This window comes from Lolium perenne, chromosome 4 (genome assembly GCF_019359855.2).
Source record: "Lolium perenne isolate Kyuss_39 chromosome 4, Kyuss_2.0, whole genome shotgun sequence".
Taxonomy (NCBI): Eukaryota; Viridiplantae; Streptophyta; class Magnoliopsida; order Poales; family Poaceae; genus Lolium; species Lolium perenne.
Genome location: NC_067247.2, coordinates 46,901,857 through 46,973,024, shown reverse-complemented (window position 1 = coordinate 46,973,024; position 71,168 = coordinate 46,901,857). Strand labels below are relative to the sequence as shown.

General features: G+C 47.7%; 3 protein-coding genes and 1 long non-coding RNA gene across 5 annotated transcripts; 3 read left to right on the top strand and 1 right to left on the bottom strand.

The window, feature by feature from the left end:
• The first annotated feature begins 36,755 nt into the window (after nucleotides 1–36,755).
• Nucleotides 36,756–38,183, top strand: LOC127348348 (uncharacterized). The gene is made up of 3 exons (XR_007879749.1): nucleotides 36,756–36,855; nucleotides 37,437–37,540; nucleotides 37,637–38,183. It is a non-coding gene; the product is annotated as an uncharacterized lncRNA (long non-coding RNA).
• Nucleotides 38,184–42,453: 4,270 nt separating this feature from the next.
• Nucleotides 42,454–45,780, top strand: LOC127292383 (transcription factor UNE12). 2 transcript variants are annotated; one of them, XM_051321763.2, is made up of 7 exons: nucleotides 42,454–42,770; nucleotides 42,887–42,979; nucleotides 43,066–43,188; nucleotides 43,866–43,931; nucleotides 44,335–44,400; nucleotides 44,495–44,569; nucleotides 45,327–45,780. In XM_051321763.2, the coding sequence occupies exons 1-7, from the start codon at nucleotides 42,585–42,587 to the stop codon at nucleotides 45,555–45,557; spliced, it is 840 nt and encodes a 279-aa protein (XP_051177723.1). In that variant the 5' UTR covers nucleotides 42,454–42,584; the 3' UTR covers nucleotides 45,558–45,780. The 2 variants fall into 2 exon arrangements, with proteins under 2 accessions (XP_051177723.1, XP_051177722.1); XM_051321762.2 differs by having other exon boundaries at nucleotides 42,455–42,770; nucleotides 42,866–42,979.
• Nucleotides 45,781–50,692: 4,912 nt separating this feature from the next.
• Nucleotides 50,693–54,081, top strand: LOC127292381 (uncharacterized). Its single transcript, XM_051321760.2, has 8 exons — nucleotides 50,693–50,942; nucleotides 51,494–51,623; nucleotides 51,724–51,836; nucleotides 51,989–52,127; nucleotides 52,267–52,375; nucleotides 52,942–52,999; nucleotides 53,085–53,321; nucleotides 53,814–54,081. The coding sequence occupies exons 1-8, from the start codon at nucleotides 50,778–50,780 to the stop codon at nucleotides 53,817–53,819; spliced, it is 957 nt and encodes a 318-aa protein (XP_051177720.1). The 5' UTR covers nucleotides 50,693–50,777; the 3' UTR covers nucleotides 53,820–54,081.
• A 1,623-nt stretch (nucleotides 54,082–55,704) lies between these two features.
• Nucleotides 55,705–57,033, bottom strand: LOC127292382 (auxin-responsive protein IAA14). Its single transcript, XM_051321761.2, has 3 exons — nucleotides 56,804–57,033; nucleotides 56,359–56,706; nucleotides 55,705–56,268 (listed from the first exon to the last, which is right to left on the bottom strand). Exons 1-3 carry the CDS (start codon nucleotides 56,971–56,973, stop codon nucleotides 56,211–56,213), a joined length of 576 nt encoding a protein of 191 aa, XP_051177721.1. The 5' UTR covers nucleotides 56,974–57,033; the 3' UTR covers nucleotides 55,705–56,210.
• Between the last annotated feature and the right edge of the window lie 14,135 nt (nucleotides 57,034–71,168).

Here is a 71,168-nt window from a genome sequence, read left to right as displayed (position 1 = left end):
AGAGTCTCATGCATAAAATTATTACTCTCCTCATAAGCATAATCAATTTTATTAGTCGCGGTGGGAGCAAATTCAACAAAGTAGCTATCATTATTATTCTCATCAAGTGTAGGAGGCATAGTATAATCATAATAAGATTTATCCTCCATAGTAGGTGGCACCAAAAGACTACTATCATTATAATCATCATAAATAGGAGGCAAAGTATCATCAAAGAAAATTTTCTCCTCAATGCTTGGGGGACTAAAAATATCATACTCATCAAAACCAGCTTCCCCAAGATTATAATTTTCCATATCATTAGCAACAATGGTGTTCAAAGCGTTCATACTAATATGTTTCATAGGTTTTTTAATTTTCGCAGCAAACAATCCATGTCTTAACTCAGGAAATAGATTAAAAAAGCTCCATGTTGCTTTCCATTATGCCTAACTAGTGATAAACAAGAAACAAAAAGATGCAATTGCAGGATCTAAAGGAAATAGCTTTGAGCATGATACGTCCCCGACGTATCCATAATTTCTGTCGTTACATGCTTGTTTTATGACAATACTTACATGTTTTGCTTGCACTTTATAATGTTTTTATGCGTTTTCCGGAACTAACCTATTAACAAGATGCCATAGTGCCAGTTCCTGTTTTCTGCTGTTTTTGGTTCCAGAAAGGCTGTTCGGGCAATATTCTCGGAATTGGACGAAATCAACGCCAAACCTCCTATTTTTCCCGGAAGGCTCCAGAACACCGAAGAAGAGTCGGAGAGGGGCCAGGGGGCCACCACACCCTATGGCGGCGCGGCCAAGCCTGGGCCCGCGCCAGCCTAGGGTGAGGCGCCCCCAGGTGCCCCCTGCGCCGCCTCTTCGCCTATAAAATCCCTTTCGACCTAAAAACACCGTACCAATTGACGAAACTCCAGAAAGACTCCAGGGGCGCCGCCGCCATCGCGAAACTCCAATTCGGGGGACAGAACTCTCTGTTCCGGCACCCTGCCGGGACGGGGAAGTGCCCCCGGAAGCCATCTCCATCAACGCCACCGCCTCCGCCATGCTCCGTGAGTAGTTCCCCCATGGACTACGGGTTCTAGCAGTAGCTATGTCGGTATACTCTCCCCCATGTACTTCAATACAATGGTCTCATGAGCTGCCTTACATGATTGAGATTCATCTGATATAATCGGTGTTGTGTTTGTTGGGATCCGATGGATGATACATTATGATTAGTCTATCTATAAAGTTTGTGAAGTTATTGTTGCTGCAATCTTGTTATGCTTAATGCTTGTCACTAGGGCCCGAGTGGCATGATCTTAGATTTGAGCTCTATATGTATTGCTTAGATTGTATCTACAAGTTGTATGCACATGTCACTGTCCGGAACCAAAGGCCCCGAAGTGACAAGAATCGGGACAACCGGAGGGGATGGCGGTGATGTGAGGGACACATGTTTTCACGGAGTGTTAATGCTTTGCTCCGGTACTCTATTAAAAGGAGTACCTTAATATCCAGTAGTTTCCCTTGAGGCCCGGCTGCCACCGGCTGGTAGGACAAAAGATGTTGTGCAAGTTTCTCATTGCGAGCACGTACGACTATATTGGAAAACATGCCTACATAATTAATAATCTTGATGTTCTGTCTTAATGCTTTGAATCCTATCAATTGCCCAACTGTAATTTGTTCACCCAACACCTGTCACTTATTGGAGAGTTGCCACTAGTGTAGATCGCTGGGAACCCCGGTCCATCTCTCATCATTACATACTCGTTCTACATGTCATTGGAAGTAGTATCAACTATTTTCTGGTGCCATTGCTCTCATATTGCTATTACTGCTCTTCTGTATTCTTGTTACTACTGCTCTCATATTACTGCTACTTTCACATCACCCCTGTTGCTAGTGCTTTTCCAGGTGCAGCTGAATTGACAACTCAGTTGTTAAGACTTATAAGTATTCTTTACCTCCCCTTGTGTCGAATCAATAAATTTGGGTTATACTACCCTCGAAGACTATCGCGATCCCCTATACTTGTGGGTCATCAAGACTGTTTTCTGGCGCCGTTGCCGGGGAGGCATAGCTCTACTCATAAGTTCACCTGGGGAGTACACTCTACCTCTCTCTCTGTTTTTAATTTGTTTTATTTTGCTTTGCTTAGTTTACTTTTTCCTAGTTTATTTGTGCTTAGTTTATTTCTGTCTAGTATTATTTTGTTTAGTTTACTTTTGCTTAGTTTCTTTTTGTCTTGTTTTACTTTTCTCATATACCCAAAAATCCATAAAAATTTGAAAAACCGAAAAATTAAAAACTGCTGTTATGGGAGAACCTACAACCTACTTGGAGCTTACAGAATGTTATAATAATTATAGAGAATCAAGAACTGGTAAAATAATGAGTGCTATGATAGAGAAATTAAATACAATTGCTAGAATCTTGCTTAGACGCCATGATATAAACTGTTGCTCTCAACAGGATACTAAACATCTTAAATTTCAATGTGGCTTTAGTGAGGAATTTTTTATTAATAACTATAACCGGAATTGCTATATTCATTATGGGTTCGAAGAGGTAGAACAATTTGTCTTATTTATGGGAGCCTCCGAGATAGAATCCTTCATGGTTGAGAATTATGAAACTTGTGCTATTTGTAAGGACCTTAAAGATTATGTCTCTACTATCCTTAATTCTTGCATAGAATGCTACAGTAGGAATCCTTATATCCTTGATTATAAAGAGAGACACATTAATGCACAAGAATGCACTCACAATTTGCAGGAATCGGTGGAAGAAGAAACTGATGAACCTGAAAGCTCATTGGATGAAAAAGAGGAGGAAATTGATGAAATTGAAAGCTCATTGGATGAAAAGGAAGAGGAGAGCGACGAACAAAAGGAGGAAGAATGGATTAGCTACCCATGCCAACCTTCTAATGAGAGTAACTCTTTATCTCTTACACTATTTGATTGTCCTCCATGCTTACCGAAAGAGGTTGAATGTTATGTTCCTGTGGATTCTCTTGAAATACTACCTATGAGCAAAACTTGTGAGAATAATTATGCTACTGTTATTTATGATAATCCATGCTACTTTGATAAATCTTATGATAATGCTTTGTTTGTGCCTGATGTCGAAATGCATGGTACTAAAGAATTTTGCTTGGCAAATGTTTATGATAAAGCTCTAGATGATGGTCCTATGTTACTTGATACTATTAATTGTACTACTAATGAAAATGGGATTGGAGAGTCCTTGACTTATTCTATGAGTCCCATATCTCTTGAGATTGATCAACTACCTTGTTATATTATTAATAAAAGTAAGTTTGAAAGTTTTAATTCCACTATTCTTGAACTTGATAAAAATTATGTGTATGGAAATCATGAAAAGTATGCTGCATGTGATAGTTATATTGTTGATTTTGTTCATGAAGCTACTGAAAATTATTATGAGAGAGGAAAATATGGTAGTAGAAATTTTCATGGTACTAATACACCTCTCTATATGCTGAAATTGTTGAAGTTACACTTGTTCTATCTTCTTATGCTTGTCACTTTGTTCTTCATGAATTTATTTGTGTACAAGATTCCTTTTCATAGGAAGCATGTTAGGCTTAAACTTGTTTTGGATTTGCCTCTTGATGCTCTCTTTAGCTTCAAATACTATTTCTTGCGAGTGCATCATTAAAACTGCTGAGCCCATCTTAATGGCTATAAAGAAAGCAACTTCTTGGGAGATAACCCATGTGTTATTTTGCTACAGTACTTTATTTTATATTTGTGTCTTGGAAGTTGTTTACTACTGTAGCAACCTCTCCTTATCTTAGTTTTGTGTTTTGTTGTGCCAAGTGAAGCCTCTAATCGAAGGTTGATACTAGATTTGGATTTCTGCGCAGAAACAGATTTCTATCTATCACGAATCTGGGCTGTTTTCTCTGTAGGTAACTCAGAAAAATATGCCAATTTACGTGCGTGTTTCTCAGATATGTATGCAACTTTCATTAGTTTTGAGTTTTCTGATTTGGGCAACAGAAGTATTTATTTAAAATTCGTCTTTACTGGCTGTTCTATTTTGGCAGATTCTGTCTCTTTTTTTTTTGCATTGTCTCTTGTGGACTTTAAGCGAGCTTTTCTAGACATAGAGAGCTGTAGCTAATGTTTTATTGAGTTCTTGTAATGTGCCACTACAGGACCAAGGTGGATTCAAATTTTTTGAGTACTAACCCCTCTAATGAAGTTTATGAGAAGTTTGTTGTGAAGGAAGTTTTCAAGGGTCAAGAGAGGAGGATGATATATGATCAAGAAGAGTGAAAAGTCTAAGCTTGGGGATGCCCCCGTGGTTCATCCCTGCATATTTTAAGAAGATTCAAGCGTCTAAGCTTGGGGATGCCCAAGGCATCCCCTTCTTCATCAACTTATCAGGTTCCTCCCCTGAAACTATATTTTTATTCGGTCACATCATATGTGCTTTACTTGGAGCGTCTGTGTGCTTTTATTTTTGTTTGTGTTTGAATAAATTCGGATCCTAGCAATCCTTGTTTGGGAGAGAGACACACTCCGCTTTTTCATATGAACACTTGTTCTTCGTTTTACTTTTAATGTTCAATGATAAAAGTTGGAAGCTACAATACTTATTATTATTTGGTTGGAAAAAGAAAATGCCTCATATGTCTTGGATAATTTGACACTTGGCAATTGTTTTGAGCTCTCAAGTAGATCATAAGTTTTTGCATGTAGTTTAAACCTATTAGTGGAGAACTACCGTAAAGCTTGTTAAAATTGGTTTGCATAATTGATCTCTCTTAAGGTCTAGATATTTTCTGGTAAAAGTGTTTGAGCAACAAGGAAGACAGTGTAGAGTATTATAATGCTTGCAATATGTTCTTATGTAAGTTTTGCTGTACCGGTTCATACTTGTGTTTGCTTCAAACAACCTTGCTAGCCTAAGCCTTGTATCGAGAGGGAATACTTCTCATGCATCCAAAATCCTTGAGCCAACCACTATGCCAATTGTGTCCACCATACCTACCTACTATGTGGTATTTCCTGCCATTCCAAAGTAAATTGCTTGAGTGCTACCTTTAAACAATTCAAAATGCTTCTCAATTTGTGTTAATGTTTTATAGCTCATGAGGAAGTATGTGGTGTTTATCTTTCATTCTTGTTGGGCAACTTTCACCAATGGACTAGTGGCTTCATCCGCTTATCCAATAATTTTGCAAAAAGAGCTGGCAATGGGATTCCCAGTCCCAAATTAATTAAACTAAATAGACACTCCTCCATGGTATGTGATTGTTGGACGGCACCCGAAGGATTCGGTTAGCCATGGCTTGTGTAAGCAAAGGTTGGGGGGAGTGTCATCATAATAAAACTAAAATAAAAAGGCACTCCTTCATGGTATGAGATTGTTGGCAGGCACCCGAGGATTCGGTTAGCCATGGTTTGTGAAAGAAAGGTTGGAAGGAGTGCCACCCAAAATTAAAATAAAATGGGAGCCGCTCTTTGAAGGTTTGTATGCGGCAAGGGGTTAGAGTGCCCACTACCATTCGTTGACAACAACAAACACCTCTCAAAACTTTACTTTTATGCTCTCTCTATGTTTTCAAAATAAAAGCTCTAGCACAAATATAGCAATCGATGCTTCCCTCGTAGAAGGGCCATTCTTTTACTTTTATGTTGAGTCAGTTACCTAATTCCACCCACCTTAGAAGCAAACACTTGTGTTAACTGTGCATTGATTCTTACATACTTGCATATTTGCATTCATCATATTACTTTATGTTGACAATGTCCATGAGATATGCATGTTGAAAGTTGAAAGCAACCGCTGAAACTTATATCTTCCTTTGTGTTGCTTCGATGCCTTTACTTTGAATTTATTGCTTTATGAGTTAACTCTTGTGCAAGACTTTTGATGCTTGTCTTGAAAGTACTATTCATGAAAAGTTTTGCTATATGTTATCTATTTGTTAGCAACTATAGATCATTGCCTTGAGTCACTTCATTCATTTCATATGCTTTGTAATAGTATGATCAAGGTTATGTAAGTAGCATGTCACTACAGAAATTATTCTTTTTATCGTTTACCTGCTCGGGACGAGCAGGAACTAAGCTTGGGGATGCTGATACGTCCCCGACGTATCCATAATTTCTGTCGTTCCATGCTTGTTTTATGACAATACTTACATGTTTTGCTTGCACTTTATAATGTTTTTATGCGTTTTCTGGAACTAACCTATTAACAAGATGCCACAGTGCCAGTTCCTGTTTTCTGCTGTTTTTGGTTCCAGAAAGGCTGTTCGGGCAATATTCTCGGAATTGGACGAAATCAACGCCAAACCTCCTATTTTTTCCTGGAAGGCTCCAGAACACCGAAGAAGAGTCGGAGAGGGGCCAGGGGGCCACCACACCCTATGGCGGCGCGGCCAAGCCTGGGCCCGCGCCAGCCTAGGGTGAGGCGCCCCCAGGTGCCCCCCCTGCGCCGCCTCTTCGCCTATAAAATCCCTTTCGACCTAAAAACACCGTACCAATTGTGAAACTCGAGAAGAAAGACTCCAGGGGCGCCGCCGCCATCGCGAAACTCCAATTCGAGGGACAGAACTCTCTGTTCCGGCACCCTGCCGGGACGGGGAAGTGCCCCCGGAAGCCATCTCCATCAACGCCACCGCCTCCGCCATGCTCCGTGAGTAGTTCCCCCATGGACTACGGGTTCTAGCAGTAGCTATGTCGGTATACTCTCCCCCATGTACTTCAATACAATGGTCTCATGAGCTGCCTTACATGATTGAGATTCATCTGATGTAATCGGTGTTGTGTTTGTTGGGATCCGATGGATGATACATTATGATTAGTCTATCTATAAAGTTTGTGAAGTTATTGTTGCTGCAATCTTGTTATGCTTAATGCTTGTCACTAGGGCCCGAGTGGCATGATCTTAGATTTGAGCTCTATATGTATTGCTTAGATTGTATCTACAAGTTGTATGCACATGTCACTGTCCGGAACCAAAGGCCCCGAAGTGACAAGAATCTGGACAACCGGAGGGGATGGCGGTGATGTGAGGGACACATGTTTTCACGGAGTGTTAATGCTTTGCTCCGGTACTCTATTAAAAGGAGTACCTTAATATCCAGTAGTTTCCCTTGAGGCCCGGCTACCACCGGCTGGTAGGACAAAAGATGTTGTGCAAGTTTCTCATTGCGAGCACGTACGACTATATTGGAAAACATGCCTACATAATTAATAATCTTGATGTTCTGTCTTAATGCTTTGAATCCTATCAATTGCCCAACTATAATTTGTTCACCCAACACCTGTCACTTATTGGAGAGTTGCCACTAGTGTAGATCATTTGGGAACCCGGTCCATCTCTCATCATTACATACTCGTTCTACATGTCATTGGAAGTAGTATCAACTATTTTCTGGTGCCATTGCTCTCATATTGCTATTCTTGCTGCTTTATTATTCTGTTACTACTGCTCTCATATTACTGCTACTTTCACATCACCCCTGTTGCTAGTGCTTTTCCAGGTGCAGCTGAATTGACAACTCAGTTGTTAAGACTTATAAGTATTCTTTACCTCCCCTTGTGTCGAATCAATAAATTTGGGTTATACTACCCTCGAAGACTATCGCGATCCCCTATACTTGTGGGTTATCAGAGCACTTACAACAGCAACAGAAAATAACTTAGTTACCTGAGACCGGAGTGTGAGTGCCTTTTACCTTTCCTCCCCGGCAACGGCGCCAGAAAATAGCTTGATGTCTACTCACACTTCTTTTCCTGTAGACAGTGTTGGGCCTCCAAGAGCAGAGGTTTGTAGAACAGCAGCAAGTTTTCCCTTAAGTGGATTAACCAAGGTTTATCGAACTCAGGGAGGAAGAGGTCAAAGATATCCCTCTCAAGCAACCCTGCGATCACAATGCAAGAAGTCTCTTGTGTCCCCAACACACCCAATACACTTGTCAGATGTATGGGTGCACTAGTTCGGCGAAGAGATAGTGAGATGCAAGTAATATGGATGTATATGAGCGGTAATAGCAATCTGAATAAAATATGGCAGCGAGTAAACATGCAACAGAACAGTAAATAAACGGTGTCCTCCCCTGCAACGGCACCAGAAAATACTTGCTGACGTGCAGTTGATGTGGGAGATAGGAATCTTTGTGGTGTAGCTTTTCTATTCGGAAACAAGGCCTAGGGATCATACTTTCACTAGTGGACACTCTCAACATTGATCACATAATAAAACCACTCTACACTCTCTTGTTGGATGATGAACACCATAATTGTGTAGGGCTACAAGAGCACCTCAATGCCGGAGTTAACAAGCTCCACAACATTCGATGTTCATATTTAAATAACCTTAGAGTGCATGATAGACCAACGCAATTATACCAAGTACTAACATAGCATGCACACTGTCACCATCATACTATGAAAGGAGGAATAGATCACATCAATACCATCATAGTAATAGTTAACTTCATAATCTACAAGAGATCACAATCATAGCATATACCAAGTACTTCATGATGCACACACTGTCAACATTACATCATGGAGGAGGAATAGACTACTTTAATAACATCACTAGAGTAGCACATAGATTAATAGTGATACAAAGCTCATATGAATCTCAATCATGTAAGGCAGCTCATGAGATCATTGTACTGAAGTACATGGGAGAGAGATTAACCACATAGCTACCGGTACAGCCCTTAGTCTCGATGGAGAACTACTCCCTCCTCATGGGAGACAGCATCGTTGATGGAGATGGCGGTGGTGTCGATGGAGATGCCTTCCGGGGGCACTTCCCCGTCCCGGCGGCGTGCCGGAACAGAGACTCCTGTCCCCCAGATCTTGGCTTCGCGATGGCGGCGGCTCTGGAAGGTTTCTCCTACCGTGGCTTATTCGTATCGAAGATTTAGGTCAGGGGGCTTCTTATAGGCGAAGATTCGGAGTCGGAAGGCTGACGGGGCTGCCACACAATAGGGGGCGCGGCCCCCCCTTGGCCGCGCCGGGCACACGTGTGGGCCCCCTGTGGCTCTCCTCAGGTCCCTCTCGGGTGTTCTGGAAGCTTCGTGGAATTATAAGATGCTGGGCGTTGATTTCGTCCAATTCCGAGAATATTTCCTTACTAGGATTTCTGAAACCAAAAACAGCAGAAAACAGGAACTGGCACTTCGGCATCTCGTTAATAGGTTAGTTCCGGAAAACGCATAATAATGACATAAAGTATGTATAAAACATGTAGATATTGTCATAAAACAAGCATGGAACATAAGAAATTGTCGATACGTTGGAGACGTATCAGGCATCTAGTTGGGTAACATCTGTATTTATGTGTAGGGGTTTCTGCGAAGCAAACAAAGCCTCATAATACTTCTTTGTGTTTTCCTCCGGCTCCTCACTTGTCTCCGCATCCCTAGATGTCTCCGCCTCTACATGAGGGCTTTCAGGCACATTACCATTAGCCAAGTTCTCTAGGCACCTATCAAACCCAGTATCATATTCTCTTGTAGGCTGAATCTGCCGCACCTCCTTCCTAGCACGTTTCTTCGCCTTTTCTCCATGAAAAGTCCAAATCTTGTAGGACAGTTTGAACCCAGACTTGATCAGGTGAAGGCTCATAGTTTCCTTGTCCTGTGTTTTTTGGTTAGCGCACTTACTACAAGGGCAAAAAACTGTCCTGGGTCTGCTAGGGATGTCAAACGCCCTGTCCACGAACTGCTTGGTCTTTTCTTCCCATTCCTCAGTATATTTCCACGGACCGATTCTGCCATCGTACATCCAGTCACGATTATCCATCCTCTAATCAGCACCAAAACAGACGAACTTAGAATTTATATCAAACATGATCCGCATTTTAATTTTTCCTTTTTTACGCATGCATCAACCTGAATCTCTACTAGGTGGGCTCCTAGCAGCCGCCGGATCCGTAGATTGAGTACGTACTCCCTGATCTACCTTGATCCGAGACAGAATTTCGGCAGCACCTCCCCGCTGCTCTCCCGATACACGTCTCGCCAAAAAGCCGAGAGGGGTGTGCATCCGGAGAACAACGGGGAGGCGCTGCCGAAATCCTGACTCGGATCGGGGTAGAGCAGGGAGAACGTACCCAACTACGCATCCGCCGACTATCCCGATAAATGTCGTAAGAGTTACAGTTCATAATATGCGAGACCACTAATGCATATTTATCCGCGTAACCCTTACGGTCGGGAAAAGACGCCTAGGTAACGCGACATACTTGGTGATCTAGACCCACAAAAAAACCTAGGTACATAGGGGCGAGATTTTTACCCTTAACGCGTGAGCGAATCGGCGAAGAAGATCTGGGACGCCCCCTCAAAGACCCCGGCGACGCCGCCCCCCGTGTCCACCTCGAAGAAGATCCGAGACGCCCCCTCAGAGACCCTCGCGACGCCGACCCCCGTGTCCACCTCGAAGCATCGCCTGCATAGCGAGAAAATGAATTACTATGCAAGTGAACACAATTTATTTGACAACTTTGAATTAGAATTTCCTTGCATCACATTACCATATTTATTTTAGCTACCTAGATACACTATTAAATTAACATGCCTAAACAAAATCCTAAATTCTTTAGCATAGACCATTAATTAACATGCCTAAATACACTATTTATTTAGCTACTCTAAACAACCTAAATCATATTCTACCTATTTATATTAGCTACCCTAAACAACCTGATTAACATGCTAATTAGCATGCAAATTGACAAAAAATCCTATACTACACACTAAATCCTATATTACACCTAACTAACATGCTAATTAGCATACAACCTAAATCATATACTACATAAAAAATGACAAAAAAAGAGCTCACCTAGTCACCTGCCACCATTGGAGGGGCGAGGCCGCGGGGGGCGCCGGAGCCGGCCGGCAGCAGGGCAAGGCGGTGTGGGGGCGTTGGGCCGGTCGCGCTCGTGCGCTTGCGCGAGGAGGGAAGGGCTGAGGCAGCGTGGGCCGGCTGGGGGGCAAGGCGCGGAGGCGCGGGCCGAGGGCAGGATGAGGCGGCGCGAGCCGGGAGGGGACGGCGAGGCGGCGGAGGGAACAGACGGAGGCGGCCGGGCAGCGCGCGACGAGGCGGAGGGAGGCGGGAGGCAGGGCGAGGCGGTGTTGGCGGCGGCGCGATGGGAGGCAGGGCAAGGCGGCGGCGCGCGTGTGGGGGGAAGGGCGAGGCGGCGGCGCGCGTGCTGGGGGGCAGCAGCTGGGAGAGGGTAGCTGGGCGCGTGTGTTTGTGGCTGTGGAGCGGCCGGTCGAGGTAGCGCGGGTGGATAGGGTTGCGCTGCCCTTTGCCGTGCGCCGCGGCTTTGCCGTGTGCTTTGCACGGCAAAGAGTTCTTTGCCGTGCGCTTTTTGCCCTTTGCCATGCACCGGCCGCTTTGCCGTGCGCCTGTGCACGGCAAAGACCTCTTTCCCGTGCAAAGCTACCTTTGCCGTGCGCTTTCGCAGGATAATTTCCCTCTTCACCATTTTACTTATCGTTAAGATTCAAATATATTTCAAAATTATATTAAACCTGTATTTTAACATGTGTATTATTTAATAATGTCATTATCATGATATTTTAAAACTACACGGATGAAGCCTCGCGCGGTGGAATCTAGGGGGTAGTGACCACCGGGGCACGTAGACCGCCGTTTTCGGGGGGGGGGGGGGGGGTGACCGCCGGAGCACCGGAATGCCACCAAAACTTGCATGTGGACCTAGGATATGTGTGAAAGTGTGGTAGAAGGTGTGATTCATCAAATGGTGCAAGGCATATCTCCCATGTGTGACATTCCTCTCTTTCAGGCGATAACACTTGGAAGATTCCTCGACTTGTAGGCTGAAGTGTCCCGCTGCGGGTATACCGGTGGCTACAATGTGCCAAAGTGTGCCAAACCTAGATTTCCATGTGTATATGGCCTAATCAAAACTAAACCTATCAAAAAGTATGTTGGTGGAACCTCGCGCGGTGAAATCTAGGGGGGTAGACCCCCCGAGGCACGCAAACCGCCGTTTTCGGGGGGGGTGACCGCCGGAGCACCGGAATGCAACCAAAACTTGCATGTGGACCTAGGATATGTGTAAAAGTGTGGTGGAAGGTGTGATTCACCAAATGGTGCAAGGCATAGCTCCCATGTGTGGCATTCCTCTCTTTCAGGCGATAACACTTCGAAGATTCCTTGACTTGTAGGCTGAAGTGTCCCGTTGCGGGTATACCGGTGGCTACAATGTGTCAAAGTGTGCCAAACCTAGCTTTCCGTGTGTATATGACCTAATCAAAACTAAACCTATCAAAAAGTATGTTGGTGGAACCTCGCGCGGTGAAATCTAGGGGGGTAGACCCCCCGAGGCACGCAGACCGCCGTTTTTGGGGGGGAATGACCGCCGGAGCACCGGAATGCCACCAAAACTTGCATGTGGACCTAGGATATGTGTGAAAGTGTGGTGGAAGGTGTGATTCACCAAATGGTGCAAGGCATAGCTCCCATGTGTGGCATTCCTCTCTTTCAGGCGATAACACTTGGAAGATTCCTCGACTTGTAGGCTGAAGTGTCCCGCTGCGGGTATACCGGTGGCTACAATGTGTCAAAGTGTGCCAAACCTAGCTTTCCATGTGTATATGACCCAATCAAAACTAAACCTATCAAAAAGTATGTTGGTGGAACCTCGCGCGGTGAAATCTAGGGGGTAGACCCCCCGAGGCACGCAGACCGCCGTTTTTTGGGGGGGGGGGGGAATGACCGCCGGAGCACCGGAATGCCACCAAAACTTGCATGTGGACCTAGGATATGTGTGAAAGTGTGGTGGAAGGTGTGATTCACCAAATTGTGCAAGTCATATCTCCCATGTGTGACATTCCTCTCTTTCAGGCGATAACACTTGGAAGATTCCTCGACTTGTAGGCCGAAGTGTCCCGCTGCGGGTATACCGGTGGCTACAATGTGCCAAAGTGTGCCAAAACTAGCTTTACATGCGTATATGTCCTAATCAAAACTAAACCTATCAAAAAGTATGTTGGTGGAACCTCGCGCGGTGAAATCTAGGGGGGTAGACCCCCCGAGGCACGCAGACCGCCGTTTGGGGGGGGGGAATGATCGCCGGAGCACCGGAATGCCACCAAAACTTTCATGTGGACCTAGGATATGTGTGAAAGTGTGGTGGAAGGTGTGATTCACCAAATGGTGCAAGGCATTGCTCCCATGTGTGACATTCCTCTCTTTCAGGCGATAACACTTGGAAGATTCCTCGACTTGTAGGCTGAAGTGTCCCGCTGCGGGTATACCGGTGGCTATAATGTGCCAAAGTGTGCCAAACCTTGTTTTCCATGTGCATATGGACTAACCAAAACCAAACCTATCAAAAAGTATGTTGGCGGAACCTCGCGCGGTGAAATCTAGGGGGGTAGACCCCCCGAGGCACGCAGACCGCTGTTTTCGGGGGGGGGGGGGAACGACCACCGGAGCACCGGAATGCCACCAAAACTTGCATGTGGACCTAGGATATGTGTGAAAGTGTGGTGGAAGGTGTGATTCACCAAATGGTGCAAGGCATTGCTCCCATGTGTGACATTCCTCTCTTTCGGGCGATAACACTTGGAAGATTCCTCGACTTGTAGGCTGAAGTGTCCCGCTGCGGGTATACCGGTGGCTATAATGTGCCAAAGTGTGCCAAACCTGGCTTTCCATGTGCATATGGACTAACCAAAACCAAACCTATCAAAAAGTATGTTGGTGGAACCTCGCGCGGTGAAATCTATGGGGGTAGACCCCCCGACACTACAAGGAAAAGGCCTATTGCCGACGCACCTTTTTTGTCTACTACCGGCGCACCAAAGCCCGCCGGTGCGAACGGGCCGGTGATAAGTGGCTACTGCCGGCGCACCACCCTGTGCGCCGGTGGAAGTTCATCTACTATCGGCGCACCAGCGTTGCTTCGCCGGCAAAGGGCTTGTTCCACCGGCGCAGTGGCACGTGCGCCGGCAGTAGGGCTGCCAGCACTGGCGCGTGCGATGTGCACCGGCAGAAGGGCATGTAGGTGCGCCGACAGTAATATTCGAAAATTCAATTTTGGCACTTTTTCCAGCATATTACAATTCATATTTGCATATTTATATAGCAGTATATAACAGTTCACATTTAGACAGCAGTACATGCAATATGAGAAGCACATAGAGAGCCAAGTTTCATTTCGGTATCAATACACAAATACGCAAGTCTCTTTTCGGAATGTGTTGACTCATACAACACATGTGCATATGCAACACCGAACGACGAAGTTTCACAAAGTTAAAAGTCTCGGTACATAGTCGTCACAAGTATCGTCATACACCTCACAATGTAGGTCCTAACCTAAACTACAATCACATAGAACATGACCAACATGGTCATGATGACCATCATCACGAAGGCCATGGTCTTCATCCGGTTCCTCCTCATGTCCCTCATCTCTCCCGCTAGATAACTGGCGTATCTTCCTTCCGCCTCCACCCTAGTGGGGTATCCCTTGTAGCTATTGCCGCTGAAACGGTGCACCTGTCTCCGACAGTCCTCCCAGTCGTCGTAGACTCCAGGAACCCTCCCCTTGTACACGACATATGTCGTCGGCATCTACATTCACAAGACAAGTAAAATGTTAGTACCAATGCAATGAACAAGTGCCAACTCAAATAAGAGACAAGTAGTATGAACTAAATAGCATGTGCCTCATACTTTGTTGGTCGAAATAAATAATAACATACAGGGATGGGGTCAGCGAGGCTAGGTAGGATGCACAATAGATTGATATTTGTGGCCATCACACCAAGCCTCACTGGCCCCACCCCGGAGTGTACAAGTGACCGAACATTTTAATCATCGGCCAATGCAATTAAGAAGTGCGAACTCAAATAAAAGACAAGTGGTACGAATTAAATAGCGTGCCTCATACTTTGTCGGTCGAACCAAATATTAACATCCAGGGATGGAGTCAGTGAGGCTAGGTAGGATGCACAATAGATTGATACTTGTGGCCGTCGCACCAAGACTCACTGGCTCCACCCCCGAGTGTACGAGTGACCGAACATTCTAATCATTGGCGAACTCCAAATACGAGGCAAGTAGTGGTCGAGTAAATGCAAATAATTATTAAGCTATCTACGCCATAATCTTGAAATATATAGCAAAGTAAATGAAACTATAGACACATGTTCACATGCACATTCATACAACTAAATAAAAGCAACTAGTCGATTCTATGGGAATATATAACAATTATTACAATACGGAAGTTCAAGGACATATCGTTCAAGCTTTAGCAAGTGTTCCCGTCGTAGGATCAGGTTGTACGCCTAGGGGGGAATGGACGGCAGCCCTCAAGCAAGTTGAACGGCCTCTCATCACGCGACATCTCCAAGCGGAGTTCTATCTCGTCATTAGGTGGTAGACCGTAGCCGTAGAAGAACTCGCCAGACCTATTGTTGACATCCTGCAGGATTATCGTGCAAATGAACTGCTGGATGCGACCCCAGTTCTTTCTAATCTCTCTACCAGGGACATCCGCCATGTTTGCAAACCTGTTTCTGAGATTCTCTGGCAGCAACATGTCATCTGCGTACTTTATATACTCCTGCATCTGAAGGATGGCGTACCACGCGTCCATCCCATTGTCTTGCGTCGACTGCCTGAGGCAGGGGAAGTTGGTTGTGTGGGTTAAGACCAAGCCTCCTCGGGATTTCCTCTCTACTTTGAGGGGGCCTGCCTTGTTGGCGAAGCCGGTGAGAGCATCATTGAGAAGGGCCTTGATGTGGGTGTAGTCTTTCTTGTGGTCCCTACCCGAGTCGAGATAGACTGCATGCGAGTGTTGCGGGTGCACGACGATGAGGGTGCAGAACTTGTCTCTGCGGAAAACACACGGATTAACCTTTGGAAATGCAAATGGAGATATAGGATAGAATGGTAATGGGGGACTAGCGAGTGATTACTTACTCGGGGAAGTAAGGGATGAGAATGGCGCCCTTTTTAATGTTCGCCAGCATGAAATCCTCGACCTGCTGGGTGGCAATCACCCGATCCCCAGCGTTGCAGATGATGCTCTCCCGCATATAGAAGGGGTCCATTATCGCGATGGTCGGCGTCTCCTCCTTAACAATCTGGGAAGACAAGCTAAGAGCAACTAGTAGAAACACACTAAAGTGGAGCGCTTGCATGCGATAGATGATGAAGATGTCGTTGAACCGGATGAAGCACAAGTCCGCGGGGTACTTCTCGACGAAGTTCATGCCAGTTGGCACCTTCGCCACGAAGAGAGGGTAACCAGGATCTTTTAATTTGAGAAGAAGGTTCTCCACATGCACGACAGTCTCATGCAAGCTCCTCATATCCGGGGTGAGTTTCTTCACGACATGCTCCGGCAGCATTGGTTCACCCAAGTGATGCAGAGGTCGCCAATTGTTTGGCAACTTGTCAAGGAGTGGGACCTTGTCCTTGGATTTGGCCGCCGCCTTGTCTTGGGCGTCCTTCTTATTTTGCCTCTTCCTCTTCTTGGGTTGTACTACTGGACCCTCCATCACCGTAGTGGCCGTAGCACGGAGTGTGTTTGGGCTCAGCATATTTTTGACGGCGGCGGTGGCGACCTCCTCAGGATTTTCCTCCTCAGCCGTTTCTTGAGAATCGAACAGCTTCTTGGAGCACACATATTTCGAGGCCGGCGCATCCTCATGGACAACTTGTGAAGACGTAGGAATATCCCATTGGAAGTTCTCACGTTCGTATTCCTCGGCCTCTGGCGCAGCTGGCTGTTGTGGTGGGGCGCTGACCTCTGGCGCAGCTGGCCGTTCTGGTGGGGCGATGACCACCGGCGCCGCTGGCTGTCGTGGAGGGACGTTGACATGTGGTGCCGCAAGGTGCTCGTCTTTGCTTGCCGTCGACCCCGAGTAGGTGTTGATCCGAATTAGGGTCTTCGGCCATAGCAGTACCCAACCCTTCAGTGAGGCCAGATTCAACGGGCTATCGTCATCGGCACCATGCGGTTGATTAGGAGGAAACAAATCCTCATAGCCCGGAAACGCCCGATCCACTTCAACCCGGTAAACGTCATCCGCCATATCTCGTGTGTGCCACTTCTTATCCAGGGGCCGAAGGATGGACCCCCTCGCGACGTCTTTGAGTTCGTCGTTTACACTCATCAGGAAGGTGCATGGCATTGAGAGCGCCTGCGAGAACATGTGTATGGCGTTAGAGAGAGGGCAAGGATGATGAAACTAATATATTAACTTGATGTACACATTAGTTAATTACCGTGAGGGCGTTGAGCTCGGCTAATGTCGATGGGCCGGCACATGCGGCGGCGGGCGTGCAAGTGACGGAGGGGCTGCTACCCGGCATGGACGGTGAATCCCTAGCACCAGCGACATTGCCGGCGGTCGGAGGAGTCTCCATTATAACATTGTCATTGCCGGCGGACGGTGGTGCCATCGAGTTGCTGCCGTCGAAGCTAACCACTTGCATTTTCGGGGGGGGGGGGGGCTTGTTTGCCACCCTCATACCACGCGTGTAGAGCGTTGAAATCTGCTTGGACTGAAGCGGCGACTTCAGCTTTGACTTCAGGTACGAGTGTAGCTTTGAGTTGCGGTACCAGTTGCGGTACCAAACCAGCTTGGACTTGGGCTAGGATTGACTCCCTCATTTCCTCCGCCTCCCGCTGCTTCCTCTCATTGCGCGCATTTTTATCGGCCACAGACGACAAGCCGTAGTGACCATGCTTGTGGCCTGTACCGGCGCCAGCCACACGACCTCTATGCGGCCTTCTTGTAGGTGAATGCTCATTGACGATGTTTAGCGCCCATACGAGAGGCTTGTCCCATGCTACCCTGCCCGTCGACGCCTGGGACGAGGAGCCTTCGTCACCTTGAGAAAGTCTTTGTCTTTCTTCTTCCTGCGGAAGAAACGTGAACCATTTAGAAATGTTGCCACTATTATATGAACGATACTTGATCTAATAAAACCGGTAAATTGCTTACCAGTTTTTTCTCCAACAACAGGACCTTCTGGTCGTTCGTGAACCAAATTATGTCGGTTACGACATTGGGGTCCGTGACAAGTTCCCCGGTTAGTTTCTTCTTATGGTACCGGGACCTGATGAATCTTCTTTCAAGCGGGTCCTTGTACTTGAGCCAGGGGTTGTCAATACCGGCCTTTACATACGCCTCGTCCTCCTTCGCCCAATAGGGATCCTTTCCCTCGTACCCACGGCTCCCAAGGTTGTGGTTGCCGATGTTAAGCTCCCGCATTTCCTTCCCCCACAACTTGCGATTCTTCGTCGCTTGTAGCTCTTCATTGGCCACAAAAGCATCAAAGTCCGCCTGGGAGACATGCGGAAAGGCAGAGTGGACCTCTTCGAAACCTTTGCCGTCAGCAATCATCTTCCACACCATGTACTTATAGCTGCTGAGGTGTTTGGTGAACTTCAGGAGGGCTTGTGAGTTCACAATGTTCTTGGTTTCATGAGTGGAGGCGTAGTCGCCTAGGAACGTGTATCGTGAGTGCAACCTCGCAATGAGCTGGGCTCGCAAATGCGCTTTGTTCTCAGCTCGAAGATCCGTCTCGTTGAGATTGATGACCTCTCGGAGGATACATGCCAGTTGGTTGCCGTACCCCTTGGCAACATCCTTAGGCTCCACCGGCAAACCACTAGCGGGGTCCACCTCTTTGACTGTGTCTCTGCCGGTGCCGACCGTGTTTTGGCGCCTTGCCTTCCGCGGCCTCTTGGAACCACTTGTCCCGGTGGCAGTACTCCCGGCGGCGCCGCTAGGATCGTCGCCGCTTGTCTCGCCGCCACCCCCGGCGGCGCCGGTTGCCTCATCTCCGCTAGGCTCGTAGGTACTACCCCCGGCGGCGCCGCTTGCCTCATTGCCGCTTGGCTTGTCGGCACTACCCCCAGCGGCATCCTCCATCTCATGGTCCTCGTCGCCGCCAACACCAGCGGCCTCGGCATCCTCATCCGTCCTAAAGAAGTGCCTATTGTAGTGCTCCTCTAACTGTTCTTGAGACGCCATGGTGGCTTACGCTAATAGAAGATGAAAAAGAGTTAGAATTCACGGAAAAATTCGGCATGACCTTTGCTAAAAATTGGTCATGCCGAGTGCTAGAATTGCCGGAACAGAAATGAATCGACATTCTGGCACTCAATAGCAACTCAATCCCTGTAACAGAAATGCAAACATATACATTTTCACCGGAGCTCAACCATAACCATAACCATCTCCATAACCATGCCATCACCATAACCATCACCATATAAATTACAGTAGCATTTCAGCATATACATTACAGTGGCATTTTACATCAGCATAAAAATAACACTTGACAGCATCCATTTAAAACCAGAGAATGAACATAGTGAATTTTATATATCAACCAATTCTTGGCAGTAGGAATTTAAATGAAGAACCACTTTATCAACTAAAATAGCACAAATATAACCAGAGACAATAGAACTTGACCACTTTAGTCTCTGCCAATATAGCAGTACCATAGCATTACCTAGCACTAACTAGCAGTAGCATAACAAATTCATTTTAGTGTACTGCCTAGTGAAACATAAATTGAAACCCTAAATACTAACCAGCAATGAACTCCACCTAATGAACTAAATACCTAATTAATATGAGCTAGCAGTAGCATAGCATTAATTACCTAGCAATAGCAGTAGCACTACACTTCAAATATTTCAGAAATTAGTAGCAGTAGCACTGCACTTCAAATATTTCAGCAACTATTTTCATTTTTATTTGCAACATTTGCAACCAGAGACAACATTTCCAACCAGAGACAACTATTTTCATTTTTATTTGCAACATTTGCAACCAGAGACAACATTTCCAACCAGAGACAAATATAACCAGAGAAATTTGCAACAACACATCAAATATAACAAGCAACAACTTAGCATTACTGCTAGCATTTTTCATTTTAGCATTCAAAAAATTAAACCACTTTATCAACTAAACCAGAGAACCAATTTTAGCAATTAAATGAACTATTTCATGAACTAAACCTTTCCAACTTAGCATTAATGCTATCTTTTTCATAGCATAGCAGTAGCTAGCAACTTAGCATTACTGCTAGCATAGCAGTAGCTAGCAAGTTAGCATTACTGCTTATTTACATAAACAAATGAAATATTTGTAACTTAACACTTTAAATCCCTGGCACCTACAGAGAACCTTGCATACTAGCTACTGCTAGTAAACCTACCGCTAGCAAATTAACAAATTAAGTAAATCCCTAGATCAGTAGCATGCACAAGGAAAGCGGACAAGAGAATGCATTTCATTAGGCATTTAAATGAACCCAATTCATTTCCAGAGAACCATGTACATCTGAATATATGTATACAGTTAACATGAAATCTGGCCCAGTATTTGTACTTCTCAAATTATGTTTACAGAACCAAAGGATCCCAGTAGCATTCTTTCTTTTTTGATCCATTGATCCAGAGAATAAATGCAGTAGCATTTTTAAACCAGAGAACTACATGAATGCAATGCAATGCAACCAGGGGTCATTTTACATATGAATGCAATGCAATGCAAAACTATATGAACTAAATACCACCAGTAGCATTTACATTGTAATCCTCATAGTGAAGCTCTCTGCCCGGGGTCATTTTTATTTTGATCAATATATAAAACAATAGGAGCCTAGCTAAATGAACTAAATTTCAAACCAGATAACAAATTCATTTTCTTTTCTTTTTTCAAACCAGAGAACAATTGTTCTTTTTATGAACTAGAGAATCGCTAACATCATTTCATCATTCATTTTAAACCAGAGAATTGCTAAAATTTGCATTTCTTGCAATGTTAACCAAAGGTAATCATCTATGAACCAGGGTATGAACTACGAATTAAATTTTACTGATGCCATTCTTGCATTTTAGCTAAATGAACCAGGGTATTAAACATGAATTAAATTTTACTGATGCCATTCTTTAACCCTAGCAATTAACCGGAGACGAGGAAGAACCCTAACCAGAGAGCATCTAGCAATTCATGTTGGTGGCTTGGGTCACCGGAGATGAGGAAGAACCCTAAACAGAGAGGGAAGGGAAGAGGGAAGGGGAGAGGGAAGCTCACCAATGGCGCGCGGCACCTTCTTCTCCAACGGTGGCGCCAACATCCCCTCGCGCGGGCAACCTTCTTCTCCAATGGCGCGTGGCTCCTCCTTCTCCACGGGTCTTCCGCGGCGGCGTACGGGGCAGGTGGTGGGGGATGGTCGAGGGGATGGTGGAGGATGGTGGGGCGCAGAACGGCGGCGCTCGAGAGGGGGAGTTGGGGTGGCGACAGAACGGCGGCGCTCGATCGACGGTGGGGGTTGAGATGTGGCTGTGTGGGGAGGAGGAAGAAGGGAGAAAACGGTTAAGTCCTAATTACAGCTGATCCAGGGTTATTGCCGGCATACCACATACCCGGTTCGCCGGGGACAAGTATACCCCCGGCGAATTAATAAGCCTGGTGCGCCGGCAATAAGGCTAGCACAGCTGTAACCTGGGACATGTGTTTAGCATGGTATGCACATGTTTATTTATTTATTTATTTCTTTTCTCTTTAGTGTATGTTTCTTTTCTTTTACCCCAAATACTGTAGTATTTTATTTTTCTTATCTTTTCAAAATGAAATGAAGCAATATGCATGAGTTATGTAAAAACATGAAGATATATATATATATATATATATATATATATATATATATATATATATATATATATATATATATATGAGTTATATATACATACACAAAATATTGACCAACACAATATTAATTAGTCATACATAAAATATTGGCCATGACCATATGAGTAGTTATGAATTACACAAAATATGAGTTATAGATTGCAAATAAAGTTTTACATCATCGATTGAGAAGAGTGTTTCGCTTTCTTCTTGCTTTTCTTGCTCGTCGTTGAATAATTTAGCCCCGTGTCGTGACTTCTTCTTTTGAAGGGTCGACCTGACCTCGGTAGCGTGGTCCTGCTTCTTCTTGTGGTGTATGTTGTGTCTTCGTCCTCGGATTCTTCCATCATTGGGTCTCCGACTTGTCCTTCGAAGTCTTCCTCGTTGGCGACTCCATCCGTTCCGACGATGGTCCTCTTGCCTGTCCTCACGATAACACGGCTAGGCCTGGATGGGTCGGTTATGAAGAAGCATTGGTGCACGTGTTCTGCCAGTACCCATGGCTCATTCTGCGCGGTGGCGTTCGTGGACTTTGATTTGTTGGCTTCGGGTAGAAACATGGTGCTGAAATACCGGTCTTTTTTTTGTGACGCTCTTAGCCCATCTGATACGGAACATCGGCACTTTCTCCCCAGTGTAGCTAAGCTCCCAGATTTCCTCGATTCTTCCGTAGTATCTAGTCTTTACGTCACCCGTCCAGGAATCCATCGTTACCCCTGAGTTCTGGTAAACACTGTTCTTGTATTTTTCTTCCGTGTAGAATGTGTACCCGTTGATATCGTACGCTTGGTAAGTCATGATGTTGGGCGCGGGGCCATGTGACAAGGCCAACACTAGTTTATCCTTGTCAGAATCCATTGGTGGGGGATTAGCATCAATGTGGTCTTTGAACCAGTGCGCGAAAGGGGAGTTGTGCTCTCTGTATATTTCTGCTTCCGTCATCATCGGCTTGCCACTGTTCTCTATCATGGTTTTGTGCTCTTTCAGCCAAGGATCGATCAAGTCAATGTGTTGTAGCGCTACTAAGTTGGCCCTGTCAAAGTCGGAAGTCCGACCAGACATGTGCACGTGCAGTTCCTTCCTTCCATTTTTGTGGCCTACTCCCTCGAACCTGCGGAGGTGCTTGTTTTGAGGCAAACCAACAGGGTCCTCGATGTCTAGATAATTCGTGCAGAAAGAGATGCACTCTTCGGTGAGCCAGCCCTGGACGATGCTTCCATCCGGATGTGACCTGTTACGAACGTATCCTTTAATGACCCCATTCATTCTTTCAAATGGCATCATGTTGTGTAAGAATGCCGGCCCTAGACTGATGATATCATCCATGATATGGACCAACAGATGGACCATCACGTCAAAGAATGCAGGCGGGAAGTACATCTCAAGCTCACATAGGATCACCACGATCTCTTCCTGGAGCCTTGCGAGTTTCTTCACGCTTATCGACTTCCGAGTTATGACGTCGAAGAAGTTACAGAGCCCAGTCAGCGTTGCACGGACATGGTCATCCATTATACCTCGGATTGCAACCGGAAGAATCTGCGTCATCATCACGTGACAGTCATAAGACTTCATGCCGCTGAAGTTTCATTTCTTGGGGTCCATGTATCTGCTTATTATCCCGGAGTAACCGAAGGGCACTTTGACTCCTAGAAGGCAATTGAAAAATTGATCGACCTCAGCCGGACTAAAAGTGAAGCAGGAGGGGGACAGTAATAGTCTGGCTGCTTAATCCTTTTGCGCTTCTGACCGCCGTCCGCCTCCTCCTCCAAATGTCCCTCTTGGGCCACCGGGATCTGAAGCTCTTCCCTGATGCCCAAAACTTTCAGGTCGTGTCTTGCTTTCGGCCCATCTTTGGTCCGGTCCGGCATGTTGAGAAGAGTGCCAAGCAAGCTCTCGCACACGTTCTTTGTAATATGCATGACATCAAGGCAGTGAGGTGTATCGAGAATTTTCCAGTACGGCAAGTCCCAAAACACGGACCTCCTTTTCCATACACCAGTGAGCGGCGTCGTTTCCTTTTTCTTCTTCTTCTCCCCAGGCTTTTGACGAATCTTTCCCGGCGCAGGGCACTCCTTCCAACCTTTCAGTAATGTATCGATCTCTTCGCCGCTCTTCTTACGTGGAGGTCCTCGGGGTTCATTTGTACCATCGAACAGATCTCCACGCTTTCTCCATGGGTCAGTCTTGTGTAGCCACCTTCGATGCCCCATGTAAACTGTTTTCGAAGAGCCAGGATCCTTACCAAGCTGCAAAAACATCGTCTCTTCCATGCACCTGACACATGCCTTGTGTCCATGGCACACCTGACACGAAATATAACCGTATCCGAGGTAGTCCTGCACCGTCGTGATCAACGCAGCTCTCAAAGGGAAATATTCTTCAGAGACGGCGTCCCATGTATCTACCCCTTCCTCCGCCCACAACGTTTCAAGCTCCTCCTTTAATAATTCGAGATACATGTTGATATCGTTTCCTGGCTGTGTCGGCCCTTGAATTAGCATACTCATCTGTATGTACTTCCTCTTCATGCACAGCCAGGGCGGGAGGTTGTAGATCCATACAAACACGGGCCATGTGCTATGTGTGCTGCTCTGGTTTCCGAACGGATTGAATCCGTCCGTGCTCGCACCCAACCTGATGTTTCTGGGATCTGCCCCAAAACTTCCGAATTCATTGTCTAATGCTTTCCACTGGCTTGCATCCGAAGGGTGCGTCAGCACTGGGTGCTCAATCCGCTCTTCATCATTCAACACTGCCTCCTTTCTTTCAGCGTGCCAGCGCATGAGCTTTGCTTCCTTGCGGTCCGCGTAGAACCGTTGAAGCCGGGGGGCGAGCGGGAAGTACCACACAACTTTCCGAGGAGCTTTCTTCTTCCCTTTCTTGTACCGTTCAGCATCACACACAGGACATTTGGTCTTGTCCACGTGCTCCTTGCGATACATGATACAGTCGTTGATGCAGGCGTGATACTTTTCGTGGGGTAAGTCGAGAGGGCACACGATTCTCTTGGCCTCAGCTAGACTACCAGGACACGTGTTCCGGGCAGGAAGGAGATCTTTCACGTATTCTAGAATGTCATCGACGCTTGTGTCCGTCCATCCGTGTTTCGCCTTCATCTGCAGCACATCGAGCGCTACTCTCAAGCGGGACTCCCCCAACCCGCGACCTGAGTCGTACAACAGAGTATTCGAGTCTATCTCCAGTTGCTCAAGCTTTCATTTCCACTTGGCGCCTTTCGTCTTTTCGAGAAGCAGATCTTGAAGATGAGGGTCCCGCACGACTGAAGCTAGCGGCACCTCTTCGTCGTCGTCAAGGTTATTGTCGTCATCAAGGTTATCCTCGTCCTGTGTGACAAACTCTTCATCGTCATCAATATCATGATGCCCTCCTTCTTGCCGGCCATTACCACCTGCTGCCGTCGCCCCATTGACCTCCGCGCCATCATCACTCATCCATTGAGTGTGTCCATGCATGAAACCATTAGTGAGCAGGTGCCCCTGCAATTTGCCTGAATAGGGGTCAAACCATTTCACTCGTTTGCATCTTCGGCATGGACACAATACCTCCGTGCGGTTATTTTCATACATGTTGATGATCGCGTGTTTTAGATATCTCATCACGATGCTTTCACTCATCTCGATAACCATTATCGCCTGCACAGTAAGATTATATAATTGATTAGAACCATCCATCCGTCGGTAGTTTTCACGGAAAATTTCGGCATGACCTTCCTACACGGTAGGACATAGGAGCGCCAGAAATGCGCCGAAACGGAAACTTAAAGAATCAACATTTCGGCGCAACATTGGCAACTCATTTTCAACGCCAACACACACAAGCACAAACACAACATATATATATGCCACACACGAGAGCTTTGCTTCAAATGTCCAACATACGTCGATTTCATTCCTCAATTTGTTCATTAATCACCTATTTGTTTGATATATTCGTCGATGAGATCGAGACGACGCGTCGTGACAATGGCGTATGGAAGCCGACTTTCTAGATCTAGAACTAGATCTAGATTGAGCGGTCAATGCGCGATAGATAGATCTAGATCTACATAGGGATGTGGGAGATGCATGTAGGAAGGGAAGATTTGCTCAAAAAATATGATTTTTTTTCGTCAAATTGGCTAAAGCTAGGGTAGAAATGGGCAAAAATTAGGTGGGTTGGGAGAAGGGTCGGGTTGTGTGGATGAGGAGTGAGTGTAGTGGCTTGTGTGAGTGCTGGTTGGTGGCTGTAATAAGTCCCAGGTTACTGCCAGCGCACCAGGACCTTGGGGCGCCGACAGTATATAGCCCATCCGGCTATGTCTGCTCCAGACCAGGCCCACGAAGCATTGCCGACGCACCAGCCCATGAGCACGCCGGCAATAGAAAATTACCGCCGGCGCGCTCATGGGCTGGTGCGCCGGCAATGCTTCGTGGGCCTGGCCCGAGTTGGTCAAGGTTTTGCCAGGAAATAGCGCCGGCGCGTCAGATCAACAGGTGCGCCGGCAGTAGGTAGGCATCACCGGCGCGGCGCTTATTTGGTGCGCCGGCAACAAGTTCCACCGGCGCATGCCTATGGTGGTGCGCCGGCACCACTTGCCTCCACCTATAGGCTTTTCCCTAGTAGTGCGAGGCACGCAGACCGTTGTTTTCGGGGGGGGGGGGGGGGGGGACGACCCCCGGAGCACCGGAATGCCACCAAAACTTGCATGTATGACATTCCTCTCTTTCAGGCGATAACACTTGGAAGATTCCTCGACTTGTAGGCTGAAGTGTCCCGCTGCGGATATACCGGTGGCTATAATGTGCCAAAGTGTGCCAAACCTGGCTTTCCATGTGCATATGGACTAAGCAAAACCAAACCTATCAAAAAGTATGTTGGTGGAACCTCGCACGGTGAAATCTAGGGGGGTAGACCCCCCGAGGCACGCAGACCGCTATTTTCGGGGGGGGGGGGGGGGACGACGACCGCCGGAGCACCGGAATGCCACAAAAACTTGCATGTGGACCTAGGATATGTGTGAAAGTGTGGTGGAAGGTGTGATTCACCAAATGGTGCAAGGCATAGCTCCCATGTGTGACATTCCTCTCTTTCAGGCGATAACACTTGGAAGATTCCTCGACTTGTAGGCTGAAGTGTCCCGCTGCGGGTATACCGGTGGCTATAATGTGCCAAAGTGTGCCAAACCTTGCTTTCCATGTGTATATGGACTAACCAAAACCAAACCTATCAAAAAGTATGTTGGTGAAACCTCGCGCGGTGAAATCTATGGGGGTAGACCCCCCGAGGCACGCAGACCGCCGTTTTCAGGGGGGGGGGGGAACGATCACTGGAGCACCGGAATGCCACCAAAACTTGCATGTGGACCTAGGATATGTGTGGAACTGTGGTGTAAGGTGTGATTCACCGAATGGTGCAAGACATAGCTCCCATGTGTGACCTTCCCCTCTCTTTCGGGCGATAACACTTGGAAGATTCCGCAAACGCGGTTTATTTGCTCCAAAACCCTGATATGTTGGAGGGGGAGTGATGACTTAGAGTACTTGTCGTATTGTAAAAATATGGTATACAAATTGTATTAATGAAGATGTAGTACTTGTCATATTTCAAGAATAAATATAAGCATTAAAATAAGTACAATAGAAAGAAAAAAGAGAAAATGGAACAAGGCACACGGCAAAGGCAAAACTACACGGCAAAGCGGCCTTTGCCGTGCGACCTAGACCTGCGCAGAGCAAAGGATTTCGCACGGCAACTGTTTGTTCTCTTTGCCGTGCGGGTTTTCATTGCCGTGTGCTTTCCTGAGTCTTTGTCGTGCCCTTCCTCTTTGTCGTGCGATGTAGCTCCTCTTTGCCGTGCGCTTGCCTTTGCCATGCGTTTTGATTTTTGTTGCACGGCAACGATTGCTTTGCCGTGCGCGAGCACACGACAATAGGTGGTTGCACGGCAACGGCTGTTTTTCTTGTAGTGAAGCTCGCGAAAATGCTACTTTCATCTAAAAAACTCCATCGCGTTCCCCACCCCTCCCAACGCGGACTCAACCAATGGAGGAGGCGAGGACGAGGCGGCGCTAGCTTTCTTCACTGGGCTTGAAAGAACTATTTTAGATGCGCCAATAAACATACCCAAGTACTTCAACCCGTTAGCTGCAACTTTCGAATCTATTTGGTAAATCACATTGCACAAGGCCTATTTTTTGCTTGACGTGTAGTTGAAAAGTGAGAGAGCGCTAGAACCAATTGGAGGTTGGATGGCTAGGAGAGTGGTTATACCTCCAGCCTAGTTTAAACCTCAGGTTCCGCATCTATGTGTCTTATAAAGGTGGAATATTTATTCAGTAGGAGGCGACATTTTCGTCGACATCGAGGCACCTGTGGTGACTTTGTCAATTTCAAGATCCAATCCGCCCGCTCAGTCTTCTGGAGGTGTTCATAGGGCACTAGTAGGAAAATAGCTATAGGGGCACGACTAATGGCAGCGGGCGCTGACAGGCGCACACGACTCTGTTTTTAGAAGCGGCCCGAAAAGGCACACGCAACTAGTGAGCCGGTAATGGTCACGTGTTCACCGAAGCGGCACGCGAATAGTACGTGGGGACCACCTTTCCGGATGATAAAACAATGCCAGCAGCGGGTGCACACAACCACACGCGGCAGGTGTGTTGTTAGTGGCAGCGCGCCCAATACAGGCATGCGACTGATGTTTGTGAGTGTGCGCACCTAGCAAACGTATTATAGTCTACTTTTTGTTAGTGCGCACGATATCGTCAATGTATACACTGTATAAGACGAGACACATAGTGTAAATGCACCAACTTTAATGCTATATATATGTATGTATCCGTCACACTCTCCCAAAACACAATTTTTTGTGAAGATTTTCGTCTATTGACCATGGAAAACTCTTATGGCAGAGCTTGTCGAAGATATCTTATGATTATAGCTATTTAGCTAGCGCTTATAAGACATCTCAGAGGAGCTTGCCTTAGGATCAGATCACACACAGCAGGGGAGATTAACTGATTAGAGGGCAGGTTTATTGGCAGTGTGCCATAGGCGCGCCAGCGGCTATGTTATCACCAGAATATGACCGAGTCAGAGGTAGGCCGCGATCAAGATGGGCTTGAAGATTATATATGGAAGAATATATGTGAATCGGCCTTATATGCAAAGTTTGGACTAGTTGGCCCGTGTATCTGTAATATAGTAGGATACGTATCGATTAGTTAGAGTTTGTCTCGTGCACGGTTGGGATTATTCCCACGTTAGAAAGTCTACGGACTATAAATATGTATCTAGGGTTTATGGAATAAACAACAATCACGTTCACCACAAACCAATCTAGGCGCATCGCCAACTCCCTTGTCTCGAGGGTTTCTTCCGGGTAAGCATCATGCTGCCTAGATCGCATCTTGCGATCTAGGCAGTACAAGTTTATTCGTCGTTCATGCGTTGCTCGTACTGAAGCCTTTTTGATGGCGAGCAACGTAGTTATCTTAGATGTGTTAGGGTTAGCATTGTTCTTCGTATCATATGCTATCGTCGTGCAACCCTTAGACATCTAGCCGCCCTTACGCCTATCTTAGGCGTAGGGGCGGCACCCCGCTTGATCATTATTTAGTAGATCCGATCCGTTATGGTTGCTCCTTGTTCTTCAAGGATTAGTTTAATATCTGCATAGTTAGGCCTTACAAAGGGTTGGAGGATCCAGCGGCGCGTAGGGTGTAGTTTGCTAGTCCTAGACGGGATGTTCCGGGGATCAACCTCGCGTTGGTTTTTAGGCCCTGTCTAGGATCGGCTTACGATCACCGTGCGCGGCCGCGAGGCCCAATCACGAGTAGGATGTTCCGATTATGCGGTGAAAACCCTAAATCGTCGTAGATCGTGTTAGCTTTATCTTGATCAAGCAGGACCACCATATATTCGTACACCTCGTGCGAATCATGGGTGGATCGGCTCTTTGAGCCGATTCACAGGACAACCTGAGAGCCGATCGAGGCTCGTATTTAATGTTTACGTGTATGCCATGCAGGAAACTAAGCGAGGCATCTCCATCACCTTCCTGACCAGGTATAGGTCAGGTGGCACGCCCTTGCACCAGCATCGGACGTGCGTGCCGGAGTCTTTGCGGGCCGTCGCTCGGAGGGACCAGGGCCAGCCGCAGCCCTAAGTTGCTCCCGGCTCTCCTGTGTTGCCCGTCGTTGCTCGCCGGTGGGTTTCTGACCGCAACACATTCTGGCACGCCCGGTGGGACAATCTTCTACATCAACCACATCGCCATCTACATCTGAGATGGCGGACGGCACCCCAGTCACGTACGAGGATCTGACCGAGGAGCTCAAGAAGAAGTATGACGAGGTCAAAGCGATCCTCGAAGCCGACCTCATCGGCTCCTTTCACAGAACCCGCTCACATGGCATCAGGTGGAAAGGGTTCTCACCTGAAGGTGCGCTCGATGGAATAGACCTGTCCGCCCCGTCAGAAGAACGCACCAGGTCCCTGCGTCAGGAGATTAACTACATGGTGGCTCACTCGCTGCACCGCCACTCTGAGAACCTGGTGAACACTTTGGAGCGTGTTGCTCTTCGGGTGATCCAGGAAATCATGAGGCACGGTACTCTCCGTCGGGACCAGCTCTCGGGACATACCAAGGAGAGATGCCACTCCAGTCCCGTCCACCGCTGCCATTCGCGTTGGTAGCACCAGAAGTGCCGAATTCACCGGCATTCGTCGTCTACAAGATCGGTGGTGACCCTAGTGACTACCAGTTCTTGCACGAGGCGCCTAAGGAGATCCCTCACGGGTACACGTGCACATACGTACCAGACTGCGGTAACTGGGCACTCACAAACCAGGCCGCAACAGCAGGGACTTCTGGAAAAGCAGGAGGAACTTCAGCAACAGATCTTGAGAAGCAGACGTGGCTAGCTAAGTATGCCACTCCGACAAACCTCCAGAGCTCAGCTCCTGCAGTTGGCTCAGAGCTGGAAAAGCAAGCATGGCTGGCTAAGTATGCCACTCCGGCGAATCTTCAGAGTTCGACTCCTGCAGCCAGCACCGCGGATCAAATCAGTACGATCTTGAGAGACCAGTTCGGCATGGTCCCGAAAAGGAGGACAATCGGCTATTCCAAGCCGTACCCCAACGAGTACGAGTTGATCCCGCTACCACCCAAATATCGGCTCTGATTTCTCCAAGTTCAATGGATCAGATGGTTCAGCTCCATCGAGCATGTGAGCCGATATTTGGCACAGCTGGGCACGATCTCAGCGACGAGATGAGCTACGTGTGAGGTTCTTCGCACGGTCCCTCACAGGATCGGCTTTCGGGTGGTACACTTCATTGCCACCGGACTCGATCCGGACTTGGAAGCGATTGGAAGAACAGTTCCACATGCAGTATCACTCAGAGGCTTCCGAGTCTGGCCTTGCCGATCTCGCACAAATACGTCAGAAGCGCGGAGAAACTGTGGCAGAATACGTCCAGCGCTTCAGAAATCTTAGGAACCGATGTTATTCGGCTCGTGTGACTGAAAAGAAGCAGTCGAGTTGGCAGTGGTGGGCCTTGCATCACCAATCAAGGATATGGCCTCCCAAGCAGACTACCCTTCACTGGCGCACATGGTTCAGAAACTGTCGTTATATGAACAGCGCCACCCGGACCTGTACCAGGACAAATTCAAGCATGCGGTAGTCCTGGTTGAGGCAGATGAAGACGAAGGCTCTGCGGGAGATCAAGAAGTAGCAGTGGCTGAATGGACTCGGGGGGCAACCCCCGTGTCTTGCAAATGGGTTAAGCCACCAGGTCCGCCCAGAGGGTTTGATTTTGACGTGACTAAAACTGAGCAAATCTTCGACCTCTTACTCAAGGAGAAGCAGTTGAAGTTACCCGAAGGCCTCAAAATCCCCAAGGCACAGGAGCTGAACGGAAAGCCATACTGCAAATGGCATAACTCATTCTCCCATGCCACCAACGACTGCAGGGTGTGGCGTCAGCAGATCCAAATGGCGATAGAACAAGGACGTCTGATTTTTAACCAGTACGCCATGAAGGTCGACACCCACCCCTTCCCCGCCGTTAACATGGTGGAGTGCACTTACCCTGAAGGTTGCCAGCCAGGATTCTCGTTCAACATCAACATGGTAGGACCTGGACACCACTCTGGCAAGGATGGAGACGAGGGCAGCTGCTCTCGTAGCAAGGACACAGAGGAGGCCGCTCCACGCGATCGGCTCCGTCACGATGGCAAGCGCTACATCACAGAGGGAGAAGTAAGGAATATGAGATATCATCGACCTCTCTCTGATCACCTCCTCAACAAGTATGTGAGTCAATATAGCCAACGCCGACGATCCAGTGACGATGATGATAGAGACCGTCTGGCTAGGGACACCAGGAGACATCGTCGGCATGATCGCGATGAGGAGGAGTACGAGCGCCGTGCCAAGGAAAAATCGAGGGAGCAAGACGACGAGGATAGGCCTTTGGGACTGCCCCTTCTTCGGACAACTGCTGGGATTCAGGAATGAGCCGATTGCCTACAATCGGTAATCGCACGAATGTAGACAGAAGAGGAAGGATGCAGCTAACGTGTCCGTGTTCAAACGTCTAGGGCCTCTCCCACCTCGGAACAAGCACGCTGAGTCCCCTCGGGTGGAAGATCTCGAGGATTTGGGAGACGATGATGAAGAAGAAGAAGAAGACAGGTACCACCGGCCAAGGTGGTGCCCTGATGGACTCAGCCGTTCCCAAAAGCGTAGGGTTCAGCGACTGCGCGGCTTGGAGGAAGCCGAAAGGTTATACCTGCACACGCTAAGGAAGGCGCGGCCTGATCTGGCCGCGAAGATCCAGCGAACCCTGGATGAAGAGGGTCGACCACAAAAAATGGAGTGGCGCCCCAAGCAAAGGAAAGCCGATGATGAAACATCGGCTGGCACAAACATGGTGTTCATCCTTCCTACGGAGTTCAGTGCTCCAGGATTAGACGAGGCACCTGTGGCACAACTTGACTGTGGCCCACGGCCGGTTATCTTTGAGAAGCCACGAGAAAGAAGCTACAGACATCTGAAGGCCCTGTACTTGCGAGGTTATATCGATGGGAGGCCTGTCAACAAGATGCTGGTGGACACCGGAGCGGCAGTCAACATTATGCCATACTCTATGCTACGTCGGTTGGGACGCTCTAGCTCGGATCTGATCAAGACCAACGTGACATTGAGCAATTTCAACGGCCAAGCGTCTGACGCACAAGGTGTTCTGAACGTGGATCTGACCGTAGGAAGGAAAACCATCCCTACGACGTTCTTCATCGTCGATAGCAAGAGCACCTATGCTGTTCTGCTAGGAAGAGATTGGATCCACGCCAACTGTTGCATTCCCTCCACGATGCACCAATGCGTAATACAGTGGGATGGAGATGAAGTAGAGGTCGTCCAGGCCGATGACTCAGCCGAGATTTCAACGGCTGGCATGAACGCTTGGGAAACAGCAGGCCAAGAGCCACTCTCAGGTATCAATTTGGACGACTGCGAGCGCATCGACGTGACGAAGAACGGGGTTAGGCTGGTCCTATCCACCGGCCTGACCGTGTAGCAAGAACCAACCTATGGACAGACGTGGCGAGGCCGATCCTTGGGATCGGCCCCAAAGATATATGGAGGGACATTGCAAAACCTTCATTGAGCGCTTCGATCAATATGGAGGCCGATTCCAGCAATCGGCCAAAATTATCCTCGCCGCATGTTCTGCTTGTGTTCAACATCGATCTACTGGGCAGTGGTTTTACGTCGGCTGATGAGTTAGGTAAAATCAACACTGGTCCTACCGGAGCCGACGTGCAAATACAGTGCCTTGGCTAACTACAGAGCCGATATCTGCAGTTACCTGACAGATTCGGCTCGGGGGGCACCTAATCAGATGAACATGTGCAGATGAACATGTGTGCAGAGAAATGTTGGGGGCCGATAGTAAAAAATCGGCCAGTAAAAAAAAATCATCATCATCACCATATATAGCCGATGCGCGGACATCGACTTTAGAACTAAGAAACAAAGCCGATGCACAGCCATCGACTCTAGTACACTTACACAGGATCTACCAGCTGCGTGTTCAAGACACGGATTTCGACCAGGTCAGTTTCAGTTTAGCTGTGGGGCCTTCTGTTTCCTCGAGGGAGTGAACAATGAGCCGATTTTGGTGCCTGAACCTTTTCTTCGAGGACTTCCAACCCTTTGCGCCAGTTCAGCAGTACTGTCAGAAGCATCAGTTTTGGCATACAAGGCAGCCCTTTGCTCTTTAAGCCGTTGATACTTCATCTACAATATCGGCTTTCAAAGGAAGAAAGGTGATCGGCTCTGGTGCATCTACCGTCGGCTCGGCTGAGTTGGCCACTTTCTCAGCTACGCTCGAATGACTAGGACCTCTGCATGATGGCTATCTCAATTGCCTGAGTTCAAGGCCCTTTGTCCGATCTGTGCATCCTCACTGATATTCTCGCCTTGATTAAGGCTCGGGGGCCAGCTGGCCTGGTAGATGCTCTGTTTTTAGAAGCCGATTGGGGTGCCATCGGCTGATCCTGCGTCGCAACCATCTTCAAAAATAGTGAATTCTTGCAGAAGAGGATCACTGGAGCTGGTGGGAGAAATTTAAGGGCTCTCTGGAAAACTCTACATTATCCACCAGATCTCAAGGACATCAGCTGAAGAATTGAAGGATGGTTTGTGAAGGACTGATGCGTTGCTATCGGCTCATTAAGCATTGGCTAAGTGGATAAATCGGCAAAATCAGTATGAGGGGAAATCGGCTAAATTGGCTCAAGGGAAATCGGCAAAATCAAATTGGGGAAATTCTTCATTGATAAGCAAGATTTCTTACATAAAGAGCTGATTGCTCTCAAAAGGAAGTACTAGGGGATACATTGCCCCGTCTACTACTACTGATCCTATGCTAATGATCCTATCTATGGGCCGTCGCTGCCCTCGTCGTCGCCGTCGTCGCCGCTGTCGGCGCTACTTCCGGCGGGCTCGTCGTCGCTGCTCCAGCGGCCGCCGACCGGGCCTTCATTGTCCTCATCCTCCTCGTCAGCGTCGTCGTCATCGCTGTCGAAGTCGCTGAGGTTCCCCGGCCAGGGACAGAAGCGCTTGGCCGGCGGTTCGTCGGAGGAGGTGTCATCCTCCTCCTCTTCCTTCTCCTCCTCCTCCTCCTCGGGGGAGGTGAAGTCATCGCAGGAGAAGCGATCGTCATCGCTCTCCTCCTCCGTTTCCCCATCGGCGAGGAAGCGGAGGTCACTTTCCCCGTCGGTCGAGGACTTGTCGTCCTCAGACCAGACGGAGAAGTCGTGACTAGACTCCTCCCCGGCTTCGATGGCGCGGCGGATGTTGGCCGCGTGGGCCTCCTCCGGGTTCTGCTCCGGCGTCGGCTCGCGGGAAGAGGAGGACTGGGTGGAAAGATCCGATGAAGCAGAGGAGGAAGAAGACATGGTGGCGCAGGAGGGCTTTTGGAGTGCTAATGCAAAGGGGATGCGGAAGCGAACTGTTTGGAGCGGTTAAATAAAAGGGGATATAGTGGAAATTCAATGCCACAGCAGTTTCCGAGGAAGTGATGCTTAACAAAAAAAAAACTGCCAGGTCACGCGGAGAAGTTGAGAAGGCAAGGCATCATGATAAAGGATACTGCGACGGTTCTGCCACGACATGACCCGACGAAGAAAAGCAGAGTGTTTTTGGAATTATCAATTCCAAAACCAGGGGGCATGTGTTATCACCAGAATTTGACCGAGTCAGAGGTAGGCCGCGATCAAGATGGGCTTGAAGATTATATATGGAAGAATATATGTGAATCGGCCTTATATGCAAAGTTTGGACTAGTTGGCCCGTGTATCTGTAATATAGTAGGATACGTATCGATTAGTTAGAGTTTGTCTCGTGCACGGTTGGGATTATTCCCACGTTAGAAAGTCGACGGACTATAAATATGTATCTAGGGTTTATGGAATAAACAACAATCACGTTCACCACAAACCAGCGCATCGCCAACTCCCTTGTCTCGAGGGTTTCTTCCGGGTAAGCATCATGTTGCCTAGATCGCATCTTGCGATCTAGGCAGTACAAGTTTATTCATCGTTCATGCGTTGCTCGTACTGAAGCCTTTTTTATGGCGAGCAACGTAGTTATCTTAGATGTGTTAGGGTTAGCATTGTTCTTCGTATCATATGCTATCGTCGTGCAACCCTTAGACATCTAGCCGCCCTTACGCCTATCTTAGGCGTAGGGGCGGCACCCCGCTTGATCATTATTTAGTAGATCCGATCCGTTATGGTTGCTCCTTGTTCTTCAAGGATTAGTTTAATATCTGCATAGTTAGGCCTTACAAAGGGTTGGAGGATCCAGCGGCGCGTAGGGTGTAGTTTGCTAGTCCTAGACGGGATGTTCCGGGGATCAACCTCGCGTTGGTTTTTAGGCCCTGTCTAGGATCGGCTTACGATCATCGTGCGCGGCCGCGAGGCCCAATCACGAGTAGGATGTTCCGATTATGCGGTGAAAACCCTAAATCGTCGTAGATCGTGTTAGCTTTATCTTGATCAAGCAGGACCACCATATATTCGTACACCTCGTGCGAATCATGGGTGGATCGGCTCTTTGAGCCGATTCACAGGACAACCTGAGAGCCGATCGAGGCTCGTATTTAATGTTTACGTGTATGCCATGCAGGAAACTAAGCGAGGCATCTCCATCACCTTCCTGACCAGGTATAGGTCAGGTGGCACGCCCTTGCACCAGCATCGGACGTGCGTGCCGGAGTCTTTGCGGGCCGTCGCTCGGAGGGACCAGGGCCAGCCGCAGCCCTAAGTTGCTCCCGGCTCTCCTGTGTTGCCCGTCGTTGCTCGCCGGTGGGTTTCTGACAGCAACAGGCTAATAATAACCGCAGCACGCACACGCGGCTAATAATAACAGAAGTGCACGCAGCTCGCACGCGGCTAGTAAGTCGGCTATTATTATAACGTGTCTTCCCCTCGGCCTCTAATTTCCTCCTCATCCTATCCCCAAGAGCCAACCCTAACAGCCGCAAGCTGACCGCCAACCACCCTCCCTCGTCGTCGACGACCGCCCGCGGCCACGTCCGCGCCATCTTCCCCGCCCGCGCTCAGGTTCAGTATGTGTTGTCCGGCCATGTGGATTTAATTTGTTGTATATTTGATTTGTTTGCTATTATGTATATTTAATTTGTTTGCTACTGTGCTATGTAGATTTAATTTGTTGTATATTTGATATTTTTGCTACTATGTAGATTTAATTTGTTGTATATTTGATTTGTTTGCTACTATGTAGATTTAATTTGTTGTATATTTGATTTGTTTTGTACTATATATATTTAATTTGTTGTATATTTGATTTGTTTGCTACTATGTAGAAATAATTTGTTGTATATTTAATTTATTTGCTACTATGTAGATTTAATTTGTTGTATATTTGATTTGTTTGCTATTATATTTAGATTGTGTATAATATATTTGTAATGGCTGATGATTAGTTTTTTGGCAGTGATCATGGGATGGTGTCAGCGAGCTTTGTCATATGCACAAATACAAATCTTGTGCATCGTATTTGGCTCGCTGACCCCATCCTTGTGGTTTTCTGGGTCTAATATATACATGAGGCCTTATTTCAAGTTAATTTTTGTGTTCAATAGATTAGTATTCTATAGTATCCTATAATTGTTAACATATAGAGCAAATGGATTCTTATTGGCAGTGGTGCGCAGACTATGGATAGTATAGGTGCAAGGATAAAAAGTTTTATATTCTTTTCGAGGAGGATTATAAAACTATGTCGGTATGTTTTACCCTAATTAGTTAGTTTGTTCATATATATAGTTGCATTCACTTATATCTTTAATCTAATTGTTGTTTCTTCCATAATTGTATTTAGGGTATCCTGTGCAGTGTAAGGCGTGACTTCATGAAGCACATATATAGAAACATTAACCATTTGGGAATATTTGAAGTTGTCATCCAGCAGAACACACTATCCACACCGGACATGATCTTGTTGTTGAAGTCACCAATGAGGCGAATCGAACAAATTTCCACGGGCGTAGTTGGAAGGAGATGATAGAATGCTACGGGATGGAGCCAGGGACTAAGTTATATTTCTACTTGAATGGCTTATGCAGGGAGACCTTCTTCCACTACAAATAGCGGAAGGACGCCTCCTCATCTGATAATGATTTCCGCCATCCAAGGGATTCCGACGGGGTTGTTGTTTATTACCCACCCATGGAGCCGGAGCCGGGTCGGGGGAGTGATTTGGTCACTTGGCTATTGTGCTCATTGTATATAATGACTTGGTCGCTAGCTTGGTAGGCTTTAGCTAGTGTAATGATTGGATTACTATATTATGCTCAATGCATGTAATGACTTGACCACTTGCGATGACTCTCTAGTGTTATTAATGATTTGATCACTTGGCTATTATATATTTGTGTTCTGCAACTTGATGTGTAAATCAGGCGGATAGGCCAGAAGCAATATGCAGCGACGCAGATGCGGAATACTAGTCGCGTGTCGGCGGCACGCTGCTAGAAAACTTAGTGGCAGCGGTCGCCGAGCGCACATGACGGGTACTGAAAGTACTAGCCGTGTGCTAGCCCCGCAGGCGACTAGTAGCTAATACCACTGGGGAGTTTCCAGTCGAAGGGCACCACCCGCGGCTAGTAGCCCAAATTGGCATGCCACAGGTAGGTTCTTTTCCTACTAGTGGGGGTAGGATGTACGTGTGTGCATTAATAGAAGTGAGTATATATGCATGTGTGTGAGCGTCTATGTTTGTAGTGTGTTTCTCAAATAGAAAAGGGAAAATGGGGAGAGCAGGAGCAACGGAGCGAAATTCGATTTTTTTTTTAGGGTAGAGCAAAATTTACATGAGGTAGAGCGAAATAATTGAATTTTTTTGTGAACTCTCCGCCTCTTTATTAAAAGTTACTACTGTTTACATATCTCGTGCAAATGCCATCGGTGGAAACTGAAGCCATACGCTCCGTACCCTAAGAGCATCTCCAACAGGCGCACTAAAAATCGGCGTGTTAAACCTCCCTTCCGCTGCGCTGTAAACGGATGGCGCGCGCTGGGCCGAAATTTGCCCCACCGAATGCTCCAAAATGCAGCGCGTGCGCGGGCGGTAAAATTGGTCCTCCGCCGGACGCGCCATTATGCAGCGCGGGATCGCGCGAACGGCTAGTTTGGTCCTATTTGGTTTGAAACAAATCAAAAAAATCAAATAAAAGATGAAAATTTAACTGGAAATTACGAAATATATTAAAAGTTCGACGGGCACTGACATTTTATTTAAACTATCCTAAATCTACTCGGAGTCCTCCCAGTCGAAGTCCGACGATCCGCTGGTCAGAGTATTGTTGGAGACCGGAGTGGTCGTCCACTCGAAGGAGGAGGAGGAGGAGGAGGGGATGTTCTTCTCCTCCGCCCTCCTCGCCCTCCGCGCCGCCTTCTCTGCCCTCTCCGCCTTCCTCACCACCGACTCAGCCCGGCGCTTCTCGCGGTCGGTCTTCTTCTTTGTCGCTGCCTTCGCCTTCTGCTCCTTCTTCTGAGCGTAGAACGCCTCCATCGCGGCGACATCCTCCAGGAACGCGCACACCCACTCGAAGCGGAGGCGCTCGTCCTGCTCCGCGATGCGCAGGCGCTGCTCGAGCTCGCGGTTGCGCCGCTGCTGCTCGCTCGTGACGGCCGGCGATGGCGGCGCGAGCATCTCCGCCTGCTCGTGTGTCCAGACTTCGTCGAAATTCATGTGGCGGCTGGGGCGGCCGAGGCGCCAGGCGGCGGCGTCGTAGGCGCGCGCCGCCTCGTGCGCCGTGTCGAAGGTGTCGAGGCGGATGCGCTCCTCGCCGGAGCGGATCTCGGCGTCGAAGCATCCGCTCGGCCGCGTGCGGACGCCATGGTAGCCGGAGGAGGAGTGGCGGCGCGGAGGCATGGTCGTCGGAGACGGAGCGTCGACGCGGGCGCGGCGTGAGAGGCAGAGCGACAAGAGGAGGGACGCGGAGGAGAAGCGACACGCGGCGAAGAGTGAAAGTTCAGGATGGTTGGGTTTGCGCCCGCGTGACGTTTTATAGCGCGCGCGCCGGCCGAAGCGGCAACTTTCCCGCGCGGGGTAGCGGAAAAGTGCGGACGCGGTTAAAAAATTAGCGCGCGCCCTTTTTCCGCGCGTCCGCCGGATGTTCGCGCGGATGCTCACGCGCGCCAAACAAGCGGTTTTTTTTGCGCGCACGGGTTTTGTCGCGCCTGTTGGAAATGCTCTAAATGAATGGAACTTCTGGCTAGCCTGTTTGCATCAACATTCGCATGAACAAGTTCAACCTTCTCAAAGGACGTGGTCCTTGCTTTGATAAGAGCCCCAGCTTTCCCCTCCAACGCCTCCTCGAACATGGATTTTGACAATGCAAGGGAGTAGGGTCCTCGTATCGATCTGATCTGAATGAATCAGTCTTTCTACAGAGATAAATTTGTATCTATTAGGCAAGATGATAGCAACTTAGCAAGTTCTAACTTCTGTCTCGGTAGGACATAGATTTTTATTATTGTGAAATTCATAAATGAAAATGAAGCACCACATTGCTGCAATCCGTTGGCAGTCTAAACCTCCTAATTAGCAGGTCGGTCAGATGCAACAGCTAGCCCTTATCTACATGTCATAGCTTCTAGAGTCTCCGGGTCTGTGATCCCAAACAAAACCACCAAGGACGCAACCAAAAAGGTTCATCTGCATCGCGGTCCACCGCTGTGATAGCTGACTTCGCTGAATTCTTGGGTTGCAGCATCAACATTAACTTTCTCCATGCTCGCCGGTGACGGGATCCAAGCTAGCCCTCTGGTGTCTTTTGCCCGCACCATAGTCTGTACTGGTGCAATCAAGTGCATGTTTGAAAGAAACCTTTCGACAAAATAGTTTGTCAATAGCGGACTTTGGTAAATCCCTTCGTGAATTGCCTTCCACCTTGCGTGCCACAGGGCCCATAGAGTGACAAACACCCTAGTTAAATCACCATGTGGTAGGGATTTGATCACCGTCGCTAGCCACGCCTTCGCGTTGTGCTCATGGATATTGCCAATCAGGTCGGTGATTTCATCCGGTGCTAAAGCCCATACAGATCGTGCCATGTTGCACTCCAAGAGAGAGTGCCTCCACGAGTCCCCCCCCCCCAGATTGTGCAGCTCCGTTGCGGCGCCATGTTCCTATGATGCAGAACATCGATCGTCGGGAGAGACCGTCGTGCAAGTGTCCATCGAAAGACCCTGATCTTTGACGGAACGTGCACTTTCCAGAGCGATGTCCATTCTTTTTCTGCATCTCGTACCCCCGACGAGCCATGCTGTTCTTCTTTCTCGTGTGTCAACAATTACGCAAAAAAAAAACAATTATGTAATATGCCAACCTGACTGCGAACACTCCACTCCTATCATAGTGCCAGGCCCAAAAGTCATCTTGTCGCCTTGTGCTGAGAGGAATACTCAGGATTAAATCCCTATCCATCAGCAAGAAAAAGGTCTGCAACTTCTGCCTATTCCAGGCCACAGTTTGTACATCTATGAGTTCACTGACTACTTGAGGTGATTCGGCATGTATACAAGCAATTGGGCGAAGTAATCCATCGTGTGGCAACCAATTGGTATTCCAAATACTTGTACTTTCTCCTGTTCCAATTCTTCTGATCAGCCCTTGCTTGAGTACCGCTCTACCATCACAGATTGAATGCCAGATCCGAGATGGCGATGTACCCACTTGTGCATCCAGGAAATCACAGTCCGGGAAATAGACCGCTTTAAGTATTCTTGCACTCAACGAACTAGGATCATGTAAAACATGCCATGCCTGGCGTGCAAGAAGTGCCAGGTTGAAAAGCTCAATATCCCTAAATCCGAGGCCTCCAAGGTACTTTGGCTTCGTCATGTCTTCCCAAGAAACCCAACATGTTTTCTGTTGTTCGTCCTTGCTCCCCCACCAAAAATTAAGGAGAAGGTTGTTTATATGATGGCACAAGCCCCTAGGGAGCCGAAAGCAAGACATCAAATAATTCGGTATAGCCTGAGCCACAACTTTGATGAGCACTTCCTCACCAGCTGCCGACAACATCTCAATCCAACCTTGGACTCTCTTCTGAAATCGATCTTTGAGGTACTTGAAAGCTCCATTAATTGAGGCTCCCACATCAGTTGACATATCCAAGTATTCTTCACTCAAGGAGACATTATGAACATTCACAATCTCCATGATCTCTTGCCTAACAAGATTTTGGCATCCTTTCGCAAAACGGATAGATGATTTATCCAAGTTCACTCGTTGTCTAGAAGCATTGCAGTATAGTTGTAATGCATCCTCACCTCCTCAGCACTCTCCCTATTAGCTTTGAAAATCAGCAGGTTGTCATCCGCAAACAGTAAGTGACTAACCAGGCCGATGGCGCCACTTTAATGCCACTTATGGAAATTCTTGATTTTTTTTTTTTGAGGGGGAGGGAAATTCTTGATGAACCCAGAAACACAAACGAGCAGTGGCTGCACTTTCTTCCTGGGCTTGCAGCCGCTCCCTTTCTCTGGGTTTCTACTCGGGGCCGAAATATTTCATACCCATAAGCTACCTCTACCAGTCTATCAAATCGCATAGGCCCATATGGCCCATTACCCAGTCTGCTCTACAAGCCTAGGACTGCGAGTAAATAAATGGAAGCGAGCGAGCGAACACTCTTCCTCGATCCCCACCACTTCACACCCGCCCAGAAAACCAACGCCCCTCCGAGCCGGCAGCCGAGAGCAGCAACCCCAGCTTGGCCGCTGCCGTCTCCCGCCGGCGGACGGCCGCGTCGCCGGGCATGGCCGGGCAGCCGCCGCAGAACCCGGAGGACGACTTCCTCGACCAGTTCTTCTCCCTCACCAACTCCCTCTCCGCCGGCGGCCGCCCCTCCGGCGACCAGCCCTTCTCCCTCGACCTCAGCCTCGACGCGGCGGCGGACGCCTCCGGGGGCAGGGGAGGCATCGGAGACGATGCCGACAAGGGGGTGAGTGAGCCTCCCTCTCCACTTTCCCCCTTTATATTCTTCGCCTTTAATTTGCGCTGGCCGAGCTGAACCTGAGAGCGCGTGTGCCGTGCTAGGCTTATCGCCCGCCTCTGCAGGACCGGGACGCCGTGCAGCTCCCCGGCCTCTTCCCGCCGGTCTTCGGCGGTGGCTTGCAACCGCCGCACCTTCGCCCCACCCATCCTCCCCAGGTATATATACCTTTCTGCAGACAGGTTATGTCGGGTTTCAGTTTGAATTTCGTGCTAATTGTACCGTATCTTGTTTTGGATTTCAGATGTTCCACGCGCAGCAGTCGAAGCAGGGTGGATCAGCCGGTGGGCCGCAGCCTCCGGCGCCGAGGCCCAAGGTGCGAGCGCGTCGAGGCCAGGCGACCGATCCCCACAGCATAGCAGAGAGGGTAATCAAATTCATTAAACTACATACCCCGTAGCTCAGGGCATTTGGATATACTATTTTATACCGTGGCCTGCATAAAGCCACTACACTACCATGCACCCATGCTGTTTTCAACGGGATCAGGTGTTGGATTTTGGTGTGAAAGTATAACATGGGTTAATTCGACTCAATTGGATTGGTGTCCCCTAAGAGCCTTGCTCGATATGTACCTGTTTTTCATGAACAGTGTAAGTCTGATTAAGCAATCAGCGGCGGGATTTTCATATTATTTTTTTCACTTGCTGGGCAAATCATCACATGCTTTCAAAACCAGTGTTGAGTTAGCTAGATGATGTTTAGACATTTGGCAGATGCATTTGGCATTTTTCTCTAAGGCTCACGAAGTCACAATTGCCATGTGGTTGTACTACATGGGATGTCCCCTATCTTTGATGATTATTTTGTCATGTAATCCTGTTAGGCACTGAATGTTCTCTAGTTTCATATAGCTACAGAATACTGCTGCTTTATGGCAGGCTTCATTCTTTGGACTTGCTTATCATGTTTCTAGCAGTTGTAGAACTGTGTTTTGCTGTTGTTGCCAAGTTTTATATTTATATAAATGTTTTCTTACTATTTTCATTCCTGTTAGGTGCTTGTTTATTCAGCAGTATTTTAAACCATGTTGTTTCAATGCAGCTAAGAAGAGAGAGAATAGCGGAAAGGATGAGGGCCCTACAGGAATTGGTCCCCAATACAAACAAGGTAATCATGTTAGTAGTATACTTGAAGATGTTATTATATAGGTAAAGACTTCTACGGTTCACATGCCTGCCATTGACACTTGACAGAATTTCAGCAAGTTGTCTCAGGTCATGATGTGCTGATAACATTATATTATTATATGCGCTTCTTTTCTTGGCCAATAACTTTTCGTCTTAGAAAATATTATAATCCATCACGCTGAGACCAGTATGGCACCTTCTGAGATAATCATGTGTGTAGCTGATAATTATATATCAATAAAAGAAGAAGAATGATTGTGTAATAGCCACATGCGGAGTTTTAGTTGTTACCATGTAACATCAAAGTATATAATTTTAAGAACTGTAACTGCAAATTATGACGACTAAAACATTTCTGATTCTTTCTTTTTAACTACATGCAGACAGATAGGGCAGCAATGCTAGATGAGATCCTAGATTATGTGAAGTTCCTTAGGCTTCAAGTGAAGGTAAGGTCCATGTGCTATTATATATGAAGTTATGAACCATCAACCATCATTGTGTTTTCACTTGTTTGATAGAACCTTGATGTTGTGATGTTAGGTTTTAAGCATGAGCAGATTGGGTGGTGCTGGTGCTGTCGCGCAGCTGGTTGCTGACATTCCACTTTCAGTTAAGGTAAAAAAATACTACAAACTGACTATTGGCCAATATACATTGAGCACTTTTGCCTTCTTCAGTTTTTTTACTGCAATTCAGTTAAGTTAGGCTTGATAGTTATCTCAAGTTTCTCCTGAGTTTTTTCTCTCTTCTGTATCCATATTCAGAAACAAGGCATCACCATATTAGCATTAAAACTTTGTCTGTTAAAAACATAGAGCTGGCTGCTGTTGTGCGTGCGTCTGTATGTCACTTACCAATTTTCTTGTTGTGTATGTCCTTGAAATGTTTTTCATTGTTCTCTTCCCCTTGCTCTTTTCCTCTGTGTCGTCCTGTCTTTCCTATATCACTGATTGGCACTTATGGCTTCATCAAATGGAGTATCCATTTGTATCTTAGTTTTTTATACTGAGCATTGCTATCCAAATACAATATAAGTATTAGTTTTTCCCTGCGATAACCATCCCACTTTCCTAACTAAAAAATTCGTTATCAACATCTATTTTATTGAATTCCTCTCTTTCTTCCTTCTAGGCGAATTCAGTACCTTATTTCCATTTCTTGAATTTTCATTCATTTCACCATCTATTTGTCGTTGCGAGTGAAACTCATTTGTCCATTAGCTTCATGATAGTTATACATACTGTGCATCATTCTTTCTTGAACAATCGTACCTTGACTTGAAGAATAAATTTGGAAGTCCTTTTCCATCTCGACATACATACATTGTCATATCTTTTGGTTGTTGAAATGTATCTTGCTTTAATTTCGTTAGGGGGAAGCAAGCGATAGTGGAACCAAACAGCAGATTTGGGAAAAGTGGTCAACGGATGGCACAGAAAAGCAGGTAGCAAAGCTAATGGACGAGGACATCGGTGCCGCAATGCAATTTCTCCAATCCAAGGCACTCTGCATGATGCCAATCTCTCTTGCCATGGCAATCTATGACACACAACATTCACAAGATGGCCAACCAGTGAAGCCTGAACCGAATGCTACTTCCTAGTATAGTAACAGCAACTGTAACACGCATCTCTGCAGCTGCTAGTAGCCACCAACCTATCAAAGTGTAAGATAAAACAGCTCGTTTTGGTTCACTAACAAGGAGGCAAGAAAAGACCTATAAGATCCTCTCCACTCAAAGTTGTACCGATGGTATATGATGTCACCTACCCCTTTCCATCTTTTGTTCAAAGGTGCTTTAATCTCAAGGATATGGTAAGCAATAACCTGATCATGCTCCTACATCTTCCAATACCCCTATGAGTGTGAGTGATGGAGAGAGCTACAAAAGAGTCTTGCATGCTCTCATATTGTTTCTTTCTTTTCGGGTCTGTAGTGCACTAGCCATACACTTTGTGGTGGGGGCTGCTTTTTCGGTAGTGGGTGTTTGGACTAATCAAAAAGAGATTGATTGATGTATGCGTGTGTCTGCAACCTGCACAAACGGTTGACGAAATTTGAACACGAGATGGAATGGGAGGTGGTGTTGATGGTGATGTTCCTTCTCATCTTCATTTCTCCATAGTGGAGACGGAGGCTTTGGTCAATTGAGGCTGAGCGTGCGTTAATCCGCTTGCTAGTGGGTCTGCTATCTATGTGCACTACTTTTCTTTATTATCTCTGTTGAGTCATACTCTTGATAAGAACTGCCATATAAAGTTTTCTCTTCTATTGTTGATTAGCCCATGAAAAGTATTGTTTCTATAATTATCTACCTCCCCAGATTTGTTTTGCCAACTTATGTGTGGGGAACAGCTGTTTTGCTGTGCTGTTCACTGCCGTAATCGCAAGGTTTCTGAGTTTGTGGACTATTGAGAATCTACAGCCTGGACAATGGAATGATATTGTGTGATTTGTTTGTTTGCATCATTACATGTGACTGTAAATATTTCACTGTGTAGATATGCGCTTGCGTGTTGCTACAACTTTCATGTTGTTTTGCAGAGACTATACACGACTTTAGTAGTACCTGGCCAAGTTTCTTTCTCTTTGTTGGACAAAAGCCAAATTCTCCTTTTTCATGTTGGTTAGAAAAGATCTTTAGGGACCCTGGTTGTCTGCTTTCCATTGAAGGAAATTTACCCAGGATCTTGTTTTTAAAAAGTTCTCTCGTTCGGCACAATTGCTTAGCTGGAAACTTATTCTACTTGAAAGGGACTTCTGCGCTTCTATTTCTACCAGGCTGAAATACCGGTTTTCAGTCAAAATTGTTACTTTCATATTGCTTCTGTTGGAGTGCTATGCATTTGGCCAGCATTTGTTTGCAGATTATTTGTTATTGGGGTGTATTGCAGAAAACAGTTTCCCAGGTTAGTGGTCTTTGGTGATCTATTTATTCTGATTATAATTATTAGACCAAGTAATAATACACCTTCTAATCCTCTATCAACATTTATCTGTTATGTTGTACAGCAGTCCTTTGTCTTGACTCCTGAATCTATAAGGTGCTCATATCTTGCACTTGGACACTTGGCTTGACAGAGAATTGCTTTTCTTCTAGTACATCATACTGAAGAAAGAATGAAACTTCTGTCAGAGTTGTGTAGATACAGCGCTGACTATGCAGTATATCGGGTTTCCGGTAGTTTCATGTTTGACGTGCTACATGTGTTTTTCTCTCCATACAATATGTTATATCATTCTGAAGAACTGATGCTAATAATCCAACTAATTACTGCCAGAAAAAAATGAAAGTTTAATTGTTCATGCTAAATGGTCATGTGTGTTTTTTTACTACTTTCATGGGGTTTTGCAGTGAGTACTATACTTGGGGACTTTACTAGTATCTGGCCAAGTGTCTTTCGGTCTTTATTTGACAAAAAGTAGAATTTTCCCTTTTTCATGTTGGTTGGCAAAGATCTTTCAGACCCTGGTTGTCGGGTCTCCGTTGAAGGAAATTTACCCAGGATCTTGTTTTTGAAAACTTAGCTTGTTTGGCACAATAGTTTAGCTGGAACTATTCTACTAGAAAGGGACTGCTGCACTTCTTTTTCTACCAGGCTGAAATATTGGTTTTCAATCAAGATTGTTACTTCCATGCCTCTGTAGAGGTGTTGTGTATTTTGCCGCCATTTGTGTAAGATTATTCATGTTTATGCTGTGCTGCAGAGGACCGTTTCTCAGCTTTCTGCTTAATTGAAATGGTCAGATTATCTCTGTGATGATGTCCTGTAGTCCTTTGTCCTAACTCCTAACTACTGAACCTAGTGCTCATAACGTGCACCTGGACACTTGCCTCCACAGAGAACTGATTTTCTTCTGCAGCATACAGAAGAAAGAATGAAACTTCTGTCGACTTGCATAGATACGGCCATGGACTATACAGTATAGCGACTTGGTCATAAAATTTATATGTTCCTTGTGTAGTCCTGTCCTTGGTAGTTTAGTTTCATATTCGACGTGGCGAGTGTTCTTTTCCTCCATACAGTATGTTATATCGTTCAAGCAGTACCTGGTGCTCGATGTGGCTGCGGTGTTTTCTTCCTTCCCTCTTGAGGTTTGGTTCCTTGTGATGGGTAGAGCAGTTATTTCGCATCCTGACAAATTTTGTCTCAAATCCTGCTAAACTGGTAATGCAATTCCTGCCAGGAAAATGAAAGCTGTAACTGCTCATGCCTGATTATTTCTCTGTTGTCTGCCAACAGCTATAAAAGTCCGATAATGGTAGACATCATCCCATTTAATCAGCGATGTACACGTGTCATTGGACAGCAACAGAGGATCATAATAACAGTGTTAGAGATAACCACACGTCGTCGGACATACTCTGCCAAAACTGCGGTTGGATCTTGGTTCGAGTGACATTGTGGTCCGGAATACTCCATAGGCAGATTATATTCTTACATACTACATGGCATAACGTTTTTTCGAAACGAGGCAAGAGCTTTGACTGTTCCACTGATTAAGAAAAGATTGTATGGTTAATCAACGGGAAAGACTCTCACCAAAGCCGGCGTGACTGTTATGGGAAGAACAAGCACGGAACCCTCGAACAAAAATGAAAAACCCGTCGTGACTGTTATGGGAATAGCAGCAACAACTATTTACGAGGAGTGTTGTTTCCTTTGTCGTAGTTTTGCTTCTGTTACCTTTTGTCATTGTGCTAGGGAAGCCAATGGTGCAGCTCATAGTTTAGCTTCTAGAGCGGAGGGGTTAGATAGTAAGGTCTGGCATGAGGACCCCCTCTCCCTCCCCCGCCCTCGATTTTCTCTTACCTGTAATCACCATGGATGTAACTATACTGTGATTGCGGCAGCAGGTTCCAGACATACTATTTTTCTTCCAGGGTACCTAAGAGGGCCGGAAGGTTTTTAACGAGGCGGTCGGCTGTTTGCTTAATAGAGTGGGTTTTAAATTTTTTTTAAAAATGAAAACTCCTAAACCCTTCAGGAGAGCAACACCACGATGACACGAAGCAACATCAAAGACAAACCTGTCGCCCATACGACACGAGGATGATGCCCTTTAGAAAGCCAAGTTTATGGGACTGTCGTCTTGACATCTAGCCGCTCCTGGAGACAAGATTGACACCCAAGCCGTGCAAACAACTGATCCGCCCATGGATGCCTACCATGGGTTCTAAGGCCGTTGCCTCAGCTCGCAGAAAAAGCAACTGCTTAGGGTCTGTGCTCAAACATCCACCGATCCAATGATGAGACAAGCTCATGCCAATGGCCGAACTGAGCCTCCAAGACGTCTGCCCTCCAAGAAGTTTGTGAGGTAGTCATCGCCGTCGCTGTCGCCCGCCCGGGAATCAGAGATATGGATTTCTACCACAATGCCTAGACCCACCTCATGGACACATATGGAGCTCCACGACATGTGTCTCCAAGGAGGGGAACAACGCCATCGCTGCCGACACCTACACGTGCAGTGCCACAACTTTGATTCCCAGTCGCCAAAAAAGTCTTACGAAGTACATATTTTCCACAATAAAATAGAACAATGGCTTACAAAATCTAAGCATAGTTTTTAAGGGGAAATTCTTAGTTTGAAATGTGGATGTCCTTTTGATGGCTCCACATTTAGGCCTTGTTTACTTCTAGAGTATTTATGGGGATGAGAGGGAATTATTTCGTATCCCAGAAAATCCCCACTAGTCCGTTTACTTCTCCGGTTTTGAACGACATAATCCCGAGATATCCCCTCTCATCCCCTTCCATCCCCACATTTTTTGCCTAAATCAAAAACTCTCCATCATACTAGTGTATTTTTGGGGAGGGGTATTTGAGGGGATTGGGTGAACACCAAATCCCCTCCCATCCCTATACCCTTTGGGCCTTGTTCGGTTCGTCCCGCCCCGGCCGGGATTTGGACTCGATCCCCGTGGGTCAGCCGGGATCGGCCTGGCGTGGAATCAATCCCGGACCATCCTAAAATATGCGTTCGGTTACACCCGGTTGGGACCCCACCCCGGCCAAAACCACCCCAATACCGGTCAAATCGCGGGGATTAAAAACATCATGTCCCACCCCGTGGAACAACTCCCCGCGTGGTCATCGCGAATCGGTATGGCAAGGAAAAACGCACGACTCCTTTTTCTCTCGCGGCGGCGCCGAAGGCGACTGGAGGGCGGCGGAGACGACGGAGACCGGAGGGCGGCGGAGACGATGGAGTGGACGCCGGTTGCGCAACCAAACGGAGGAGAAGGCCGTTCCATAGCCTCTCGCACAGATGCCGCGCGGAGCCCGGGCCGAACCCCTATCCTACGCGAGGCCCCGTCTTCCCTGTCGCTTCTCGCCGGAGAAGCTAGCTTAACCGGCGCTCCGTCAGGTTAGGATTCTGCGCCGGTCGGACTGCTTACTACGCCGGCCCTCCTACCTGCAGTTATCCTAGGGAGTAACCGAACAGGCAAAAGTTATGGAGGGATAATAGGAGGTTAGGGGAATGGACCAGTGGGGATCTGGGTGACGCAAAGGGGATCACCCAATTACTCGGGCGGTTCGTTCCACCTAGGAATTGGTTCTCCATGAACCGAACGATGCCTTGGGAAGAAAAATAGGAGAGAAGTAAACAAGGCCTTACTCGTACAAGTTCTGATTCACTGACAGCCCGGCCAGTCACTCGCAACACAAAAACGTAGGCAGGCCGAGCATTATTTGGGCGGGCTATTTCTCCAGCTCTGAAACCAAACGAAACCCGCCCGGCCCAAACCCAACCGAAGAACCCCACAGCCATTCGCCACCACACACGTATCCCCCCTCCTCCTCCTAGGGTTCCGGCGATGGCGCACGGCGGCCAGCCCCGCCGCGCCCCCGCCGCACGCCGGCCCAAGCCGTCGGCGTCCTCCTCCGCGCCCTCCCACGACCGCAAGCGGAAGCGCGCGTCCGCCGCCAAGACCGTCACGCTCAAGAATCAGATCCGCTCCACCGAGCGCCTTCTCCGCAAGGTACTGGGGCTATATCCTCCGCTGCCTACCGTTTACGGCGTGTGAAGTGCTGATGCTAGCTCCTGGTCGAAACAGCGGTTGCTTGGACTTCGTTGGTTAAATAATCCCTCAATTAGAATTAGCTTCGGTTGCCACTTGAAGTGTCAGGATTCTAGTCATCGATGATTCGACTGGTGCCTTGTTTGCTTCCGACCGGCTGTATTTAGCGTATGTCTTAAGGATTGCAAGTAGCTACTGCTGTAGCTAGATTGATGCTCGCTTTGGAGCACTTGGGTCATGCGTTGCAACGGGACTCTGCAATGTTGCTTGGAAAGCCATATATATATATATATATATATCTGAGCTAGATATATCTGGCATAATGTCATGTTTGTTTTACATTTGGGATTACAGTCCGGGTTGCTGATGATTGGTTATCCCAGCTTAGCAGGTGATGTTGCACAACGCATTGTAGCAGTTTGAGCTTCCCGTATTTTATCAAGTGTTAAGCAAGCCTTTAGCCCTACTTTTATTTGTGTCCTGTGTTCAAGTGTTGCATTTTGTTTCTGCAGGACCTTCCTAATGACATGAGGGTGGCTCAAGAGAAGAAATTGGAAGAACTAAAGAAGCAGCAAGAACTTCAGAATCAACTGGCTGTTCAGCGAACAGTGCAGTTGAGAGATAGAAAGATAAAGTTCTTTGGTATGCTGTCGTTTGCTCTTATTCCTATTCATTTCTAGTGTGCCCCTGGCTGCCTGTATGTACTTATCTATTTCGTGGTGTGTTAATTCCAACTTCTCAGAGAGGCGAAAGATTGAGAGGATGATAAGGCGCCTTGACAAACAGCAACGTACAAATGGTGATGATGCCAGCAACAAGCTGTCGACATTGCGCGAAGATCTCGAATACGTTAGAGTAAGTTCACTGCAGTTCTTTTTGCTTTTTGAACCATTCTTTTGGCATGAGATTTGCTATATGTTTAGGACTCACTCTATCATGGCTACTACTTGTTCTAGAATGAACATGCTTTAATTTCAAGCTAAAGGTATCTATCATTACTTGTGCAGTTTTTCCCAAAGAATGAGAAATATTTCCCTCTGTTCACTGGGGGGAATACCCCAGATATTGTAGAAAAGAGGAATGCATGGCGTAAGCAGATCAAGGAGAATCTCATGGCTGCTGCAGCAAATGGAAAGGACTTAGAAGGTGCATGTTTGCATTACTGATTTTCTATTTCATTTTTGAATCCTTTATGCACTTTAGCTCTACATTGGAATTATTCCACCTTGTTTGCTTTATGTATACTCATTAAAGTACTTAATTTTATTTTGCATAAACCTAACAGAGACAGCAAGTGATGATGATGCCTTGGATGTGAGTGATGATGACTTCTTCATGTCTGGAAGTTCAAGCGATGAAGAGGCAGATGATGAGCTGACCGACAAAAGTGCAAAGTATGATTCACGACTCTTGGACATTGTATTTGGCTGCTTGCTTCTAAGTTCGCAGTAATATGTCATACAACAAGATTGTCACACAGAGAGCATTGCACGGGGTCAATGAGTGATCAATTACTGTTTGTAGCTGTCTAGCTTAGATAATTGCGTACAACGAGTTACTGAACACTAGTGTCAGGACTATCTGTAGATAATCATACCACGTAAGTGAATCCATGAGGTAGTCCATTGAAATTGCAAAATATCATATCCAGGTCTGCAAATTAACACCCTCTGTTTGTCATAGAAACAACTGTGCCGTTTGTTCAGTTAGTTTTGAAAGTCATGGGAGAAGGTTAGGTGCTGAAAAAAAGAGTGTATACGCATTTCAGGAGTTTTTTGGCAGTTTAAATCATGTAGAAACATTTCATTTTGTGGTAGGACAATATCATATTTCCTAATAAATTTAGTCCCCGTTGCTTGTAATAGTTTTCTACTGAATAAACTGTTATGTTCAGTGAATATTTCACTGCATGTTGCGTCGTAAGGGAAGATATACTGCTAATGCTACTAATTTTCTGCAGAGAACCGGGTGGCTCAGGCAGGGCAGCGTCTGGTATGTCAAGCGATGAAAAGAACCAGGTTGTTCTCTGCCTTGTGCCTCCAGTTCTTCCGTTAAGCTGTCATAGTTTTGCTTCCATATTTAACCCCACTCTTCTGATTGCAGCGGCAGATAGATGCTCGAGTTCTTATGCCACCACCTCGCTCATTACCACCTAATAGAGCTAGATCTGTGGATAAACGTGCGATGTCCAGCTCTAGCAATGCTTCGGCCAGCACAAGTGGCAACTCGTTCAAAAACAGGAGAGCATCAAATGCGTCGGCAGATCACAACAGCACTCTTAGTTCAAATTCTGATGCTCACAAGCCGCGTCGGAAAAGGAGACCTAAGAAAAAGAAGCAGGTATAACTTTGCACACATGCTTTAATCTTCATGCATTTTTTTATGGTATGCTATGTGCATGAATATAGGGTTAGGTTATATTCTAATAAATATGGAATATTATTTAAATAGGAAGGAGAGTTATTATCTAGAAAGAAAAAAAGATTTGAGATAGCCATTTGAGGCTAGTGATTTTCTTGTAAGACTCAGATATTGCATGCTTATTCTGTCATAAGTGAATATCCATAAGAACATTGATAGAAATATAAAATGTAAGGAACATGAAGGGAAATCTTTCCACATGATGTGTGTGTGTTCATATAACTGTAAGTTGGTTATACTTGACTGTTTTTTACACAAGTTGGCGCCGCTGTATCATTGGGAATAATATCTTAGTTGGTTTGGTTTGTACCATTTGTCTGCCCGAGCAGAACATTGCCCATGCATCTTCAGTTTGTATCTTGATCTGATCATTAAACAAAGCCTCATCATGCTGCTTGTCCATCCCAACAGGCATGAATATTCCGAAGCTCGAGGGATGCATCAACCACGAAGATCTCATCCCGCCAAAGTGTACCTCAGAGGCCTGTTAATTCGAAAAAGAAACAAAAACCGCAGCATGTGTGACCGAGCAAGCCAATGATTTTGTACGCTTGCTCTCGATGTAAAATGACCCTCTTTTTGTTGCTCCGCATCCGATTGTCCTACAGAAACACTTGCCGTTGTAAACTGATAGCATGCTTATTTTTACCCCGTGGAGTGGAGTAAATCTTTTTACACATGATCCCATCAACAACCTTTGGATCTGGCGAGCCACAACTGGGCGGCCGCCAGCGGCTCCAGCCTCCTTGGACCCAGCATTTGGGCACACACACTGATTCCTGTCTGAAGCCACATCATGCTTTTACCATTCCCTTGCCATAAGCTGCTAGGCTGTGTGTGTGTGGACCTGCTGCGCCTTGTCTGCCTGCCTACTGCTGGGATCTCATGAGCTGTGACCGCGTGATACCGATGCCCTGTTGTCTCCCTACTGTCTGCTTCGCATCTGTATGTATCGCCATGATAATTCATGTGGGTCTAGTGCACGTTGTCTGCATCCTAGCCATCATCTGCAAGAAGAACATTCAACCTTGCCTCTTACAATTTCACATGCTCATGTCTAGTTTTATTTACCAGTCATAATGTGCAATGTTATCGCATCGGTGGTTGGGTTTCCTTGTCCTATGCGTGCATTGCATTTTTAGCAGGGTTTCTCGCGCAGCCATGGCCTGGAGAGTTGAACTGGGAGGTCCCGGTTATGACGATGTGCAGTGACTCCTCTGCATTTGTACCGCTGAACGGGTTGTGACGCGCAGTGCAGTGACTCCTCTACATTCGTACCTCTGAACTGAGCAGGCACCTCGGGATTTGGTGCGTGTTTGTGTTTGAAAAAGGAAATTCGAAATGCTGTATGCTTGTTTAGTTTGTGCGCTTTTGTTTCTGGCAAAAATAGTTGTAGCGCTGAATCAGAGGCTCCCAAGGGGCCTTCTGAATCGGTGGTACATAGTGGATGATTCTTACTTTTACATACCGTACATGAGTGAATGATTGACTGGAACAGTGTTTTATGTTTTGAGTTCGTTCAGATCGATCTGGCTTTATGTGTGTGATGTTCTTCAAAGACATCTACCCAGGAAGTTGAGGAAAAATTATAGCATGGGAGAAGAGAAAAACAAGAGGAATAAGGCCACAGGAAGATCGATCTGGCTTTATGTGTGTGCTCTTCTTCGAAGACATCGATCTACCCATGAAAAGGAAGGATTTAAAAAAAATAAAAATAGAAGGCACTTGGCCCGGCTTTATATATAAAGCCCTCATGACAACAAGCACGGTAGCGATACAACTCTGCCTTAGTCATTACAAACCACAAATACCATCTAGTCTGATACCATAACGAAATCAGCTAACGACTAACAGGAAAGGAAGAAAGGGGACGGCAGAAGCCGGAGCACCACCGCAACCATCAGCATCCTCATCCATCATCGTCTCGAGGAAGGAAATGCTATAGCATGGGAGAAGACAGAAACAAGAGGAACAAGACCACAGGAAGAACGAATGAAGCATGGCTTCTTGATGAGACCCATTCTTTCTTGTTTCATAGTTGAGATAATACTACTCCTTCTCCGACTTTTGCTTCGAGAACTAATAAAAGATATAAACAAAGAGAAGAAAAAATTGTAGCATGGAGAAGAGCAAAACTAGAGGAATAAGATCACATGAAGAAGGAATGAAACAAAGCTTGTTGATAAGACTGCATTCTTTCTTTCTTGTTAAACAGTTGAGATAACACTAGTTTATGACTTGCACCCTCGCTTTTTTAAACATAAACTTGTACCCTCACTAGGAGGAATCTGGGAGAAAGAAGGAGCAAACTTGGAGTTCAATCTCCCTCTCGCTTTATGCTTCGTGTCCCGGATCCTCGTGGATCGATACAGATCATCAGAAACTTATAAAAACTAAGCAAAGAACCTATACAGGATTGTGAATACAAGTGCCAGTTCTTCTAGGAATCACTGTTGGCTGAATCTCTGACGACTGTACATGTACTCCAACAGAGTACTGCTGCACGCCGATCGACCCGGCCGGCCGGCGCGAGCGTTCTTCTGAATCTTGATCCCCCTGGAGTTGTCCCGAACCATCAGTCCCGTCTTGGTTCGTACGACGTACCAAGTGCCTTTGCAGGGCACAGACGACGTGCGTGCGTGCGTGCTTCCATGCGCTCACCCATGGCCATCTGGGTCGTGGATAGAAGAACTCGTGCGCGCGTGTGCTCGCGTCCAACTCTGGTCCTGAGCCATGGCCAAATTCCATCGTCCATGTCCTGATCACTGCTTGATGTGTGTATGCCCGCCATGGCACCATGTATCTTCTTCATCGCGCTTCGGAGCCCCTCATGATCCTCAGCCTCTTGCAGGAGCAGATGAACATGCTGCAAATCAACGGGAAGAGAACCCCACTCGTCAGACTCACGTTCATGTGCACAGATCCAGGCAGTTGTGTGGTTTTGGGGTGAACTTACTCCCATGGCACGTCGCCGGCGAGCATGAGGTCGCCGTCCTTGTCCTCGTAGGCGACGGCGAACTGGCCGGCGGAGGCGTCCGGCGAGGAGAAGCAGCCGAAGAGCCTGTCGAGCGCGGCCCTGAGCTCGCCGTACCCGCCGTACGTCCGCAGGTCCACCTTGCGCAGGTACGGCGCGCCGTCCATGCTCACCTTGACGTACAGCCCACCGCCGGCCCCTGGTCTCTTCCCGGCTGCCGCTTCGCCGGCGCCCTTGTCCTTGTCGGCCGTGGATGTGGACGTGGACGTTGCCGACTGGAACGTGCTCTTCCTGTACGCGCCCACCGGCGGCCAGCCCACCACCTGCACCCTGGAAAGAAGAAGTCATGCGCACCGTCAGCTCTCGTTCGTGCTGTGGCTGTGATGAGGTTTAAGACGGCGGAGTTATGATGTGGCCGTAAGCTTACTTGGAAGCCGGTGTGGCGTCGTGGTCGTCGGTCCCGGAGGCCTCGCTCCTGGCCGCCGCCGCCACGGACGACGACGACGGACGCTTCTTCTGCGCCGCCGACGCGCCGAAGGCCAGGTCGCCGCCGCTGCCGGGCGGGCCGAGGCGCAGCTCCGCGTCGATGATCTCCATGGCCGGGAAAGAAACGGGGAGTGCGTGAGAGAGATGGCCGCGCTAGCTGGGTTTGTGGTTGAGACTTGGACGTCGTTCCTTCGCTCCGCTCCGGTTGCGTGACTGCCTGGGCATATATAGCGAGCGAGCATGGCCCCGGCCGGCGGTTGCTTCGCGTGCTCGCTCGCCTCACACGGTCGACGGCACGGTGACGGGTGGGCGCGCGCGGTGTGTCTGGGGCCCGGCAGACAGGCGGGGCCGCGAGTAATGGGCCGGGTCGGGGTAGATTCCGCAGCGGTGGCGGACGGCGGGCCCCCGGGCTGCCTGGCCTGGCGGGCAGGCAGGCGCAGCGCATGTGGCCGGAATGCGGCGGGGCCCGGCGGGCAGGGGGCTCACACGTGTCGCCACTCCGCAGGTCTGCTTGGTTCGTCTACTCGCGCGGCAGGCCGGCAGCACACGCTCCGGTCATAGATCAATGAGCATGCGCATGTCACGCCCGTAAACTGGCTGGGACGGGTCGACAGCTAATTAAGGGAAGGAGTGATCGCCTTGCTAAATGAGTTCACGTACTGACGACTACACACTTGCCCGAGCCCGATGCTCGTCACCATCCTGTTCCTCCGTTATTGAAACTTGATGAAACTTATTTTAGTAGTAGAGTTTATTGTAAGACGGATGGAATTTGCTGTGCTAAGTCTCCAAAAGATTACCACACCATATTAGTATCTATCGCGAAAAATTAAGTATATCAAAAGATTGCTCGGACACACAGCTCTACATGCTCTCCACCGGTGCTAAGCACACCACCGGGCGAGGGTAAGGACAAGATGACATTATTCTGACTTTAGGATGTTGCTACAACCTCACCACCCCGAAGAATACACGACAAAAACCTAAAGGGCACGACGGTGCCAACGATCCGTACCGTACCGCGGGGTGCTGCCGCCTCCTGCATTCCCCTTCGCAGGCGTCCCTGCAGGGCACGACGTATGGGCTAACTTCTGACTCCGCTACGCTTCGGCCCAAGCCTCCGGCGACGGGCCTCGCTCCGCTCGTCAGAAGTTAGCCTCCCTTTAGTATATGAATTTGGATCACAATACAACAACATTAGCTGATGCCTCGTTCTGTTTACTATTTACGTTACTGGATGAAGACCGAAGAGGTTGGTGTTTGCTTGCTGGTGCCTAGAGGCTAAGGTTAATGTGTAACCAAAATGACGGCAGAAGCAATTTAGACATACTCCCTCGGTCCACAAATAAGTGGACATCTAGCTCTAAATTTTGTCCACAAAAAAGTGTACACTTATGTTCTCAATGCACTTTAATTGCTTCTCTCTCATCGCACGAAAATCAAACCCAATAATATGAAGCACATGTTCTTCTTATTTTCTACATACACTTAGCTTATTGGAGTAAAAATTTAAAAAAGAGAGATGCATATTTCTAATTTATTTTTTACTTCACTTCATAATTTATCTTGAAAAACCTACCTGTATATTTATTTGTGGACGGAGTGAGTACTAGTACACACCTAGGCATATCGCCTGCATGCATGGCCCAAGGTGCCCAGACAACCCAGAGAGCTGGCAAAGCACGCAAGCGAGGCCATGCAACTCTTGCTTTGCACCGGCGCAAATAAAAGGACGCCAGCCAGCCGGGCACGGGCAAGCCAGGCATGCAGATCTCGTGCCGCTGCCGTGCGTGACGGCCGAACCCGGCACAGCACGCTTTTCCTGCTCGTTCACGGGTCGTTGCCTTGTCCCCCTCGTCACAAGTCACAACGACCACACAGGAGCCAAAGCTAGGCTCGGCCGATCTGGTCACTGCCGCGACAGACCCTTGCTTGCTTAATTCAGGAAAGTCCTAACCACATAACTAACTTTGTGCACGTTGTTGTTGAGAGACTAAGAGCATCTCCAGTCGCGTCCCCCCCAAAACGCCCCCAAATCGCGCCGGATTGAGCGTTTGGGGGACGTGTTTTGTTCGTGCCACCTTTGGGGGACGTCGCTCCCCAGCCGCGTCCCCCAAACGCCTCCCCAAATATTTAAAATACTTTTTTTTAACATAGAATCATTTATCAAATATAGCATATGAATAAAAATGTTTGCGAGGATTGTTTTCAAATTAAATTACAACAAATAAGTAAACAAATATAATAAATATGGCTAGATGCTAGATCAAGGTGCCACGGTATTTCCTTTGATCCTTCACAAATGCTCAACGAGATCAGCTTGAAGTTGTTCATGAACATTGCTATCACGGATCTATGCGTGCATGGCGAGAAAATCAGCAAAATCTGCAAGCAACTCATGATCAACCTCCGCAAGAGGGCCTTCACACTCATAGGGACCAATATGTGACCTAGCATGATTCTTGCGGTCATCCTCGATGATCATGTTGTGCATGATCACACAAGCCTGCATCACCTCCCACATTTGGTCGTGAGACCAGCTTAGAGCAGGGTACCGGACAATGGCAAATTGTGCTTGAAGCACACCAAATGCCCGCTCGACATCCTTCCTGCAAGCCTCCTGTCGCGTAGCAAAGTGGCCCATTTTGGATATATACCATCGGCTAGATAATAGCCTTTGGTATATACCAGCAGCAGGGCAAGCATCTCATCGTCGCTGTCCATGGCTAAAGCAAAATCAATGGTTAAAATTGCGCCGAGGCAGATAACGCAACAAACATCGGCCAATCGCGCCTACCTGGCAAGTCGTCGAGCACCTTCTGTGCGCGGAGGTGGGGCGGATTTGACGGCGCGTTCTGGGACGCGATGGAGAAGCGGCGGCGGCGGCACGACCCGCGGGAGCCCCAGCCGCGACAACGGTGCTGACTCTCAGCAGAGATCAGACGCCCAACCGGCCGGGAAATCCAGCGGCGGCGGTGGGGTGGGAGGCGCGGGAACGAAGGAGCGACGAGAAAAGAGGCGCGAACCAACGGTTTATGCAAATAGTCGCCGACATGTGGGAGCCTGCCTCGCTTTTCGGTGTGTCCGGTGTCCCCGGTGCGTCCCCTGTGGGATGGGGACGGGCTCGGGGCACCGGACACCGTATCGGGCCACGCCGGACAAAAATGGGCTTTGGGGGACGCGGCTGGAAAGGTTTTTTGGTCTGGCGCGCCCCATGTCGGGGGGAAGACCCCGGATAGGGCAATGGACGCGGAGCAGCCGGCTGGCCACTGGCCGGCTCGCGGCAAAGGCCGGCTGAGGAGCAGCCGGCTGGCGCCGCGGCCGGCTGGTCCGGAAGCCGGCTGGCTCTAGGTCCTAGTCGGCCTGGCTACGGCCGCCAATGTTGTGGCTGGGCCGGCTTCTACAAGCCATATCCGACTGGGGTTTGTACCTCAGACCGACTCGAGGCTGGCGAGTCTTACACTGGAAGGGACCGGGTTGGTGATCCGGGTTCCTAAAGTCCACGCTGACTCCATCTTCCGTAAAGTGCGGGGCACTGTGGAGCAATAGTGCCGCGCGCCGGACAGGCCGTCAGGGCTTACGACGATCCGTACCGGCTACGGTGGGCGACGGCGACGAGGGACAGCTCCTCTCCATACCGGCCCGGCCGTGGCAGCCGGATGGGACAGGCCACGATGCCTCAACCACTCCTGACGTCACCGCCTCGGGAAGGAGCGGAAGCCGAAGCCGGCCCAGCCGGCCAGTAAACTATAGGGTCTTATATGTAAAGTGCCGGCGCCTATATAAGCCGCACTACCCCCTCTCGTGCAGGGTATCGATCGATCAATCATTCTTACTTCACTCCACCCATAGAGCTGCCCTGAGAGAGAGACCATCGTCTCCCTTAGCCTCCCAGGAGCAGCCGGACACAGCTCTAGGAGCACCATTGTATTGTGTGATCATCATATACACTCATACCAGGAGTAGAGGTTTTACCTCCATCGGAGGGCCTCGAACCTGGGTACGTCGCCGTGTCGCTCGTGCCCATACCCGCATCCGGATACCGCCGTGAGATCCCTCAGGAACCACTTCGATTAGCCACCCTATGGCATATGCCGTGACCATACCACGACATTTGGCGCCCACCGTGGGGCCCTCAGCGTCCTCGGCCGGTGTCTTCATCCGGACGGGCCTCACCATCACCACCGGCGAGCGAGTCGCTTCAGGCTTGATCTGGAGATTCGGCTCCCTCGATCGCGTCGGCCGACAACGCTGGCTGCTTCGCTGACCGGCCCTTCCCAGCCGGCGGCGGCGTCATCTCCTTCGGCGGCCACGACGTCTACGTCGCCACCGTCGCACCACCGCGCTACCCGCAGCAGTCCTGCGCTGCGCAAGCCCTCCTCCGGGAGCCGGCAGCGGCGCTCCCGCCAGCCCGTCGTCGTACAAGTCATGATGGCTGGCGAGGAGCTCCCCACCAAGAACCCGCGCGCCGTGGCCCCAACCTGGAGCGCAACGTCGACCCCAACGCCTCCGGCTCGGGCCCAAAGGCGCCACCGCCACCGTCCCGCCGGACGAAGTCCGGGCAAAGCTGAGCACCCCGCTCACGCACGGCGGCGACCCCACCACCGTCGAGGCGGATGCGGAGGCGCACCGCCGGCTCCTCCTCAAGCAAACCGAAGAACCGGCTGCTGCTAAGCGCCGGATGGAGATCACCCGGCGCGAGTACAACCGCGCCCACGGCCTCACTCCGGGCGGCGACGAGCCAAGCCGAGCCGGCCACATCCGCCGCGAGGGCCGTGACCTCGGCGCCGAGATCGCCCGCGACGGCGCTCCTTCGCCGGCTCCGTCCGCGGAGCTCCCCGTCTACAACACCCCCGACAAGAACATGCGCGCGGCACAAGCCGCCGCAGAAGAGCTGAACCGCCTTCGGGCGAAGAGTTACGCCGCCGGACCAAGCGGGTGGCGAGCTGCTCAACGCAGCCACCGGGCAGCGGCCGACCCCGGGTATGTCAATGCCCCCGGAGCTTCTCACGCTCGTGGAGCTGCGAGCAACGACGGGAAGGCGCCGGGGACTCGGCCGAGTCCGCCTCCCAGCGCCAAGCCGGCACCATGACTCCCGCGCCACGCACGCAAGCTCGAGCAGGCCGAGCCACCGGTCGGCGGCGGCCGCAGCCGGCCTCCCCGAGCCGGAACCGGGAGCAAGACTCCGAGCCCCGCCGTCAGCACCGGCCGGCTCCAGAAGCAGCCGGCACACGCCAGCCGGCACACTCCCGGCTGGGCCCGCGCATCGAGCCCGCCGACGCCCGAGATCGCCTCGACCGGCTGGTCGAATCCCGCATTGCGGAAGAAGAAGCTCCAGCCGGCCCAAAGTGCTTCGGGCCCCGCATCGCCAACGAGCCCACGCTTGAGGGCTTCACGCTCCCCGCGACACCCCCAAGTACGACGGCACCGCCAAGCGGAGGACTGGCTGCAGGACTACTCCACCGCAGTCGGCATTGCCAAAGGCAACAAGCGCTGGGCTGTGCGCTACTCCCCCCTGATGCTGGTCGGCTCCGCCCGCACATGGCTCAACAACCTGCCAGCCGGCAGCATAAACGGCTGGCTGGACTTCGAAGCGGCCTTCATCAGCAACTTCACCGGCACCTACCGCCGGCCGGGTCGCCCCCAGCAGCTTGAGATGTGCAAGCAGGGCCCCGACGAGATGGATCGCGCATACCTAACGCGCTGGTGCGAGATGCGCAACTCCTGCGAGGGCGTGCACGAGATCCAGGCCATCAGCTTCTTCATGGGAGGTTGTCGGCCCAACACCATGTTGTGGCACAAGCTGCGCCGCAGCGACCCCAAGTCGATGGCCGCCTTGATGGCCATCGCCGACAAGTACGCGCTGGCTGAAGAAGCCGGCAAGGCGCCGGCTGAAATTTCTCCGGCCCCCGCCAGAAGAGACAACAACAAGCCGGCCGAGGGCGCCTCGCACGGCAGCCGGCGGGACAACTACCGCGGCAAGCGTCACAGTGACCAGCCGGACCGCCGGTACGGCTCCGCCCACGTAGCCGCCGTGGCAGACAACGCGGCAGGCGGCAGCCGCCGCCAGAAGCAAGACCGGCAATGGAAGCCGAAGTACACCTTCGAGCAGATGCTCGACTCGCCGTGCAAGTACCACAGCGGCAAGAACCCCTCCAACCACACCACCCGCGATTGCCACTTCATGAAGCGGCTGACAAGCGGTGAACCCCACCCCCCACCCCCCCCCCACCACCAGCCGGCGGGCCGGGTGGCCAAGCCGGCGCAGAGAACGCCAACCTCGAGCACCACGAGGCTAACCAAGTGCACCATGCCGGCCGATATCTGGCCGAAGATGCTACCTACATCATCTTCACCTCCGAGCCCGAGGACAAGACGAGCCAGCAGAGCCGTTCCCTCGAGGTCAATGCGGTCATACCGCCGGTCCCCCAGTACCTAAACTGGTCAGAGCAGGCCATCACTTTTGATCGCCGCGATACACCGGCTGTCTTGCCGAAGCCGGGCAGCTACGCCATGGTCCTCGACCCCACCATCGGCACAACCCGGCGCAGCGTGCGTTTTTCGCGCGTCCTCATCGACGGCGGCAGCAGCATCAACATCCTCTACCGCGACACCGCCCGCAAGTTGGGCATCCAGGAGGCCGAGTTGCGCCCCACCCCCACCGTCTTCCATGGCATCGTGCCAGGCCACTGCTGCCAGCCGATCGGCCGGATCACGCTGGAGGTGATGTTCGGGAAGCCGGACCACTTCCGCACCGAGAGAATCGAGTTCGAGGTGGTGGACCTCGTGAGTCCCTACCACGCGCTCCTGGGCAGGCCGGTGATGACCCACAAGTATAGGGGATCGCAACAGTCTTCGAGGGAAGTAAAACCCAATTTATTGATTCGACACAAGGGGAGACAAAGAACACTTGGAAGCCTTAACAACGGAGTTGTCAATTCAGTTGCACCTGGAAACAGACTTGCTCGCAAGAGTTTATCGATAATGGTCAGCTTTATAGCAGTAGCAGTAGTGAAATAACAGCAGCAGAGTAACAGAGACAGCAGTAGTGATTATAGTAAACAGCAAGATTAAAATACTGTAGGCACGGGGACGGATGACGGGCGTTGCATGGATGAGAGAAACTCATGTAACAATCATAGCAGGGCATTTGCAGATAATAATAAAACGGTGTCCAAGTACAAAGCAATCAATAGGCATGTGTTCCATATATAGTCGTGCGTGCTCGCAATGAGAAACTTGCACAACATCTTTTGTCCTACCAGCCGGTGGCAGCCGGGCCTCAAGGGAAACTACTGGATATTAAGGTACTCCTTTTAATAAAGTACCGGAGCAAAGCATTAACACTCCGTGAACACATGTGATCCTCACATCGCTACCATCCCCTCCGGTTGTCCCAATTCTTGTCACTTCGGGGCCATTGGTTCCGGACAGCGACATGTGTATACAACTTATAGGTAAGACCATAAACAATGATTATCTTCATGAAACAATAACATGTTCAGATCTGAGATCATGGCACTCGGGCCCTAGTGACAAGCATTAAGCATACCAAGTTGCAACAATATCATCAAAGTACCAATAACGGACACTAGGCACTATGCCCTAACAATCTTATGCTATTACATGACCAATCTCATCCAATCCCTACCATCCCCTTCGGCCTACAGCGGGGGAATTACTCACACATGGATGGGGGAAACATGGCTGGTTGATGTAGAGGCGTTGGCGGTGATGGCGGTGATGATCTCCTCCAATTCCCCGTCCCGGCGGAGTGCCAGAACGGAGACTTCTGGCTCCCGCGACGGAGTTTCGCGATGTGGCGGCGTTCTCGAGGGTTTCTGGTGACTTCGACTTCTCCCCCGGTGTTTTTAGGTCGAGGCGAATAAGTAGTCCGAAGGAGGGCGTCGGAGGCCGGCCGAGGGGGCCACACCACAGGGCCGCGCGGGCCCCCCCTGGGCCGCGCCGCCCTATGGTGTGGGGCCCTCGGGCCTCCACTTCAATTGCCCTTCTGGCTCCGTTAGTTTCCTGGGAAAATAGGGCCTTCTGCATAAATTCCGAGGTTTTTCCCGAAAGTTGGATTTCTGCACAAAAACGAGACACCAGAGCAGTTCTGCTGAAAACAGCGTTAGTCCGTGTTAGTTGTATCCAAAATACACAAATTAGAGGCAAAACAATAGCAAAAGTGTTCGGGAAAGTAGATACGTTTTGGACGTATCAACTCCCCCCAAGCTTAGCTTATTGCTTGTCCTCAAGCAATTCAGTTAACAACTGAGCGATAAAAGAACTTTCACGAACACATTTGCTCATATGATGTATATATTCTCATGCAATAGCTAATACTTAAGCAGTTCATAATGAGATACATGCAAATAAAATCATCGAACAGCTATGTCAATCATGGAGAGGTACCAACAATTAATAAGGAGCATCATGAATCATGTATATAAGCAAGATTGCAATGTTCATAAGAGAGTATGATAAAGTGGTATCTCGCTTGCCTGTATTTGATTGGCAAAACATAAATGCCCGGGCACCTCTGGAGTTCATAGAAAGACTAGAAGTAGTGATTGTCAAAAGATAAATGCATCAAAGTTATACCACAATCAATCATATTTTGAGACAAGCATATTGTACTAAGAATGACAGTTGTGCTCTCAAGATAGTGCTCAAAGAAATAATGGAGACACAACATAAAAATAAAAGATTGACCCTTCGCAGAGGGAAGCAGGGATTAACTTGCGCTAGAGCTTTTCATTTTTATAAAGACAGGAGTAAAATTATTTTGAGAGGTGTTTGTTGTTGTCAACGAATGGTAATGGGTACACTAACTACCTTGCCAACCGGACTTTCAAGAGCGGCTCCCATGGATTATTGCATATTTATTTGGCACTCCTTCCAACCTTTCTTGCACAAACCATGGCTAACCGAATCCTCGGGTGCCTGCCAACAATCTCATACCATGAAGGAGTGCCCTTTTATTTTAGTTTTATTATGATGATGACACTCCCCCCAACCTTTGCTTACACAAGCCATGGCTAACCGAATCCTTCGGGTGCCGTCCAACAATCACAAACCATGGAGGAGTGTCTATTTAAGTTAATTAATTTGGGACTGGGAATCCCATTGCCAGCTCTTTTTGCAAAATTATTGGATAAGCGGATATGCCACTAGTCCATATGGGAGTCAGTCAAAAGTAAATGACAAGGTTGAAAGCTAAACACCACATACTTCCTCATGAGCTATGAAACATAAACACAAATCGAGAAGCATTTTGAAGGTTTTAAAGGTAGCGCACGAGAATTTACTTGGAATGGTTTGAAATGCCATGCATAGGTATTTATGGTGGACACTCTGGAATAACTTGGTTTTCATGTGTTTGGAAGCACGAGCAGCGTTCCCGCTCAGTACAAGTGAAGGCTAGCAAAAGACTAGGGAGCGACAAATCAAGAGAGCAGTAACTGTCATAATCATGCTTGCGGCAAAATAAATTAACGGAGGCATAAAAGTGATACAAGAACTCTGAAGCAATATAAATCATCGAGGCTTAATTGACTTTTTGTTCAGTCATATGCATGCGTGAGCATGTGCCAAGTCGATATAAATGAATTATTCAGAGGAGGATACCACAATGCCATACTTACTTATGAATAAAACAATGCAAACAAACATACATGACATGCTACTCATATTAATAAATCGGAGCTAAACATGAGAGATCATGAACTACTAGACTTTCTCAAATAACATATACCTCACATGAACCAACTAAGCATGCTCACATGGATGAGTATATGTACAAAAATGAAAGCAAATAGAGTTCATACCAGCCTCTCACCACAATCAGGTTGTCGTAGATCGTCATTATTGCCTTTTCACTTGTGCAGCTTGGATAATATGAAATGAAAACCACGCTCCAGCCACCGAAGACCATTGAACTCATAAAGAACTTTACAAAACAGAGAAGAACAGCAAATATTTTTGGCGTTTTCGAATTGCAAATAAGAACAAGAGGAAACAAACAAACAAAGCAAAATCTTTTTGGGTTTTCTTATAGCAAACTAGCAATAGCAAATAAAGTGAAACAAATGCAAGAAACTAAAGCAAACAAATGGTGAAGAGAAACAACAGAAATATTTTTGGTCTTTTTGTGTTTTGGGAAGGAAAACAAAGCAAAACAAGAAATAGCAAACTAAAAGAAACACAGAAAAGCGAGATGGCAGAAATCTGCCAAAACCTGACAGCAGTACAGAAATCGATTTTAACAAAAATCTTACGTTGCTCAGATCGAAAAGTGTTCAACTAATGAAAGTTAGATAACAACCTGGGGAACCTGTACAAAAATTTGCAGCTTAAAATGACGCTCTGGCTATTTTTGACGATTTTTACAGTAACGTTCCAGAATCTGTTTTCAGGCAGCATTTCCCCAAATATCATCCTCCTCTCATTAGAAAACCACTCAAACGAACAAAACAAGTATGTACAAGTATCCAGCAACCATAATATGCAAAGAATTAGTGATGCCGGTATACCTCCCCCCAAGCTTAGGCTTTTGGCCTAAGTGGAGTTTAATCCCATCGATCCCATGAGGTAGTGTCTCCGTAATATGAAGATGGGTCGTATTCCGGGTATGTGCTAGAAGAAGCACCCGGATATGTGACGGTGTGGTCGTAGGAGGTCCCGACGTCCTCGGAGTCATGTTGCTGGTGGAAGTCTTTTATCTTCAAATGTTCATCCACCTCCTCCTTAGTGCACGACCATGACTGCTGTCAATACTCAACAAACCAGGTTGGGGAAGAGGGATTTCCTTCTCCTCCCCGTCGAAAACAACATTCTATACACCATACTATCTAAAGTAGAGTCAGTAGTAACAAAATGATGACTCTTCATAGCAGTAATATCGAGTCTCCTAGGGGCCAATGGCACATCATTAGGATCAATAGGAAGATTAAGAAAAGTTAAAACACGCAGCGCAATAGTTCCTCCAAAAATAGGCCCCCTGGTAGTCAGGCGGCGAGCAATAAGAGCACCAAGGTGATAAGATGTATGACCAGTAAGTGCAATATTCAGGAAAGCAAGATGGTAGCTAGAGATATTACTAGTGTTCTCCCTACCAAGAATGCTAGTAGCAATGTAGTATGCAAAATATTTAATGGCGGGGAGTTGAATGTTTCTTATCTTGCCCCGCTGAATGGTGCGACAATCATCATCGGTGATTCCACGGTAGAGCTCCAGCAAGTCCCGGGGGTTGTCATCAATCCTACTTGCTGTACCTACAGGGGCAATATCCAGGGCACAACAAAAATCCTTCAATGGCATAGTCACAGTATTACCATAAATCCTGAACGCAACTGTTGGCTCATAGTGTTTGTTGTTGAACTGGAAACTCTCGACGAAGATTTTGGTGAGCAAGTAGTATTGCTCCCTTTCATCGCCCATATAAGTGGTTAACCCTGCCCTGTTGACAAGGGTTAAGAAATCCTCCAGTATCCCTGCATTCCTTAGAAAATCATAACATGGAAAAGTAGAAGCATTAGGGGGACCGTTGTCCTCTTCAGGCGCGAAACTAGGCGCGAGGATGTCTTCATTGTATGATTGCCTAATCCGGGTGGCGGCCCTAGAAGGCCTCCCGGTGCTGGTTGTCCCCTTCTTGAACAACTCTCCAAAGCTAAACTTCTTCATAGCTTCTCTGAAATTTTCAACAAATGACATAAATTTTTTGATTTGGTGACATATAATTGAGGGAAACTACCATAGAAACTTGCTAGAGTACTAATCATGCATCAAAACTAGTTTCTACCACTTAGAACAAGCATGCAAGCTCACTAAACATGTTACCTACAGCAGCAAAATATTCAAGATATACTCAACCAAACGAAATTCTACTTGGATGGGTGGAGGAGTCACATACCGAAGAGCAAATGTGCCAAATTTCAGACAGAAATCTGGGCTGAGCAAAGAGATCGAAAAATCCGGAGCTCTGGAGCAAAAACGCGAGTGAGAGGAACTTGGTACGAGTTTTTTTGGGAGAGAGACTGTTCTGAGCGAAAGAGATGACAAAGTGGGGCAGAGGGGGACCCACACCACATGGTGGCGCGGCCACCTCCTTGGCCGCGCCGGCTTGTGGTCTGGCGCCCTCTGGTGCCCCACAGGTCATCCTCTGTTGTTCCCAGGTGCCTCGTCGAAAAATAGGACCAACGGTATAATTTTTGTGAATTTTTGAAAACTTTGAAAAACGCACATTTCTGGGTATTTAGTTTATTATTACTGGCCAGGAAATTTTTTGAAATCTTCAAATAACTAAAGAACTTTGCAAATTAAAAGTGCTACAGCAACTAGAGCAAGTGGAGGAAGAAAGAGATGTTGTTTACCCTCTCTATGCATATAAAAAGTATCCGTTAACAAGGTTGATCAAGTCTTGTCACCAAATAATTTTTACATAGCATAAGAAGAAATAAACCTCAAATCAATCATGTTACCTTGAATTGTATTGATATGGATCCAATCACGAGAGTTTGATATTCTTCCTTAGGCTCATATATAGGACAATCAATAGTTCCCACTTTGATAGTTCTCACATTAGAAATAGTATTAACTCCACACGCTTTCTCAATCCTCTTGGGGAAATAAACGGTATGCTCCCTATCATCAACATTGAAAGTAACCTTTCCTTTATTGCAATCAATAACAGCCCCTGCGGTGTTAAGAAAAGGTCTCCCAAGAATAATAGACATATTATCATCTTCAGGCATTTCCAACACAACAAAATCAGTTAATATTAAGCAGTTAGTAGTAACTTGAACAGGAACATTCTCACATATACCAACAGGAATAGCAGTAGATTTATCAGCCATTTGCAAAGATATATCAGTAGGTATCAACTTATCTAAGTAAAGTCTCTTATAAAGAGAAAAAGGCATAACACTAACACCGGCTCCCAAGTCACATAGAGCAGTTTTAACATAATTATTCTTGATAGAACAAGGAATAGTAGGTATACCTGGGTCGCCCAACTTCTTTGGAATTTTGCCATTGAAAGAGTAATTAGCAAGCATAGTGGAAATTTCCTCATTGGGGATTTTCCTTTTGTTAGTAACAATATCTTTCATATACTTTGAATAAGGTGGCAATTTAATAGCATCAGTCAAAGGGATTTGCAAGAATAAAGGTTTCATCCAATCGCAAAATTTATTATAGTGTTCTTCTTCCTTTGATTTTAATTTCTTAGCAGGAAAAGGCATTTGCTTTTGCACCCAAGGTTCTCTTTCATTACCATGTTTTTCAGCAATAAAGTCTTCTTTAGTGTACTTTTTATTTTTAGCATGCTTTTCAGGTTCTTCTTCAACCTCTTCTTTATCAGGAGTATCATTCTTATCATTATCATTATCATTATCATGTTCATTACCACTTTCAGTTTCAGCATCAGAAATAGAAATACTATTAGGATCATTAGCAAGTTCAGAGGATTCTACAACATTTTTATGTTTCTTCTTCTTTTTCTTCCTAGAATGAGCACTAGGTTCAATGCGTTGAGAATCTTGTTCAATTCTTTTGGGATGCCCTTCAGGATATAGAGGATCCTGGGTAGAGACACCGCCTCTAGTTGTTACTTCATAAGCATGTTTCTCTTTAGAATTATTCCCTAACAAGTCATTTTGCACTTTAGTGAGTTGATCAATTTGAGTTTGAATCATTTGAAAATGTTTAACAAGCATCTTAACATCATTGGAGGTTCTCTCCACAATATCATGCAATTCACTAATAGCTTGAGAATTTTCCATTAAATGATTCTCTACTCTCATATTAAAATTTTCTTGCTTAACAATATAATTATCAAACTCATCTAAGCATTGTGCAGGAGGCTTTGAATACGGAATATCCTCCCTAGTAAAGCGTTGAAGGGAATTTACCTCAATCATGGATGCAGGGGGAATTATCTCACATATATCTTCAATAGGAGGTAGATTCTTCACATCTTCAGATTTAATACCTTTCTCCTTGAGAGACTTCTTGGCTTCCCTCATATCTTCATCATTCAATTCAATTAAACCCCTCTTCTTCAATATTGGAGTTGGAGTTGGTTCAGGCGTAGTCCATTCATCATGATTCCGGCTTATTTTAGCCAATAATTCTTCAGCGTCATCTGGAGTTCTTTTCCTGAAAACACAACCAGCACAACTATCCAGGTATGCCCTAGACTCAATGGTTAGTCCACTATAAAATATATCAAGTAAATCATGCTTTTCCAGATCATGCTCAGGCGAGCTCTAATAAGAGAGCAGAATCTCGACCAAGCCTCAGGCAAT

Coding starts and splice junctions, on each gene's coding strand:
- LOC127292381 (XM_051321760.2), top strand. CDS start 50,778: ATGGCGCACGGCGGCCAGCCCCGCCGCGCCCCCGCCGCACGCCGGCCC. Junction 51,624..51,723: donor TAGAAAGATAAAGTTCTTTG/GTATGCTGTCGT, acceptor CCAACTTCTCAG/AGAGGCGAAAGATTGAGAGG. Junction 52,128..52,266: donor AAATGGAAAGGACTTAGAAG/GTGCATGTTTGC, acceptor TAAACCTAACAG/AGACAGCAAGTGATGATGAT.
- LOC127292383 (XM_051321762.2), top strand. CDS start 42,585: ATGGCCGGGCAGCCGCCGCAGAACCCGGAGGACGACTTCCTCGACCAG. Junction 43,189..43,865: donor CCCACAGCATAGCAGAGAGG/GTAATCAAATTC, acceptor GTTTCAATGCAG/CTAAGAAGAGAGAGAATAGC. Junction 44,570..45,326: donor ACATTCCACTTTCAGTTAAG/GTAAAAAAATAC, acceptor TAATTTCGTTAG/GGGGAAGCAAGCGATAGTGG.
- LOC127292382 (XM_051321761.2), bottom strand. CDS start 56,973: ATGGAGATCATCGACGCGGAGCTGCGCCTCGGCCCGCCCGGCAGCGGC. Junction 56,707..56,803: donor GACGCCACACCGGCTTCCAA/GTAAGCTTACGG, acceptor TCTTCTTTCCAG/GGTGCAGGTGGTGGGCTGGC. Junction 56,269..56,358: donor GCCGGCGACGTGCCATGGGA/GTAAGTTCACCC, acceptor GTTGATTTGCAG/CATGTTCATCTGCTCCTGCA.